This window comes from Trachypithecus francoisi, unplaced genomic scaffold (assembly GCF_009764315.1).
Source record: "Trachypithecus francoisi isolate TF-2019V2 unplaced genomic scaffold, Tfra_2.0 Lachesis_group16, whole genome shotgun sequence".
Taxonomy (NCBI): Eukaryota; Metazoa; Chordata; class Mammalia; order Primates; family Cercopithecidae; genus Trachypithecus; species Trachypithecus francoisi.
In genome coordinates this window covers 71,289,722-71,360,423 of record NW_022681461.1, presented here as the reverse complement: position 1 = coordinate 71,360,423, position 70,702 = coordinate 71,289,722, and the positions used below count along the sequence as shown (strand labels likewise).

The 70,702-nt window shown below is 46.1% G+C and overlaps 2 protein-coding genes across 16 annotated transcripts; both read left to right on the top strand.

The window, feature by feature from the left end:
- The first annotated feature begins 7,739 nt into the window (after positions 1-7,739).
- Positions 7,740-17,872, top strand: ATP6V1G1 (ATPase H+ transporting V1 subunit G1). The gene is made up of 3 exons (XM_033237687.1): positions 7,740-7,954; positions 12,436-12,536; positions 17,054-17,872. The coding sequence occupies exons 1-3, from the start codon at positions 7,873-7,875 to the stop codon at positions 17,225-17,227; spliced, it is 357 nt and encodes a 118-aa protein (XP_033093578.1). The 5' UTR covers positions 7,740-7,872; the 3' UTR covers positions 17,228-17,872.
- Positions 17,873-31,300: 13,428 nt separating this feature from the next.
- On the top strand, positions 31,301-67,381 carry TMEM268 (transmembrane protein 268). 15 transcript variants are annotated; one of them, XR_004443593.1, is made up of 11 exons: positions 31,659-31,673; positions 32,401-32,571; positions 36,104-36,287; positions 43,364-43,497; positions 45,909-46,019; positions 47,087-47,236; positions 54,573-54,683; positions 57,887-57,967; positions 59,448-59,630; positions 64,074-64,339; positions 65,008-67,381. XR_004443593.1 is itself a non-coding variant. In XM_033237672.1 (10 exons), the coding sequence occupies exons 3-10, from the start codon at positions 36,182-36,184 to the stop codon at positions 64,251-64,253; spliced, it is 1,056 nt and encodes a 351-aa protein (XP_033093563.1). In that variant the 5' UTR covers positions 31,659-31,673; positions 32,401-32,571; positions 36,104-36,181; the 3' UTR covers positions 64,254-67,381. The 15 variants fall into 15 exon arrangements, 13 of the variants coding, with proteins under 13 accessions (XP_033093564.1, XP_033093565.1, XP_033093571.1 ...); XR_004443592.1 differs by having other exon boundaries at positions 64,973-67,381; XM_033237672.1 differs by having other exon boundaries at positions 64,074-67,381.
- Positions 67,382-70,702: the final 3,321 nt, after the last annotated feature.

The window sequence follows — 70,702 nt, the reverse complement described above, 5'->3', positions numbered from 1 at the left end:
CAAAGTGTGGGATTGCAAGTGTGGGCCCCCACACTCAGCCATAATTATCTCTTGAAGTCACTTGCTACATAGTCTCTGGACCAACTGATGCCAAGTAGTCACCAAATGTCATATACTGGATGCCATATCCCATACCCTATAGCTCAACAATGTCTAGCTGTTATAGTAGCTAGTCAGGCACCCATGAGAAGACTAGATTGCAGTGGCTGGATCATACGGCAAACTTGGATGGAGCCACTGCAATCCAGCCTGGGTGAGATATATATATATATTACATATATAAATATATATAAATATATATCTTTTATATATATGTGCTGAGGTTTCCATGCCACCAAACCAAAACTAATTTGTTATCTGACCTTCCCATAAATCAAGAGAGAGATAACAGCCTAACTTCCTGAACAGGCCAGTTTCAATTGGCATGATAATGGATTTCTCTCTTCTTTAATCCTTAACAAAAAAGTAAACTGAAATAACCTGATGTTAACCAATCACTTGGCTGGGCATGGTGGCTCATGCCTGTATCCCAGCACTTTGGGAGGCTAAGGCGGGTAGATCCCTCGTGTCCAGGAGTTTGAGACCAGCCTGGGCAATATGACAAAACTACGTCTCTACAAAAAATACAAAAATTAGCCGGGTGTGGTGGTGCACACTCGTAACTCCAGATACTCAGGAAGTTAAGGTGGGAAGATGGCTTGAGCCCAGGTGGTCAAGGCTGCAGTGAGCCGAGATCATGCCACTGGTCACACCCAGTGCCAGGGAAAGGTAGTCTCCCAGTAGATAGAAAAACCCGAAACTGGTGATGAATAGCCTTCAAAGTTGGGTGAGTGGGCTCAAACATGCACACCAACAGGCAAAATGGCAGTGTTTAACTGGTATATGACCTTCTAGGAACATTCGACTGGTAAGGGAAGAAGGCTCAAGCGAGCATGCATACAACTCCCGTAAACACATTGCGCATGCAGCCCCTCTGAAATGCTGGCAGGCCACTGTACATGCGGACAGCCCACCCCAAAAGAAGAATCAGGAGAGAAGTAATGCAGGACCTCAGAAAAATGTCAACACATAAAACCCCAAGTCAAAGGTCAAACTACACATTTGATCTCAATCATCCGCTTGACCCTCTTCCAAGTGGACTTTCCTTCTTTTCATTCCCACTCTACAGCTTTTTAATAAACTTTTGCTCCTGCTCTAAAACTTGCCTCAGTCTCTCACTCTGCCTTATGCCCCTGGGTCGAATTCTTTCTTCTGATGAGGCAAGAATTGAGGTTGCTGCAGAACCCTACAGATTCACTGATTGATCACTACTAACACAGCCAGTTGCTAACCAATGTCATCTCTGTAAATCAGTGAGAATTTCTGTCGAACAACTTTGCAACAGCCCGCTTCTTGCTTTTAAAACCCTGTTCAATAACAAAGGCCAAACAAAGCACTCTCCAAGGCAACTTGGAAGTGTGTCCTGGACTGCAGTCCTCGAACTCTGCCCAAATCAATTCTCTATATTAATTTTGCCTTAGTTTCTTTCTTTAGGTGGACAGGATGTTCAGAATTAATGGATGTTGAGAATTAATGGATGTTGAGAATTAATGCATAGTTAACCCTTCCTCTCCCTTGATTTATAAGGAAGATAATTACTGTTAAGTAAAAGTTATAGATGAGCCAGTCATGGTGACTCACTCCTGCAATCCCAGCACTTTGGGAGGCCGAGGTGAGAGGATCGCTTGAGCCCGGGAGTTCAAGACTAACCTGGCCAACATGGCAAAATCCGTCTCTACTAAAAACACAAAAATTAGCCAGGTGTGGTGGTTTACACCTGTAATCCCAGCTACTTGGGTGGCTAAGGCATGAGAATCGCTTGAATCTGTGAGGTGGAGATTGCAGTGAGCAGAGATCACGCCACTGCACTCCAGCCTAGGTGATACAGCAAGACTCTGTTTTAAAAAGTAAAAAATTAATTAATTAATTAAAAAAATAAAATGTAAAAATATGCTCCTTCTGGGCCAAATGGTCAGAGTATGGGCTGGATTGTAGCCCTGTCTTGCCTCCTTATGCAGTAAACAGCCTATCCCACCATTTGTAGTGGCCTTGCAGAGTCTCTGGAAGGAGTCTCCTTGACTAAAGTGAACTTTTATTGACCAGATACACTAGGTCATTTCTTATTTTCTGTGGTGAGGTTCCCAAATGCCGGTGGGACCTCGACCCCTGCTGGTGTCCAGGCTTTTGTCACTGTCATGAGAAGGAATTCAAGGACTAGTAAAAAAACAGTGAAAGTACAGAGATTTATTGTGAGAAATACACACTCAAGAAAGGGAGGTACAAGTGTTCTCAAGACAGAGAGCTGTGGCATCGGGTTTGGGGTTTCCATCTTTATGGGTTTCCTTAACCAAGGGGTGGAATATTCATGAAGATTCCTGGAAAAATGTGAACTCTTGTCACCCATTTTTACACCAAATATGAGTGTTCCTGGGACTGTCCAGGTGCTGGTGGGTGTGTCATTTAGCATGTTAATGAGTGTATAATGAGGTCCTAGGAGAAACCTAGGTCAAATTCAGCCCCAGGTTGGGTCCAGTCGATCTTAGCCAGCTTGGCCTATACCCTGGTTTTTCAGGGTTTTATCAGCCCCTAACTTATGCAGTCATTTCAAAAGTTTCCTTTTGTCAGTCATGTGAATCTGCTGCTTAGAATTTTCCTTTTCTTTTCTTTTTTTTTTGAGACAGAGTCTCACTCTGTTGCCCAGGCTAGAGTGCAGAGGCACGATCTCGGCTCACTGCAACCTCTGTCTCCCAGGTTCAAGTGATTCTCCTGCCTCACCCCACTAGTAGCTGGGATTACAGGCACGTGCCACCATGCCCAGCTAATTTTTGTATTTTTAGTAGAGACGGGGTTTCGCCATGTTGGCCAGGCTGGTCTCGAACTCCTGACCTCAGTTTATCCACCCTCCTCGGCCTCCCAAAGTGCTGGGATTACAGGCATGAGCCACTGCACCCAGCCTGCCTGGAATTTTCTATTCTTCTGCCACTGCCCTGTATTATTCTTGTGTCAACATGGGGTCCAGATATCTTAAATTCTTGTGAGTAGTGAGTACATTGTAAGCTAGTTACATGTGTTAACTGATTTAATCCTCACAATAATATTATTATACTATTAACTTCATTTTCATTTTTTTTTTTTTTTTTTGAGACAGGGTCTCACTTTGTCACCCAGGCTAGAATACAATGGCGTGATCACAGCTCACTACAGCCTTCAACTCCTAGGCTCAAGCAATCCTTCTGCCTCAGCCTCTAGAGTGCCTGGGACCACAGGCATGTGCCACCATGCCTGGCTAATTTTTTGAATTTTTTGTAGAGAAGAGGTCTCACTGTGTTGCCCAGGCTGGTCTTAAACTGCCAGGCTCAAGTTATCCACCCATCTTGGCCGGCTAACTTCATTTTTAACATATGAGGAGTTGAAGTCACAGAGTGGTTCCATTTGCTAAATTACAGGGCTGGGGATTTGAACCCAGGCCACCTGGCTCTCTTAGCCAAGGCAGTGAGAGGCTCTACCTACCTTAGTCCTAGCCGAGCTGGGGTGTATGAAGAACAACCTTGCTGCTTCTCCTTGTTTCCAGCTTGTGTAAGAACAACCAGTCCTCAGAATGGAAACACTCTCTTTGATATGCTAATACATGCCTTGGTCAGGGCAACAAGGCCTGAGATCCACTCTGTTACATGACTGTCTGAATCTACCTTACTGGCTCAAAACTTTCTTTCAGAGGACAATAGCTTCACCCTTAGTTCCTAGTTATTGTGGGACACCTCCCTAGGGTACCCGAGTTCTGTCAACAAACACCCACTCAGATCATTGAAATCCAAACCAGTCTAAAAATTTCAGAGGCGGGATTGTCTCATTTTTTTTCTTTACACAATAAACTTTTGAAATGCTACAAGCAAAAAGAATTCTGGAATTTGTAGATATTTAGATGCTTTGAGGGACTGGGCTGTTAGAGGAACCCTAATGTGAAGGCTTTTGTTAAGTGGAGGACCAGATTTGTAAATCAGTCACCCCCAAACCAGATAAAAATAACAGCTTCCATTTCCTGGCTCTTACTACAGACTAGAAATTACAAGAGCTTTACATCTGTCATCATCTCTCTCTAATAACACCTTTATAGAGGTATAATTCACATACTGTACTTTTAAAGTATGCAATTCAGTGGGGTTTTTTTTGTTTTTTTTTTTGAGGAGTTTCACTCTTGTTGCCCAGGCTGGAGTGCAATGGCATGATTTCAGCTCACCGCAACCTCCGCTTCCCAGGTTAAAGCAATTCTCCTGCCTCAGCCTCCCGAGTAACTGGGATTACAGTCATGCGCCACCACAACCAGCTAATTTTGTATTTTTAGTAGAGACGGGGTTTCTCCATTTTGGTCAGGCTGATCTCAAACTCCCGACCTCAGGTGATCCACCTGCCTCAGCCTTCCAAAGTGCTGGGATTACAGGTGTGAGCCACTGCGCCCAGCTGGTTTTTTTTTCTGTATATTCACAAGGGTATGAAGCCGTCACCACTAATTCCAGAATGTTTCCATCACCTGAAAAAGAAACCCTATGCAGGTTAGCAGGCACACCCCCATTCCTCAGCCCCTGGTTAACCACTAATCTACTTTCTGCATCTATTTGACTATTCTGGATATTTCATATAAACGGAACTGTACAACGCGTAGTCTTTTGTGCCTGGCTTTTTTCATTTAGCATGTTACCAAGTTTCATCCGCGTTGTAGCTTTATTTGCTTTTAATAACCAAATACTATTCTATTGTATGAATAAGCTACATTTTGTTTATCTACTCATCAGTGGATGGACTTTTGGGTTGTTTCCAGTTTGGGGGTACCATCATCTCTTTTAATCTTTATGCCACCTCTAGAAGTGTGTATTGCTGTCCTCCAATGATTGACTGAGTGAACTGTGTTTTCTTTCTTTTGATCTCTTTTCTTTTATACAGATGGGGCCTCCCTGCATTGCCCATGCTGGAATGCAGTGGCCATTTACAGGGGCAATCATAGTGCACTGCAGCTGCTAACTCCTGGTCTCAAGGGATCCTCCTGCTTCAGCCTCCCGAGTAGCTGGGACTACCAGCACGTGCCACCATGCCCAGCTAATTTTTGTATTTCTAGTAGAGACCGGGTTTCACCATGTTGGCCAGGCTGGTCTTGGACTCCTGACTTCATGATCCACCAGCCTCGGCCTCCCAAAGTGCTGGGATTACAGGCGTGAGCCACCATACCCAGCCACTTAAAGTACATTTTAATAAAGAAATAAATGCTGGGAGTGGTGGTTCACGCCTGTAATCCCAACACTTTGGAAGGCTGAGGCCGGCGGATCATGAGGTCAGGAGTTCAAGACCAGCTTGGCCAAGATAGTGAAACCCCATCTCTACTAAAATTACAAATAAAATTAGCCGGGCGCAGTGGTAAGCACCTGTAATCCTAGCTACTCGGGAGGCTGAGGCAGGAGAATCGCTTGAACCCAGGAGGTGGAGGTTGCAGTGAGCCGAGACTGCACCACTGCACTCCAGCCTGGGCTACAGAGTGAGACTCTATCTCAAAAAAAAAAAAAAAAGGAAAGAAAAGAAAAAGAAATAAGGTACATTTGCGGAAGTATAATGACTAACTCTGTCAGATGTTATCTTATGTGTAAAAGAGGCAAGGATTAGTGTAATTTATCATTTAAGGAATATAGTAACTCAGGCAGGAGACATGGGGGCCCATGTGCCCTATTCTGTTTTATCTTCAAAACATCTTTCCGGTCCTGTTTCTCACATCAGAACAGAACAGAATTTCTGTACCTTCTTTCCAACCCCACTGCTACGTCAATCAAATGAAAATGTCCTGAGCCATGAATCCAGCTCCTGGAGTGCAGAATCTTTCTATCAAGAAAAATGCTGGCATTATTTTATGTTCTCAGCACTCGCTGGACTCTAAGAGGTCACCTGGTCCTTTCCTCAGCCCACAAGATTCCTGAAGAAGAGCCGTAGCTCAGAGGTTTTACTCTGCAGCCCTGACTGGATTCAAATATCCTGTCTGTGTGTTAACAGGGGCATGACTTTTGGCTCAGAGACTTTGGGACTCTCTGAGCTTCAGTTTGGCCAATATAAAATGGAATTAGTAACAGCGAGGAGTGAGTGAAGCAATGACAAGGGCCTGTCATATTGTAAACTCAAACTCTGGCTTCGTATTTCCCTATTCACGGAGGATGGGGAGATGTCTCCGTGCCAAGTTGACCCCCTCCCCAACTCCGCACACGCTGGCCCTTTTCCCTAATCATCTCCCACCGCCTGCATCCCCCACTATGCTTTCCTGGGTAACTTCTTATTCTTCAGATCTTATTTTATTTTTTAAAAATTAATTTTAATTTTTTTTTATGGAGAGTCTTGCTCTGTCGCCCAGGCTGGAGTGTAGTGGTGCGATCTCGGCTTACTGCAACCTCAGCTCCCGGGTTCAGGCGATTCTCCTACCTCAGCCTCCTGAGTAACTGGAATTACAGGCGTGCGCCGTCACGCCCGGATTTTCAGTAGATATGAGGTTTCACCATGTTGGTCAGGCTGGTCTCAAATTTCTGACTTCGTGATTCGCTGGCCTCAGCCTTTCAAAGTGCTGGGATTATAGGCGTGAGCCACAGCGACTGGCCTATTTTAATTTTTTAATTTTAACTTTTTTGAGACAGAGCCTTGCTCTGTCACCCTGGCTGCAGTGCAGTGTCATGACCTCGACTCACTGCAGCCTCCACCTCCCGGGTTCAAGTGATTCTCATGCCTCAGCCTACCGACTAACTGCAATTACAGTCGCGTACCACCACGCCCCGCTAATTTTTGTGTTTTTAGTAAAGACGGGGTTTCACCACGTCGGCCAGGCTGGTCTCGAACTCCTCACCTGAAGTGATCCGCCCACCTCGGCCTCCCAAAGTGTTGGGATTACAGGTTCGTGAGCCACTGCGCCTGGCCTTCAGATCTTATCTCAAACACCACTTCCTTGGTACAGCATTCAGAGACACCTCCACATCTCTCTCCCGTTACTAAAGTTTTGTTCTTAGGGCACCCTGCATTTTTCCTTCATGACTTTATCACAGTTTGTAATTGTCTATTTATTTTAATTAACCTGTCTGTGTCCATAAACTGTGAGCTCCGCCGGGACCTGCTCTCTGCTATGTCCTCAGTATCAACAGTGGTCTAGGATCACAGCACGCTTTCATCAAATATTTATGGCAAACAGTCCAGTCCATTCCTGAACTCGGGTTCAGAAAAGGATAGCGACATGTCCAAAATCACACAGGTAAGCGGCAGACTTGATCCCAAGTCTCCTAACTGGCAACCCAAGACTCTATCCCCGGAACTGGCAAGAATCTTTCTAAACTACCCCCCGATAAAATTTTGAGCGCCAAAGAAAGTCCCAGAAAGGGAGGGAGTGAGCAGGGTGGAGAGTAGGAGGAAAGTGATTTGACTTGGCCCCTTCTCTCTTAACGTTAATGTGAGCATACTGCTAACTGAGGGACTACAGCAATAACGACGGGGCAAGGCGGCTACACTGAGTGAACCAATGACCCCGCAGCCATCAAAAGACGCCCAAGAGGGGAGAGGGGAGAGGGGAGGAGAGGGGAGACCCTGCGCAGGCGCAGTCGAGGCGCTCCGCTCCTGTCTCCTCCGCCCCGCCCTATCTATTCCTAATCACAGAAGTCCAGGAGCGGTCAGCTGATGCTACGCTGCGCGGTCACGTGACAAAGGGGGAGGGGCGAAGCGCAGGCGCGAGGAGCAGGCGCAGATGGTAGGCGGCTGTGTCAGCTGACCCAAGGGGCCTTCGAGGTGCTTTAGGCGGCTTGCCTTGGTCTCAGAATCGCTGCCGCCATGGCTAGTCAGTCGCAGGGGATTCAGCAGCTGCTGCAGGCCGAGAAGCGGGCAGCCGAGAAGGTGTCCGAGGCCCGTAAAAGTGAGTTTCAGGGTAGGGCTGCCCAGCGTGGCGCGAGTCGAAGGAAGACCGCTGGGCCGCAGGTGGTGGGTAGATTAGGCCCGAAAAACTGCGGGGTGCGGCCTTGGGTATAGTCGCGGAAGGTTGTGTGTTTCGAAGCTCTGAGGAGCTGAGGCTCTGGAAGGCTTGCGAATCGCCTGGAAGCCACGATGTGAGATGGTAAATTGGGCGTGGAAACAGTAATGGGTTACCGTCCTTGGGGCCTGGAGGCTTGTGAAGTGGGCTCTCCAAACGGAGCTCTTTGTTCTTCCCCTCTCCCACTTAACTGCTCTGGGGTGGTCAGTTTCGGTGAATGGAGCCAGCATCCACACGGTGGCTTGGTCTAGAAACCTGGAGTCCTACTTGCCTCTTCTCCCTCCCTCGTTTGCCACGTTTATTTAGTCAGTCGCCAAGGCTTGAGTGTCTTTCACTTTTTCCCCCATGTCTACTACCAGCGTCTTAGTCCAGGACACCAGTTTCTCTAAAGGTACTGTAACTGTCTAAATCGTTGATTGGGGTGTGTGTGGGGGTGGGGTGGGGGGAGGTGTCTGTGTTTCTGTGTAATATGTGGCAAGCGCAGTGCCCAGTGCATCAGTTGTCTCCCCTAACGTGGCATTCAGTGTCGCAGTGAAGGAAGCAGGTATTGGATCGCTTAATTAATTGCAGGAGAGATGAGGGCTGGAGTGGAGAAATGTAAGGTTGCTAAAGAATTTAAACAGGTGAGTTTAATCTAGACTGGGGAGTGGAGAAACCCGTTCTAGTCCCCTCCAGTCAATCCATTCTGTCTGCAGTCAGTCGTCCTTCTAAAATGCAAAGATGTGACTTCCTGCTGGCAAGGAACAAAATAAATAAATAAATGCAGATATGATTTTCCTACCGCCTTTGCAGTCAGACGTTTAGTGCCTGCAGAACAAAGCTCAAATTCCTTAATGAAGTTGGGGAGGCTCCTGTGGGTCAGGCTTGGTCCTTTCCTCCAGCCATACTGAATCATTGTGGTCCCTTAGAAGCACCATGATTTCTTTCATCTGCAGGTCTTTGCACACGCTGTTTCCTCTGATGGGAGAAGCCTTTTCCAATTCTCCTCTCTTTTGTTCTCTGCCCCTTAGTCTTCCATCAGACCTGAAAATTTAGGAAGCACTTCTTTGGGGAAGCCTTTCCTGACTCATGCTTCTCACCCGGAGTAGGCTTGGAGTCCCTCCCAAGTGCTGATTTCTGCCACTGCCGTGCGATAACCTGTTTGTTTATATGGCTCAGTCACTCGACTAAGCTTCTGGAGAAGAGAAACTATGTCTCATTTAACTTTATGTATCCAGTTTCCCATCTGGTGAGAAAGATGCTTCTTTCCCTGTTTTACAGATGGTAAAAATGAGGCTCAGAATTGATTTGTCCATTCCCTGGGAAGCAACATAGTTGGGACTCAGGAGCCTCTTTTTCCATGCAAGGCTAAGATACCGATCTTAGTAATTCCTTGGTGTTTCTCCTAGTATAGGAGTTATTCTATCTGACATCCAACTAGATTGCAAGCATGTCTCTTCTACTTGTGCAATTAGGGGTTGTGTGGTACTTGGAAAGCTTTCCTTGAGGGTGTTCGGAATGGGAGGAAGCCTTTTGTTCTTGCTCCGGTGACTGGAAAGTTCTTTTCTTCCCAAAATATTTCCAGTCATGCTCTTGATAGAGTATTTCCAGAATGACTTCTCAGAGTTTGTGTTCCGATGGCTCATCAGTAACAGAAGTTGTATCTGTCGGAGGGATAGGAGAATAGATTGGGGAAGTACAGAAAAAAATGCTTGGAATATTGTAAGAATAATTCTGAGTACCCTGGTCGGTAGGATTTATGTTTTATACCTTTATCCTGTCAAGCCTGGTGCAGGGTTTTGTATATCTCAGGTAGCTGTGAATTTGTTTTAAAAAGTATTAGTTTGGCTGGGCGTGGTGGCTCACACCTGTAATCCCAGCACTTTGGGAGACTGATGCGGGTGTATCACCTGAGGTCGAGAGTTTGTGACCAGCCTGGGCAATATGGAGAAACTCCGTGTCTACTAAAAATACAAAAATTAGCTGGGCGTGGTGGTGTGCGCGTTTGCGCATGTAGTCCCAGCTGCTTGGGAGGCTGAGACAGGAGAAATGCTTGAACCCAGGAGGCAGAAGTTGCAGTGAGCTGAGATCATGCCACTGTACTCCACCCTGGGGAACAGAGGGAGACGCCATGTCCCCCCTCCCCCCCAAAAAGTATTAGTTTACGGCTAACATACGTCTCAATTTTTTTTAAGAAAATCTCACTCTGTCACTCAGGCTGGAGTGCAATGTCACCATCTTGGCTCACTCCAACCTCCACCTCCCGAGATCAAGAGATTTTGTGCCCCAGGTTCCCAAGTAGCTGGGATTACAGGTGCCCGCCACCATGCCTATCTCTACTAAAATACAAAAACATATAAATTAATCAGTACATAAATAAATACAAAATAAAATTTTGTATTTTAGTAGAGACAGGGTTTTACCATGTTGGCCGGGTTCTTCTCAAACTCTTGGCCTCCCAAAGTGCTGGGATTACAGATACGAGTCGCTGCGCCTGAATTGATAATAGTTAGGAACAGAGGTATTCGGAAGAACTGCAGTTTGAAAAATTGCCTTTCTTGATTTATAATTATGGTTGACTTGCCCAGTTAAGAGTTGGGACGAGGCAGTATGTAAGATGGTCCCATCCAATTTTTTAATGAAATCATTGCGTTGGACCTTAAATTTATTTATTTATTTATTTTTATTTTTTTGAGATGGAATCTCGCTCTGTCACCCCCAGGCTGGAGGGCAGTGGTGTCAGCTGACTGCAACCTCTGCCTCCTGGGTTCAAGGGGTTCTTCTGCCTCAGGCTCCCGAGTAGCTGGGACCACAGGCGCTCGCCACCACACCTAGCTAGTTTTTGTGTTTTTAGTAGAGATGGGGTTTCACCATATTGGCCAGACTGGTCTCGAACTCCTGACCTTGTGATCCGCCCATCTTGGCCTCCTGAAGTGCTGGGATTACAGGCGTGAGCCACCACGCCTGGCCTGGACCTTAAAATTTTAAACAAGTTTGTGTTAAAGGCGTATTTCACTGGAGTGAAACAAAACACTGGCTCCCATATGTAAGGCCTAAGAAAAACAAGATTTAAGAGAAATACGATTTTCTGTTTAAATATTTTTGATTTTTAGAGGCCCCTATCAAAATTGAATGTTGAAGATGTTTGCCAAAGGCAGTAAATTTTATTATCTTGAGTTATAAATGCAGGGAGCCATGGGAGTTGGGAGTGATGTCTTGTGGAGCTACTGCATAATGTTTGGGCCATGAGTGTTTTTTGTAGAGTGTTGGTTTCGAAAATATCTTTAGCTTTGAAATATAGCCCATTATAGCTGATGGGAGGATAGCATGTGAAGGATTGGGGTACAGGTGGCCGAAGCAGACAGTAATAGGCCAGAAATAATACTGGAGTGAACGTGGACTTGCAGAAATAGTCCTTGGAGTGCTTAGAGAGAGACCTGTTAATTGTTTCAGACTAGTATCAGGGAATGTTGATGTCATGGGTCACTTCATTACAGGTCCAAAGTTCTGTTCTTAATCAGGAGGTAGAAGGTTAAGTTATTTTCATTTATCCACACGGGCTCTAGACAGTTGATATACAATGATATATAACAAAGCTTAATTTTAGAGGCAGGATGTCTTTTGCTCTGAATTAAATAAATAGGTTGATGGTCTAGAACCCCTCTTTTTTTTTTTTTGGGTGAGTGGAGACTCAAAGCAGAGGGTATATGTTGGCTGTCCTTGTGGTCTGTTTTCGTGTAGGCTCTGACCAAACCTAGAGATTTTTTCCAGCTGTATGTTAAGCCACTCACTTCTAGAAACCAAAATACCTGTGTCTCCTCTCAGCTGCTTGTGCAGTCTGACTGTACAGTGTTCCTCATTCAGCATTCCTTCGCAAGTCACCACTATCATTACTTCCTTGTGACAGGCACTGCTTTTAGTTTCCAATGTTATATCATCTGGTTCATTAGTTACATTATAGGTTGATGTCCTTGGGAGCTTATTAGGCTTCTTGCTAAGCATCTAAGTAGGGTTGCAGCTTTAATCAGAAGCATACTTACGTGTTTACTTCTGGAAAAGAGTTCCCTAGGTGGTTAATGTTACTCATTCTATGTTCGTTCTTAATAGTTGAGATTGAGAGAATATTCTGACACATTCTACAATGTTTTTAATGGGCTGTAGTTATAGAAGGTATTCATTTTTGTCTTGTCACTTGCTGGTTAAGTACAGCCTATAGGAGGGAGGAAACTGTACTGTTTGTTAGCTCTGCATTCCCTCTTTCCCATGCACATCTCTTCAGACCGTGTCATAATTTATTCTTGGTTTATTGTTATAATATACCATCTGAGTCTCTGCTTGCTTTTCTACTTTTAACCACTTCCTGATATAGCCCTCTCCTTTGAAAACAGGAAAGAACCGGAGGCTAAAGCAGGCCAAAGAAGAAGCTCAGGCCGAAATTGAACAGTACCGCCTGCAGAGGGAGAAAGAATTCAAGGCCAAGGAAGCTGCGGTGGGGCACCATTTGTTTTTGTTACTGCTTTTGTCTCCTAATCCCCCGTCCCACCAAGGCTTTCAAAATAGCCAGCATAGCTCAGAGATCCTGGTCGAATTTTGAAAATGTGGTAGTCGTGTGTTTTATTGACTGCTTAGGCATCTGTCTCTTAGGATGATCAGTTTTTCCACTCATATTGAGTCCTAATTTTCATTTATTCACTCATTTAACACATATCTGTCAAGCAGTTAACATGCGTCAGGTACCGTGCTAGATGCTAGGAATCAGCTGTGACCAGGAGAGACATGGTCCCTTCCCTCATGGAGTGTAGCTTACCATCTGGTGGCCAGGGAGACTCAGTAATACAGTGCAAATCATGCAGAGCTACAACTGAAAAGTGCTGTGACGGTAGTAAACAAATCAAATGGAGCACCACTTTAGTATAGTATATATAGTACAGACATTTACCAGTGATACAGGCTATACTATGGTGCATATAATAATAGTACAAAAACAGAGAGTACAGAGGAGGCAGGGACAATTGTGGAAAGGGGAAAGGACAGAGGAGGGCTTCACAGAAAAGGAACTCTCAGGACTCTTGGGTGCAGGTAACAAAATATAATTAAAACTGATTCTAAATGGAATGTAATGGCCTATATAATTAAAAACCCAAGAGCTTAAATAATATGCTCAGGACTTTCTCTCACCTCTGTGTTTGGCTTTGTATCATTCTCAAGTTCTACATTGTGGCCTCTAGTAGTTCCAGCATACACACTTCCAGGCCCAAGTCCAGTGATTAAAGGCACATACCTCTCTCCTCTCTCCTTGCATTAAGTAGCAAAAATTTTGATCAATTTTTAATTTTTTCTTTTTAAGAGACAGAGTCACACTCTGTCATTCAGGCTGTAGTGCAGTGGTGTGATCATAGCTCATGGTAGCCTGGAGCTCCTAGGCTTAAGCCATCCTCCCCTGCCCAGCCTTCTGAGTAGCTGGGACTATAGGCATGGTCCATCATGTTCAGCTAATTTTTTTTGTTTTTGTAGAGATAGGGTCTTGCTGTGTTGCCTTGACTGGTCTCGAACTCCTGGCCTCAAGTGATCCTCACATCTCGACCTCCCAAGCTGAATCATCTTTGTTCTTGGCAATTACAGTGCCATTAAAACTTGGCTGGGCACAGTGACTCACACCTGTAATCCCAACACTTTGGGAGGCTGAGGTGGGAGGATTGCTTGAAGCCACAAGTTCAAAACCAACCTGGGCAATAAACCAGACCGTGTCTCTACAAAAAAAACACAAGATAAATACAAATAAAACTTAACATGTTTCTTTGATTCTTGTACTGGGGCTGATAGGTGCTGTAAATTGTCAGATTGCTCATAAAACAATGTAGAAATACCCTTGTGTGTCAGGGCAGCCATCATCTTCTTTTTTTTTTTTGAAATGGAGTTTTGCTCTTGTTGCTCAGGCTGGAGTACAATGGCATGATCTTGGCTCACTACAACCTCTGCCTCCTGGGTTCCAATGATTCTCCCGCCTCAGCCTCCCAAGTAACTGAAATTGCAGGCGTGTGCATCTGGCTAAGTTTATATTTTTAGTAGAGACGGGGTTTCTCCTTGTTGGTCAGGCTTGTCTCGAACGCCCGACCTCAGGTGATCCGCCTGCCCCGGCCTCCCAAAGTGCTGGGATGACAGGAGTGAGCCACCACGCCCAGCACTTTTTTTTTCCCAAGATGGAGTCTTGCTCTGTCACCCAGGCTGGAATGCAGTGTCGTCATCTCGGTTCACTACAACCTCCACCTCCCAGGTTCAAATAATTTTCCTGCCTCAGCCTCCCAAGTAGCTGAGACTACAGGCGTGCACTAACATGCCCGGCTAAGTTTTCTATTTTTAGATGAGATGGGGTTTCATTATGTTGGCCAGGTTGGTCTTGAACTCCTGACCTTGTGATTCATGTGCCTCGGCCTCCCAAAGTGCTAGGATTAGAGGCGTGAGCCACCACACCTGGCCCATCTTCATATTTTTACATTCTTTTTTCTTTATTGTGGCACAGGCTTAGGAGGTCCCAATGACATATGCCCTCATATTCTTACATTCTCTGCTGTAGTTGATTATAGAGATGGTACTGGTATTGCACTGTAAAGCACAAGCTCTGATTCCTTTTTTTCTTTTTTTTTTTTTTGAGACGAGAGTTTCACTCTTGTTGCCCAGGCTGGAGTGCAGTGGTGTGATCTTGGCTCACTGCAACCCCCACCTCCCCAGTTCAAGTGATTCTCCTGCCTCAGCCTCCCGAGTCGGATTATAGGCGCCCACCACCACACCCGGCAGTTTTTTTGTGTGTGTGTGTCTTTTTAGTAGAGACAGGGTTTCACCATGTTGGCAGGCTGGTCTCGAACTCCTGACTTCAGGCGATCCACCTGCCTCAGCCTCCCAAAGTGCTGGGATTAGTGGTATGAGCTACCAAGCTCAGCCAAGCTCTGAATCTTTCTAGCAGTGTTCCATTTGTCACCTCTTTAGTTTTGGAGACAACTTAGCAGAGCCTGGCATATGGCTTATATTCAAGAAACAAGTAATGGGGTTCTGAACATAAAAGTATAAGTTAGCAACTGAGCTGTTATGAAATGCCCCGGGAGATTCCTGTAATATGAACAGTTACAGTATAGTATGAAGAGCCCTAAGGGCACAGTGGCTCCTGCCTGTAATCCTAGCACTTTGGGAGGCCAGGGTGGGTGGATCGTTTGAGCCCAGGAGTTCAAGACCTGCTTGGGCAACATGGTGAAACCCTGCCTCTACAAAAAATACAAAAATTAGCCAGGCATGGTGGTGCGTACCTGTAAGTTCTAGCTACTCAGGAGGCTCAGGTTGGAGGATGGCTTGAGCCCAGGAGGTAGAGATTGCAGTGAGCTGAGATCATGCCACTGCACTCCAGCCTAGGCAACAGAGTGAGACTCCATCTCTTAAAAGGAGAAAATGGAGTGATAAAGTCAGGCACAGTGGTGCACACCTGTGGTCCCAGCTCTGCAGGAGGATCTCTTGAGCTTGGAGTCTGAGGCCATCCTGGGCAACATAGTGAAATCCCATCTTTTTGGGGAAAAAAAATGGAGTAATAGCCTCCTTATAGGTCGTTGTGAGGAATAGGTAATGTGAGAGAATCTTTTGCAAATTAATGTTAAACAAATATGAAGGGATGTTGTTATTAGCATATGTATATGTATAGTGTGGCAAGAACAGATTAGGTGAATAAAAAGGGTCTGACACAAAAGTTACGTCTTCCAAAACCTTATAGGTTAAGTTCTAGTAAAGAAGGCACAGCAGTTAACAAAAAGCTGGCTGTATTGTGAAGACCGTAGAAGGTAAAAGAAAATTCGTGTGTATGAAATTGCTAAGAGAAACTAAAGAGATAAGATGTTTACGATAAAAATTCAGGTAATAAAAAGGAGCAGGCCAAGGTGGGTGGATCACGAGGTCAGGAGATCGAGACCATCCTAGCTAACATGGTGAAACCCTGTCTCTACTAAAAATACAAAAAAAAATTAGCTGGGTGTGGTGGCAGGTGCCTGTAGTCCCAGCTACTCAGAAGGCTGAGGCAGGAGAATGGCGTGAACCCGGGAGGCGGAGCTTGCAGTGAGCCAAGATCGCGCCACTGCACTCCAGCGTGGGCAACAGACCGAGACTCTGTCTCAAAAAAAAGTAAAATAAAAGGGGGGGTGGTGGTGGGGGCAGCAATGAGAAATTAGTTTTCCTCTCTTTCAGATCTGCAGTACTCCTCAGAGCCAGTCACTGTTAACAGGTTTCTTTTTTAAATTCTTATAGGATATTTATATTTGCAAGAACAGATGTGACACACTGTTGAATCCACTGTTGAACTTAAGAACTAAAACACTAACCAATAATGGTGAAACTCCTTGTATATTACTCCTAAATTGTATCTTCCTTGTGTTTATTATTCTTACTTGTTTTGTTTGGAGATGGGGTCTTCTTGCAATTTTGCTCAGATAGGGCTCCAACTCACCATCCTCCTGCTTCAGTGTCTTGAATAGCTGAGACTACAGGCATGCACCACCATGTCTGGCTTGTGTTTATTATTACTGAGGAATTTTTAAAAACCACGTATCTCCCCACATTTAAAACCACAGATACAAAAACATACCACATTGATACTGTTGTATATCTTGCTTATATTTTACAGTTCATTGCAATTCCTGAATAGTTCTGTTGTATAGAAGCAAACTGAGTTTTTAGGTTGATTCCTGTCTTTGGTTAAGGCTATATAGCAGACTCTTAGAGGAGAGATGTGAATACATGTCTTTGGAATAATTTCCTAGCAGTGGAAATGCTGTGCAGTTTACTTTTGGTAGATGTGGCTCCCGTTGACTCGGGGAATACCTCACATGTGCTTCAGCCACAAGGTCACATTCTGAGTATACTGATTGGTGAGCCTGGGTTTCTCCAAAAGTCAGCAAGTAGCTTACGAGAGGTACCTGACCAACCAGAGCATTGTTCTGATAATCCCTCTGTTACACCGCTCCCCATCTCCAGGCACTGGGATCCCATGGCAGTTGCAGCACTGAAGTGGAGAAGGAGACCCAGGAGAAGATGACCATCCTCCAGACCTACTTCCGGCAGAACAGGGATGAAGTCTTGGATAACCTCTTGGCTTTTGTCTGTGACATTCGGCCAGAAATCCATGAAAACTACCGCATAAATGGATAGAAGAAGAGAGAAGCACCTGTTCTGTGGAGTGGCATTTTAGATGCCCTCATGAATATGAAGCTTTAGCACAGCTCTAGTTATATTCTTATGAAATGGCATTAAATTATTTCCATATATTATATAGTAGGTCCTTCCACTTTTTGGGCAGTAGCAAATCTAGCTTTTTTGTACAGACTTACAAATTATCTAAAGATTTCATCTTTTTACCTCATATTTCTTAGGAATTTAATGGGTATATGTTGTCTTTTTGGCAAGGTATATATGCCTTTTGGCTCAAGCAACATGTATATCACTGTTGACTTTTTCTTTCTTAGATCTAGTTTTAAAAAAAAACACCACATAACTATTCTTTGAAGAAAGGAAGGGATTAAATATTTTTTTTCCCTAACACTTTCTTGAAGGTCAGGGGCTTTATCTATGAAAAAGTAGTAAATAGTTCTTTGTAACCTGTGTGAAGCAGCAGCCTGCCTTAATGTAGTCCATTGTTGCTAATGGTTAGAACAGTGAATACTAGTGGAATTATTTGGGCTGCTTTTAGTTTCTCTTAATCAAAATTACTAGATGATAGAATTCAAGAACTTGTTACATGTTATTACTTGGTGTATCAGTAATCATTTAAAAGTAAAGACTCTGTCATGCATTTTTCTCCCGTTCATTTTTTTCCTTGTCTTCATGATGACCAATGGTTCATCATTTTTGATAATGCATAATGCACTTTGACCCAGATGGTCTGCAGAATTTCACTTAGGACATTAGCGCACAAACAGCACACATATCACATACCCATTTATATACATAATTTGAAAATGTTTGTGATACATGCATCATGTAATTTTACCCAACAAATGTTTAGGAAAACAGCAAGCAACTAGTGTGTAGTTTCTTTTCTCTAGAGAGCCTTGGCCTGGGGCAAGTTATTAAGCATATTTCCTTTCTGGTGGGCTAGATGACGTGCATTATACCTGCAGTACCTTCACACTAGCCCTTACAAGTTTTTTTTTTTTTTTTGAGACGGAGTCTCGCTCTGTTGCCCAGGCTGGAGTGCAGTGGAGCAGTCTCGGCTCACTGCAAGCTCCGCCTCCGGGGTTCACGACATTCTCCTGCCTCAGCCTCCCAAGTAGCTGGGACTACAGGCGGCTACCACCCCACCCGGGTAATTTTTTGTATTTTTAGTAGACAGGGTTTCACCGTGTTAGCCAGGATGGTCTCAATCTCCTGACCTCGTGATCCACCCGTCTCAGCCTCCTATAGTGCTGGGAATACAGGTGTGAGCCACTGCACCCAGCCTAGCCCTTACAAGTTAAATATCCTGTGGCCCTCTCAGCCGAAAGTCTTTGGATGCAAAAGTAATTTCTTGTAGGTGAAAACAGTTGAAAGAACATTATGGGATTTATTTGTTCTGATACAAGACAACTAGATGACCTTAAAAACCCTCATATTTAATATGACTCAGGATTTTGTTTTTCAGACCACTACTATCTCTAGTTACTGTTATTTCTCTGTTCCTTTTTATAGAATTCCTCAAAAGAGTGACTGGATGACTGGATGAGGTTTTGTTTTTTTTTTTGTTTTGTTTTTCTTCACTGTTAAAACCCTCAAGTCTTGCTATCCCACTGAAGCTGTGTGTCAAGATCAGCAATGCTGTCCAGGTTGAGAAAGCTCATTGTCTTCCTCCTTGACCTTCCATACTCTGACAGGGTTGACCATTCCTTCATTTAACCACTTTCCTTTTTTTGAGACGGTCTCGCTCTATGACCCAGGCTGGAGTGCAGTGGTCTGGTATGGTCTCAGCTCACTGCAACTTCGTGTCCCCTGCTCAGTCTACCCACCTCAGCCTCCTGAGTACCTAGGACTATAGGCACACACTACCACACCCAGCTAATTTTTCCTTTTTTTTTTTTTTTAAGACGGAGTTTCGCTCTGTCACCCAGGCTGGAGTGCAGTGCGCGATCTTGGCTCACTGCAAGCTCCTCCTCCGAAGTTCACACTATTCTCCTGCCTCAGCCTCCTGAGTAGCTGGGATTACAGGCACCCACCACCACGGCCAGCTAATTTTTTGTATTTTTTTTTAGTAGAGACAGAGTTTCAGTGTGTCAGCCAGGATGGTCTTGATCTGACCTCGTGATGCGCCCACCTCAGCCTCCCAAAGTGCTGGGGTTACAGGGGTGAGGCACTGTGCCTGGCCAATTTTTCTGTTTTTAGTGGAGACAGGGTTTCTCCGTGTACCCTGGGCTGGTCTCAAACTTCTGGGCTCAAGCGATCCTCCTGCCTTGGCTTCCCAAAGTGCTGGGATTACAGGTGTGAGCCACTGCACCCAGCCCACTTAGCTTCCATCGTGCAGTATTGTGCTTAATTGCTTCTCATTCATTCCCTCCCTCATTCTTCCTTCAGCTTTTTTTTTTTTTTTTTTTTGGCGATGGAGTCTTGTTACCCAGGGTGCGGCGTAGTGGCATGATCTCAACTCACTGCAACCTCCCGGGTTCAAGTGATTCTCCTGCCTCAGCCTCCCTAGTAGCTGGGACTACAGGTATGCGCCACCACAGCCAGCTATTTTTTGTATTTTTAGTAGATATGGGGTTTCACCATGTTGGCCAGGATGGTCTCGATCTCTTGACCTTATGATCTGCCCTCCTTGGCCTCCCAAAGTGCTGGGATTACAGGTGCGAGCCACCACGCTTGGCCTCCTTCTGCTTTTATTAGTCTCTTCATGCTGCTGATGAAGAGATACCCGAGATGGAGAAGAAAAAGGTTTAATTGGACTTAAAGTTCCACATGGCTAGGGAGGCCTCAAAGTCATCGGGGGAGGCAAGACATTTCTTACATGGTGAGGGCAAGAGAAAATGAGGAAACTCCTGATAAACCCATCAGATCTTGTGAGACAATACCACAAGAACAGCATGGAAAGACCAGCCCCCATGATTCAATTACCTCCCCCAGGTCCCTCCCACAACATGTGGGAAATCTGGGAGATACAATTCAAGTTGAGATTTGGGTGGGGATGCAGCCAAACCATATCATTCTGCCCCTGACCCCTGCAAATCTTACGTCCTCACATTTCAAAACCAATCATACCTTCCCAACAGTCCACCAAAGACTTACTTCAGCATTAACCCAAGAGTCCACAGTACAAAGTGTCATCTGAGACAAGGTATGTCCCTTCGCTTATGAACCTATAAAATCAAAAGCAAGCTAGTTACTTCCTAGATACAATGGGGGTACAAATATTGGGTAAACGCAGCCATTCCAAATGATCAAGAAATTGGCCAAAACAAAGGGGTTACAGGGCCCATGCAAGTCTGAAATTCAGCAGGGCAGTCAAATTGTAAAGCTCCAAAATGATCTTTGACTTCATTCAGGTGTCGCATCCAGGTCACACTGATGCAAGAGGTGGGTTCCACCCCTGCGGCTTTGCAGGGCACAGCCTGCAATGATCCTGGGCAGCTCGGCCCTTGTGGCTTTGCAGGGTACAGCCTCCTTCCTGGCTGCTTTCATGGGCTGGTGTTGAGTGTCTGTGGCTTTTCCAGGTGCACGATGCAAGCTATCAGTGGATCCCATTCTGGAGTCTGGAGAACGGTGGCCCTCTTCTCAAAGCTCCACTAGGCAGTGCCCCAGTAGGGACTCTGTGTGGGGCTCTGACCCCACATTTCCCTTCCACACTGCCCTAGCAGAGGTTCTCCATGAGGGCCCCACCCCTGCAGCAAACTTTTGCCTGGGCATCTAGGCATTTCCATACATCTTCTGAAATCTAGGCGGAGGTTCCCAAACCTCAGTTCTTGACTTCTGTGCACCTGCACGTTCAACACCATGTGGAAGCTGCCAAGGTTTGGGGCTTCCACCCTCTGAAGCCACAGACTGAGCTGTACATTGGCCCCTTTCAGCCAGCCATGGCTGGAGGGGCTGGGACATGGTGCCATGTCCCTAGGCTGTACACAGCACAAGGACCCTGGGCCCGGCTCATGAAACCACTTTTTCTTCCTGAGCCTCCAGGCCTGTGATGGGAGGGGCTACTGTGAAGGTCTCTGACATGGCCTGGAGACATTTTCCTAAGGGTCTTGGGGATTAACATTAGGCTTCTTGCTACTTACACAAATTATTTCTGCAGCCAGCTTGAATTTCTCCCCAGAAAATGGGTTTTAATTTTCTATCAAATAGGCTGCAAATTTTCCAAACGTTTATGCTCTGCTTCCCTTATAAAACTGAATGCTTTTAACAGCACACAAGTCACCTCTTGAATGTTTTGCTGCTTATAGAAATTTCTACCAAATACCCTATATCATTTCTCTTAAGTTCAAAATTCCATAAGTCGCTAGGGCAGGGGTAAAATGCTGCCAGTCTCTTTGCTAAAACATAGCAAGAGTCACCTTTGCTCCAGTCAAGTTCCTCATCTCCATCTGAGACCACCTCAGCCTGCACCATATTGTTCATACTGCTATCAGCATTTTGGGCAAAGTCATTCAACAAGTCTCTAGGAAATTCCAAACTTCCCCACATGTTCGTGTCTTCTTCTGAGCCCTCCAAACCGTTCCAGCCTCTACCTGTTACCCAGTTCCAAAGTTGCTTCCACATTTTGGGTATCTTTTTAGCAGCACCCCACTCCTGGTACCAATATATTGTATTAGTCTGTTTTCATGCTGCTGATAAAGGCATACTTGAGACTGGGAAGAAAAACAGGTTTAATTGGACTGATAGATCCACATGGCTGAGGAGGCCTCAGAATCATGGTGGAGGCAAGAGAAAATGAGGAAGAAGCAAAAGCAGCCTAAAAACCCTATCAGATCTCGTGAGACTTAATCACTATCGTGAGAACAGCACAGGAAAGACTGGCCCCCCATGATTCAATTACCTCCCCCTTGTTCCCTCCCACAACACGTGGGAAAGTTGAGACTTGGGTGGGGACACAGCCAAACCATATCACCAAGGTTTTGTTCTTGGACTTCTCTAATGTTCTATTGGTGAGACTACATTCATTTCCTGGCTCTATTACCTATACTGAAGACCCAAATTTGTATCTCGAACCCATTTCTCCTGAGCTGTAGTCATTAAATTGCTTATTTGATATTTTGACTTGGATGTCTGGTAAACATCTCCATCTTAACATGTCCCAAACTGTATCCAATTTTGTTAAGGCTTTACCCTCCTTATTGCTAAGTGTAGCAACTCCTAATCTCTGCCAACTGCAAATACAGATCTACCAAACTGGAGAAACATGAAGCAACACTCATGTTCAAGGGCTTAGGTTCAATTTTTAAATGGGATGCCACCAATATTTTTATTCTGGATTAATAGAGTTGTGCTTATTTATATAACTACTTGACTATTAATACTGAGCCAAGCCACTCAATGTTGCTTGTCACAGAAACCAACAGCAGAGAGGTTTTATTTTTTTGAGATGCTCTTTCACCCAGGCTGGAGTGCAGTGGCACGACGATCAGGGCTCACTGCAGCTTCGATCTCCTGGGCTCAAGCCATCTGCCTACCTCAGACTCCGGAGTGCAAGGATTACAGGCATGAAGCACCATGCCTGGCCGGGAGGGTTTCTTTTTGTACACTTAATACATTATAGGGCTTTGTAGCAGTGTCCCTGGCCTCTACCCACTAGATGCCAGCAGAACCCCTTCAGTTGTGACAACAAAAAATGTCTCCAGATATTGTCAAATGTCCCCTGGGTGCCAAAAACCACCCCCACATTAGAGAAGATAAGGCACTATACACGGTGTCTGGAACATTCTAGGTACTCAGCAAATGTTTCCTAATTTTCTAAAACTTGCTGTCCTTTTCTCAGACTAATCATTCTTGATTACAAGTTTAATAATAGCTGCATTGGTCAGGACAGGACAGGCTCTGAAATCTCTGTGGCTTAATGTAACAGAGGTTTATTTCTTGCAAAGTCTGATACAAGTTGGGTGGCATCAGGGCAACTGTTCTCCATGTGGCCACTCAGTGATTTGGATTACTTCCGGTTTGTGTCTCTACCATCTCATCACATTCCATTATTTCAGTAATGGGAAGAAAAAGTTGGCCAGCATGCATCAGCTCTCACCTGCTTCAGTCCTCAAATGACACTTGTTCTCAGCTCATTGGTGTAGGTCACAGGTCACAACCTAACAAAAAGGAGGCTAAGAAATAAGGGGGAGAAGGGGGAGCCCATGAATATTCCATGGGTAAAACCATGTTTCTGCTACAATTGCTAACAGCCTTTTTTTTTTTTTTTTTTTTTTTGAGACAGAGTCTCACTCTGTTGCCCAGGCTGGGGTGTAGTGGCATGATTTCGGCTCACTGCAGCCTCTGCCTCCCAGGTTTAAGTGATTCTCCCACCTCAGCCTCCTGAGTAGCTGGGACTACAGGTGCCCACCATCACACCTGGCTAATTTTTGTAGTTTTAGTAGAGATGGGGTTTTGCCATGTTGGCCAGGCTGGTCTCGAACTCCTGACCTCAAGTGATCTGCCCGCCTTGGCCTCCCAAAGTGCTGGGATTATGGGTGTGAGCCACCATGCCTGGCTTGCTAACAGCTTTCTATGTGCCAGCTAGTTGTAAGAACTTTTACATTTATATTGACTAATGTAATTCTTTTTTTATGGGATATGAGACTGAGAGAGGTTAGGGAACCAGCCCAAGGATGTGCAGTGTTGGAGCCAAGATTCAAACTTGCAGTCCGGCTTTTGCATCTGTGTGTTTAACCATGGTGCATACTCAGTATTGAACAACTTCATAGCTGTACACCTTTTATGTATTTTACCCATCTGATTCTTTTCCCTTTACCTCTCCCAAATTGTAGAGTGATGCTCCTCAGTTGCCCTCTGGGCAATTTTATGTCCTGTAAACCTAGAGAGGAGGATGCCCTGATAAAAGGCATAAAATATGGCTCACACCTGTAATCCCAGCACTTTGGGAGGCCAGGAGTTCAAGACGAGCCTGGCCAATATAGGGAAACCCTGTCTCTACTAAAAATACAAAAAATTTACTGGGGCGTAGTGGTGCACACCTGTAGTCCCAGCTACTCAGGAGGCTGAGGCACGAGAATTGCTTGAGCCTGGGAGGTGGATGTTGCAGTGAGCTGAGATCGAGACTGCACCACTGCACTCCAGCCGGGTGACAGAGCGAGACTCCATCTGAAAAAAAAAAAAAAAAAAAAGACATAAAATAGCTTACAGCAAGCCATTGTGTAACCTTGTGGTAACATCTCACAAATTCCCTGAATAATTACCCCTCCCACTTTCTGAATGGGGGAGGGAGAGGGAAACTTGTAAAAAAACTTGTTAAAAAAAAAAAAAGTAACTTGTCAGAGGTCACATGTCCAATCTTTGCTTCTATCAGGGGAAGCCTATTATGTTCTCCACACATATATAAACACACAGCAGCCCTGTGGGTTAGACACTGTAATCCCACTTCCACGGATGAGAAAGCTGAGGCCCAGAGGCTTACAGAATGTTCAACATCACGGAGCAAGGAAGTGACAGAATTGAAGTCCCATCAGATCACCCTGAAGGCTGCAAGGGAAAACCCACCATGTTCTGCCTTCAGGCTTTTCTCCCAGGATATTGGTGGACTGGGTACTTGTTTCCTGTAACCCCAGTAAAGCCTTTGGGCCTGATTGGGTAAGGCCCATAACTAACTTTCTGCATTTCTTGGTCTTTATTCTACTCAAGGAAACTGATGATACCAGAAGTCAACAAAAGCTGTTCAACAGAAAAGATACGCTTTGATCAGTCTTGCGTGTTTCTTGTTTTTCTACCTGTTTATTCTTCTCCCCTTTAGGGTCATTCTGGCAGATCTCAGAGTGTTTTTCTCTTGTCAACTGATCTCACATCACTTCAGTGGCTCTGAAATTACTGAAAAAGCTTCAGCACAGGCAGGCAGCTGTAGTTTTGCATTTTTTCCCCCCTTCTTGTGCAAATACATAGGTCTTAAGAGGCAAGTTAAGCACATTCTTTATTGAAAGATTTGGCCAGTGGTTCAGAGAGATCTAGAAGCTGAAAGATCATCAGGTCAACATCTATCTTCTCTGGCTTTTAAAAAAAATTCAGATGCCACCGGCTCCTGCGCCAAGTGTGAATTTACAGTCACAGTTTACTGTGTTTGAAGGGATGATTGATAGCGATGGGTAGGCTTGAAGAATTAAGGAGCAGGCAGCCTCCTTTTCTTCCTACTTGAAAATAACTTACAGCTGGGTGCAGTGGCTCACACCTATAATCCTAGCACTTTGGGAGGCCAAAATGGGTGGGTCATTTGAGCTCAGGTGTTCAATACCAGACTGGGCAACATGGGGAAACCCTGTCTCTACAAAAAAATACAAAAGAAAAAAATTAGTTGGATGTGGTGGTGGTGCCGCCTATAGTCTCAGTTACTTGCGGGGGCTGAAGCAGGAGGATTGCTTGAACCCGGGATGCTGAGGTTGCAGTAAGCCGAGATTGTGCCACTGTGCTCCAGTCTGGGTAACAAAGTTGAGACCCTGAATTAAAAAAAAAAAAAAAAGAAAAGAAAAAGAAAATAACTCACAAAGGAGGATGGCAGCATTCTAGATGCTGCCGTTGATGATTAGTTTAGGAAAGAAACACGGCTGATTGTTCAGAGAGCATGACTGGGTTGTCTACCATTACCTTAGGTGGTTTTTAAAGATGAAAAGACCGATCGTCTAGTTACCTAGTTAAAAAAGCCCAATTGCCTTCAACTGCCCTTCCCTTTTCTCCCCAGCCGGAGACGGAGTTCTCCCTCTTCTGACTCTTCCGACCCTACCGCTTATCTTTCTGTTCATAGTGTAGAAAGAGATCCCTGACCCCTATCCGCCCTGGGGGAATTGCTGGCCTTCCTAATAGGAATTCAGAGGATTTTTTTTTCCACTGACTTAGGCCCAGTTTCCTGACAAACAGCATGTGATCTGACTTCCAGCACACCTCCTGCCAAGCACAGCTATGTATCTAGTCCCAAGCTCTCACGTATAGTTAATCTACCTCTCCCATAGTGGAGTCTGTCATTTGACGATGTGACTTCTGGGAGCTGAAATCAATGTAATGGAGCCACTAGCAATGGAATATTCTGTGGGACACACTTTCAGAAATAATTTCTAAAATAACTCACATTTATTAACATCAACTTTATAGCAGGTACCATTCAAGGTACTCTATATACATAATCTAATTTTCCTGCCATCTCTGTGAGGTATATATTATTATTTCTATTTTACAGATTAGGAAACTGAGGCTACAAGGTCACAGAACTAATCTGTGGTGAAGTCTGGATTTGAACCCAGGTCTGTCTGAGTTCCCAGCCTGAATTACTACTGCATGCTTTGGGTCAATTTGTTCAGGCCATGGCGATGTTCCAAGTAGTATGTCTCCAAGAAAAGTTTAGGAAGCCAGTGAATCCATAACTGGCACACGAGCTCCAAAAAAAAAAAAAAAAAAAAAACCAAACGAAAAAACACCAAGATGTAATTTTTGATCTTTGCCTTTTCACTTACTCATCCAGCAGTTCTGAGATTCTCCCAGTACCATCTGCTGCAACACTAAGGTTCTGCCAGGCTGGAAAGAAGTTCATTCTCTTACTTCATTCAAGTTATCAAATAGTGTTGGCAGCTAGCCCTCAGCCCTGGGTCTGTAACCCTTGCAGACACAACAGGACAGATGGAGCAACTGCTGAGTAAGGGTGGCTTTGGCTGGGGTTTGTGGTTATTTGGGTTTATCTATAGTTGAGGCCCTGATGATTTCATACATACATATTTATTCATTCACTATTTCATATGCCTTTAACAATTACTGAGGGCAGGGGGATAGCGACAAACATGGGTAGAAACAGCCCTATGCCCAAAAGGCTTACTCTCTTTTTGGGAAAGGGGACACTGAACAATGATAATACCATGTGATGGGTATGGGATGAGTGTACGTTAAGCAAGAGTAGGGCTGGACGCAGTGGCTTACGCCTGTAATCCTAGCACTTTGGGAGGCCGAGGCAGGTGTATTACTTGAGCTCAAGAGTTCAAGACCAGCCTGGGCAACATGGCAAAACCCTGTCTCTAACTAAAAATAAAAAATTAGCCAGGAATGGTGGTGCATGCCTGTAGTCCCAGATGCCTGGGAGGCTGAGGTGGGAGGATCGCTTGAGCCTAGGAGGTCAGGGCTGCAGTGAGCTGAGATTGTGCTGCTGTACTCCAGCCTGGATGACAGGGTGAGATCCTGTCTCAAAAAATAAAAACAAACAAACAAAGCCAGAAACAAACAAACAAGAGTAACTATGAGAATGAACTATGAGAATGGGGAAACTGGCCCAGGCCCAGGACAGGGCAGGGCTCCCAGAAGGGCCCTTTCAGCTGAAACTCGAGAATGAGTTGGTTGGTCAGGTGGCATGATGGGGTTGGGGTTTGGAGACAACTTTCCAGTTGGGAGAGAATGGCAACCACTGAGAACTAGAAGTGAGAGAACAGGGGGAGAGGGTTATATGAGGAACTGAGAGATGCTCTGTATTTTTGGAGCATAGGGTTTTTACGTGCTGGGAGAGAGTAAAGATTAGTCCAGGGTAGGGTGTGGGTGGGGAGAGGCTTGGGCCCACCACAAGGACCTTGTCACTGCTGAAGTGTGCTTTCCAGAAGACCTGACTGTATTTCACCCTACTTTCACTGGATTTTATTGCCCTTTCTCCATTCTACACGGAGCACCCACTCCCCCTTGCTATGCCAGGACTGGACACTGGTGAAATTTCAGAGATACAAACACATGATACCTTGTTGTCCAAGAATGCACGGTACTTTTACTGAGCACTTTCTTCTAAGCACTTCATCACTTCAAGTAATCCTTGCAATCTCCCGGATTAGCAGATATTGTTATCTGCCTTTCATAAACGAGGGTATTGAAACTTAGAGAGTGAGCTGAGCTGCCTGCCAATGCCACATGCCAGTAAGTGGAGGAGCCTGGTGGGCCAGCTCCAAAGGCCCTTGTCTTTTGCACCTCCCTAGTATAGAAGATTAATGTGTCAGCATCTAAGTTCACGCTGGAGTGACCAGCAATGAGAATGAAGAGTAAAGACAGCCTAGCAGAAAGGGCAGGGGGACCACATCTGGCTTCATGGAGGAGGGAGACCTTGTTGGAGATGTAGGGTTTAGATAGATTGCGATCAGGACACACTCCTGTTGCAGGATCCCTTTTAGTATCCTATCATCAGTGAGTTAAGCTTCAATATCTCTTGATACTCTTGCTCCCACGCCTCTAAATTGTTTTCTGTTTTTGTTTTGTTTGGAAATCAGGCACACTAAATAGGGACCTGGTGTATATTGTTCACTCTTGCCCAGTACAATGCCTGTCCCTTAGCAGGTACTGAATGTCCATTTGTTGATAAATAAATGAATGAACTTCATTTCTAGTAGCCCACTACCTGGATCCTTACCTGGTGAATGAGGGTGCCTGGGTGGTATCTACCACTCAGGTTGTCAATTCCTGCTCCTGTCTCCAAGCATGCTGTCTCTGAGGGCTGGCCGAGCATGTAGCCAGCTAAGTTCTGGGGTCTGAGAGTTTCCCAACAATCTGGCAATATCTGTTAAATTAAAAAATGCATGCACAGGCCAGGTGTGATGGCTTACCCCTGTAATCCCAGCACTTTGGGAGGCCAAGGCGGACAGATCACCTGAGGTCAGGAGTTCGAGACCAGCCTGGACAACATGGTGAAACCCTGTTTCTACTAAAAATGCAAAAATTAGCCAGGCGTGGTGGCTCACCCCTGTAATCCCAGCTACTCGGGAGGCTGAGGTGGGAGAACTGCTTGAACCCAGGAGGTGGAGGCTGCAGAGAGCCAAGATCACACCACTGCACTCCAGCCTGGGTGACAGAGCGAGACCCCGTCTCAAAAACAACAACAACAAAAAACAAAAACGCATGCACATTCTGACTCAGCACATCTACTTATAGAAATGGGCCAGGCAGGGTGGCTTGCACGTGTAATCCCAGCACCTTGGGAGGCTGAGGTGGGAGGCTCACTTGAGTGTAGGAGTTTGAGGCTAGCTGGGGAGACATAGTAAGACCCTGCACCTACAAAACAAAAACAAAAACAAAAACAAAAACAAAAAAACCAAACAAATTAGCCGGGCGTGGTGGCATGCACTTGTAGATCCATCTACCAGAGAGGCTGAGGTGGGAGGATCCCTTGAGTCTGAGATGAGAGGCTGAGGCGGCAGTGAGCTGTGATTGTGCCACTGCACTCCAGCCTGGGCAACAGAGAATGACCCTGTCTCAGAAAAAGAAAGAAAAAGAGAAAAAGAAAAGAAACAGGCCGGGCGCGGTGGCTCAAGCCTGTAATCCCAGCACTTTGGGAGGCCGAGACGGGTGGATCACGAGGTCAGGAGATCGAGACCATCCTGGCTAACACGCTGAAACCCCGTCTCTACTAAAAAATACAAAAAACTAGCCGGGCGAGGTGGCGGGCGCCTGTAGTCCCAGCTACTCGGGAGGCTGAGGCAGGAGAATGGCATGAACCTGGGAGGCGGAGCTTGCAGTGAGCTGAGATCCGGCCACCGCACTCCAGCCTGGGCGGCAGAGCGAGACTCTGTCTCAAAAAAAAAAAAAAAAAAAGAAACAAGGAAGGAAGGAAAGAGACTGAGAGAGAGAAAGAAAGGAAAGGAAAGGAAAGGAAGAAAGGAAGAAAGAAAGAAAGAAAGAAAGAAAGAAAGAAAGAAAAAGAAAGGCAGGCTGTGGTGTGTTTGCATGTACGCAACAATGCTGCTATGTGCATCAGGGCAAGGCCTGTCAGCAAGGCTGGAAATCACCTCCATGTCCACCAAGAAAGAAGGGCAAAGAAAACAAAGACCCGTTCTATCAGGTTGGTGCAAAAATAATTGCGGTTTTTGCTTTTTTTTTTTTGAGATGGAGTTTTGCTCTTGTTGCCCAGGCTGGAGTGCAATGACGCGATATTGGCTCACCGCAACCTCCGCCTCCCGGGTTCAAGCGATTCTCCTGCCTCAGACTCCTGAGTAGCTGGGATTACAGGCATGCACCACCACGCCCGGTTAATTTTGTATTTTTAGTAGAGATGGGGTTTCTCCATGTTGATCAGGCTGGTCTCAAACCCTCGACCTCAGGTGATCCTCCCGCCTCGGCCTCCCAAAGTACTGGGATTACAGGCATGAGCCACCGGGCCCAGCCTGCAATATTTTTAATGGCAGAAAAACGCAGTAACTTTTGCACCAACCTAATATAATATAGGGACGTTTATGTGCCCCTTAAAAAGAAATGAGGCAGTGTGGCATGTTCTGGCAGATGAGTGCCAAGGTACTCTGTCGTATGAAAAAGCAGAGTGCCCAACAGAATAGAAAAGACCTTTTGTGTAAACGCACACACGCACAGGTACATATGTGCTCTAAGAAAAAATACAAGGAAAGCACAAGGTTAGTGGTTTCCTCAGGGGAAAGGGCACTTACTTTTAACCGTAGACCCTTTGAAATTATGAAAGATGGCAGTGGGAGTGAGCCCTTGTGAGTATAGCAATTGGGAACACGGGCGAGCAGTTACGTGTCTGGTAGTTGTGAACATTTCACACACACTGTCTCATTAAATCTTCACACAACCTCATGAAGTAGCTATAATTATCTGCTTTTTACAGAAAACGAAGGCACAGAGAGGTTAAATAATTTACCAAAGATGATATAAGAAGTGCAGAGACCCGGGTCATAGCCCATACAGTCTGACTCCAAACCAACGCTCTTCATAATACAGCACACACACAATTTTCCATTAGAAATAAGTCCTCGGCCAGGTGTGGTGCCTCATGCCTGTAATCCCAACACTTTGGGGGCCCTGGCTAGAGGATCGTTTGAGGTCAGGAGTTTGATAGCAGCCTGGGCAACACAGCGAGACCTCCGACTCTAAAAACAACGACAAAATCAACCAAACAAAAACCAAACCCAAGTCCCCAATAAACTTCTGGTCTCAAATACTGCCTCATCCACGGGTTCCGTGACCGTGTGTGTGACGGGGGCTGGACCTCCGGAGTAAGCCGCTCCTTTACAGTGGGGAGACGGCGGGAACCCGTGCCCTAAGATGCCGTGCACGTGGTTGGCTCGGCCCGGAGACTCCTTCCGGCGTCCCGGGGGGCGCTCGGCTGATGAAACGCGGCCTCCAGCTCCGCTCCGCCGCGGGCCCAGGAGCCGCGTTCCCTCTTGGCCCCAAAGCGAGCCCGGCGGGCGGCTCCTCCGGGTTGGGCGACGGAGCGGGGCTGGCCGGGCGGGGGGCGGGCCCGGGAAGGCGGCGCGGCGCGGCGCGACTCGGGAGGCGGGCGGGGCGCGGGGCTGCGATGCCCAGAGGCTGCGGCGCCCAGAGGCTGCGGCACTAGGGGCACGGCGCCCCCGACCTTCCGCGTCCGGGGGTGGCGGCGGCGGTGGCGGCGGCGGCGGCGGCGGCGGCGGCGGCGGCGGCGGCGGCGGCGGCGGCGGCGGCGGCGGCGGCGGCGGCGGCGGCGGCGGCGCGGGCGGTGAGTGTGCGCGGGCCCGGGCGCGCGCCCGCGTCCTGCGATCCGGGATTGGTGCCGCGGGGCTCCGGGGCTGGGAGGCCGCCTGGGCGCCTCCGCCTTGGCCTGCGTTCGGGCCCGACGGCCTAGGGTCGGCGCCGCGGGCAGCCTGCGGGGGTTCCTCCGTACGCCCTAGGGCCCCTGCCCCCGCGTGCGGGCCGTGGGAGCGGCTCTGAGAAGCCTCCTGGAAGCCCGCGGTTGGGGAGGGCCGGACTGATTTCTGGGGTGAAGGAGATCCCCCCCTCCCTCAGCCGACCTGGACAGTTCCAGAGGGCGGAGACTGAGACTGGGGCGAGACAGCTGCCCAAGTTGGCCAAGGCCGTGTATGGCGTGACAGCTCCGGCTGGCTTGAAGGAGCCTGGGTTTCAATGCTGGCTCAGTCCAGGACCCGCTCCTTGACCTTGGATGTACACTTTATTTTCTGGGTCTTAACGTTCTCATCTGTAAAATGGAGAGCTCGGACTCATTGTGTCTCAAGGTTTTTTCGCCCGGAAACTTCTATAACAGACCCTTTTAGGGTCTCATGTTGGGATTTTCACAAACAAAACAAAACCTGACTTAGGAAACTGACGAATCTCAGTGCTAGTTCCCGGGGAGGCTTCAGTGCTAGTTCCCGGGGAGGCTGGGCACTCGGTGTCTGCAGAGATGGAGGACTTTGCGCAATAAGACTTAAGAGTATATTCCTTTGCAGATGCTCTCTACGAGCTGAAAAAGAGGGGAGCTGACCTTGTGCAAGATGGATATCTGGAAGTTCTGGTTAAAATGCAGAATCAGCAAAGGAGACTCAGAGAAGCTCTGGTTTCCTGCTTAGTTGCAGGAGCCTCAAGGCTGTGCTCACTCCCTCTGCTCTGCCTCCACCCTGGTATCTGTCAGACCCTCTGTGTTGTCCTAGGGCTGGTGCAGAGCTGAGCTGGATGGGGAAATGGAGTTCAGGACATATGATAGGCATCTGCCTTTGGGGTCTTACCAGCACCCCTCCTACCCTCTGCAGCTTCCCAGTTGAATGAGGGGCTGCAAGGTGACCACACAGGCTGCCCTGATGGGCCCATCCTGGCCTCTGGTCCATATCCCTTTCTGCTTGGCACTGGCCTCTCTTGGCTCTCACCTCCACCTCTGCCAAGCCCAGGAGCCTCCTTCCTCCAGGAAGCCTTCCGGAGAACCCTTCCTCCACCCCAAACGAGGTGCTCCCTCTCACTGCCTTGTTGCAATTGTTTGTTTTGTAATTGTCTTTCCCTGAGTTTGTCATTCCTACCATTTGGTGATCCCTAGCAGGGAGGGTTGAGTAGGAACTTGAGTTTTTATTTCCAGTTTCGTAGTCAAGAAAGCACAGGGCCTGGCCTGAGAAGGTGCTTAGGAAATGTCTGTGGAGTAAAAATGATGGCAGCTATATTTCTTCAGTGATTCCTATTTGCCCAGTGCTAGTTTGAGTGATTTACATGTGTGAACTCTTTAAACCTCACAACCACCTGAAGTTACTGTCGTTTTCCCCACTTACATGTAAAGAAACTGAGGCAGAGAGAAGTAACTTGCTCAAGATTACACAGGTGGGAAGCGGCAGGACAGGGCTGGTTACTTTGAGCTATTACGGGAAACAGCCTCCAGGTGAATGGAATAAAGCCTGCTGATTGGTACTTTGTGAGAGGCTGTTGGGGCCAACTGGGGTGCTGTGATTTCTTCCGAAAGACAATGCCTCATGGTGGGATTTTTGCAACGAATGGAATAAAAATTTTATTTCCAGTTTCGTAGTCTGGAAGGATACTTGTGCAGCTCCAGCCTGGGCATGGTCCCTCATGGCTCCTCGGTCCCCCAGGCCTTTTTGAGACTCTAGTCAGCTTCTCTGGGCTGTAGGCCCCTAGCTACGATGTCCCTGTGTGTCTTGTCTGGAACATGGATCTCAGAATTATGTCTGCCTCAGGGGCCTAAGAGATGATCAAATGAAGCAGAGAAGGGCTTCAGTGATTATCAAGTGCAGGGCAGAGATCCTTGTGGCTATTTTTGTTGGTAACAGGAAGGAAGGAAGGCATGATGAGAGTGAGAAACGCTTAGCATATTTAGGAGAGTCTTCTGCTGTGGGCCAGGTGAGGAGGAGAAGGCCCCAGTGTAACATCTCAGGGCTGACTTGCATTTGTTGCTTGATCTTGCCGGGGAAATGCAGTCTCCCTTGACTCACTCTTTTTTGTTTTGTTTTGTTTTGTAAGGGTGATTTCATGAACATTCTCAGAGACAGTTAGTGCAGAGGGACAAGGGCATGGAAATTATGGGCTTGGACCCTGGAGCCAGATGGCTTGGGTTTACCTCCCAGCTCCACGCTGGTAGCATGGCCTCCCAACCTTGGGCAAGTCACTTTACATCTTTGACCTGCAGTTTTTTCTCCTGTAACATAGGAAAATCATGTTGAGGACAGGGGCTGGTCTGGTGAGCAGAGTACTGGATATTATACTTGCATTTCCTTCTGTTACATCCCCACAGCAGCTATATGAGGTGGACCTCTCTATCCCCATTTTACAAATGAGAACAGCAAGGTGCAGGTTGTTAAGTACCTCAACAGCTAATGTCAAAGAGCATGTATGTGGCAGAGTGGGAATTCAAGTCCAGGTTTTCTGGCTCTAAAGTCTTCAATGTTTTCATAGTTTGCTGCTTTGCAGCCTTAGAGCCCGGTGCAGGGCAGATATATGATAATTGTTAAAGGCTCATCTTTTACATATTCTTGGTTGGGAGTGGAGGCTCCTAAGTGATCTTCCAGAGCTGAAAATCGGGGCCAGCTTCAGGTGCATGCAACCTGTGCAGTCACACAGGGTCCCCCACTTCGGAAGCCCCTCCCATTTGGTTTAATACTGTGCTCTTGCCATCTTTAAATTCTTCATTGTTTTTAAAGAAGAGGCCCCACATTTTCATTCTGCACTGGGTCACACACATTCTGTAGCTGCTGCTGTTTAAAGTATTGAGAGAAGTGAAAGGTGGTGAGGGCATGAGAGCCCTGTTCCCTCTCTAGGGGGCCTGATCAGTGGCCATCAGCCCTTGGGCCAGCTTGGAATCATGAAGATGTGTGCTGACTGGCCACTTCAAATCTTCACAAACATCTAGAACCATAGCAGCAAAAGACGATTCTAGTAGACTTTTCACCAATGTGGTTAGCAGGGCTGGTGTGTCATCCCAGGGGACTTAGGCCTGATTTTCCTTGGTGAGGGGTAATTTTCAGGCCTGCTGGGGGACACATAACAGAGGTAAATGTGCAGGTTGCCGCTGGAGGGAGTGGCACTGGAAACTCAGTTTCTCATCAAGGAAACACCCATGACAGGTGTCACTGCTTTTTTTTTTTTTTTTGAGATGCATTCTCTCTCTGTCACCCAGGTTGGAGTGCAGTGATGTGATCTCGGCTCACTGCAACCTCTGCCTCCTGGGTTCAAGTGATTCTCCTACCTCAGCCTCCCAAGCAGCTGGGATTACAGGTGCCCACCACCATGCCTGGCCTAATTTTTGTATTTTTTAGTAGAGATGGGGTTTTTCCATGTTGGCCAGGCTGGTCTCAAACTCCTGACCTCAGGTGATTCACCCTCCTCGGCCTCCCAAAGTGCTGGGATTACAGGCATGAGCCACTGTGGTCAGCCTACTTTTCTTACTCATTTATATTTCCTACCATCTGATTTTTGTTTGTTTGTTTTTGTTTTTGATTTGAGACAGGGTCTCTCTCTGTCACCCTGGCTGGTGTGGAGTGGTGCAATCTCGGCTCACTGCAACCTCTGCCTTCCGGGTTCAAGCTGTTCTGCTGCCTCAGCCTCCTAACTGGGATTACAAACATGCGCCACCACACCCAGCTGATTTTTGTGTTTTTGGTAGAGATGGAGTTTCACCAGGCTGGTCTCAAACTCCTGACCTCAGGTGATCCACCCACTTTGGCCTCCCAAAGTGCTGCGATTACAGGTGTGAGCCACCGTGCCTGATTTTTTTTTTTTTTTTTAATTTGTATTTTGCAGTGTCTTACGGGAAGCTACTTGAAATCCTGTGTGTAAACAAGACTCCCTGTAATGAATATACCTATCCTGTGCCTGGTTGCCTGGGGCATCCTCCATAAGGGAACAGAAATCCCAGCTGCCTGGCAGTGGGGCCTGGTCAGCTCTTGAGTACCCTGTGGACCCTTGGCTGTGCTTGAGCTGGAGGAGACCCAAGACCAGAAGGGAAGTTCTCAGTTTGGGCCTTGGAGGGTTTTAGTTTCTCTTCCTCCTCCTTCTCCTCCTGGGAATTTTTCTCAGCATTTTCAGAAAGGCCAAAGTTGGCAAAAAGACTCTGGGTGGCTCTCCCTGGCCTTTGGTGACTTTGGCCCTGGAGAGAGACCCTGGGAAGCCCATGTTGCCCAGTCCCAGGCCTGAAGTTCTTTTTTGTGCTGTTTTTTGAAGGCATATGATGCTGAGCTGGCTGCTCCAGAATGAACCACAGCTCTGAGAAGGGGAAGTAGAAACAGCTGGCACCCTGCCATGGCCTGTGAACCACAGGTGGACCCGGGGGCCGCTGGCCCATTGCCCCCCTCCTCCCCTGGCTGGAGTGCCCTGCCTGGAGGGAGCCCTCCCGGCTGGGGGCAAGGTAAGATCACAACCTTTCATTTTCCACCGCCTTTCTACCTCGTGCTGAGCTGCACTCACAGGGCACAGAAGTTCCTTTAGGTAAGGTCAGGGGGAGGGGTCTTTGAGGCCACATTCTGTCATTTTTACCAGTTCTGTCTCTTGGCCTTAGGCCAAGCCACCATCCCTCTCTGCCGAGCCCCTGCTGAAGCTTGCCTGTTGGTCATCTCTTTTCCATTCATTCTCTACATGGCAGCCAGAGAGCGCTTTATTATTTATTTATATTTCTAATTTATTTTTACTTGTTTAGAGACAGGGTGCTCTGTCATGCTGGCTGGAGTGGCGTGATCATAGCTCACTGGAGCCTCGAACTCCTGGGCTCAAGCAATGCTCCCACCTCAGCCCCCTGAATAGCTGGGATTACAGGCGTGCACCACCACATCCTGCTAATTAAAAATGTTTTTTGTAGAGATGGGGCCTTACTTTGTCGTCCAAGCTGGTCTCAGACTCCTGGCCTCAAGCAGTCCTTTGGCTTTGGCCTCCCAAAATGCTGGGGTTACAGATATGAGGCCCAGAGGTTTTAAATTTTTTTTTTTTAAATTATTTTTTGAGATGGAATCTCAGTCTGTTGCCCAGGTTGGAATGCAGTGGCATGATCTCGACTCACTGCAGTCTCCACCTCCCAAGTTCAAGCAATTCTCCTGCCTCAGCTTCCTGAGTAGCTGGGATTACAGGCACCCCACGACCATGCCCAGCTAATTTTTGTATTTTTAGTACAGATGGGATTTCACCATGTTGGCCAGGTTGGTCTCGAATTTCTGACCTCAGGTAATCTACCCACCTCGGGCTCCCGAAGTGCTGGGATTACAGGCATGAGCCACCACACCTGGCCCCAGATATCTTTTTAAAATACACATTTAGTCCAACCATGTCACTTTCTGCTCAGTGTTTCCCATGGGGCGTAGTGTGAAGACCTGTCAGGATCGGCTTGCAAGGCCTGTCTTCATGTTCTTTGCTGTGCTGTTCTGCCTCAGGACATTTGCACCTGTGTTTCCTTCTGCCTGTTGTGCTTTTCCCCTGCCTCCTTTCTCCTGATGAATTTCTATTCATCCAGCAGACATGGTGGCTCACACCTGTAATCCCAGCACTTTGGGAGACCAAGGCAGGCAGATCACTTTGAGGTCAGGAGTTCAAGGCCAGCCTGGCCAACATAGTAAAACCCTTTCTCTACTAAAAGTACAAAAATCAGCTGAATGTGGTGGCGGGCACCTGTAGTACCAGCTACTAGGGAGGCAGGATAATCACTTGAACCAGAGAGACGGAGGCAGTGAACCAAGATCGCACCACTGGACTCCAGTTTGGGTGACAGAGTGAGACTCCATCTCAAAAAAAAAAAAAAAAAAAAAAAGGAATTTCCATTCATCCTTCAAAACTTAGTTCAAATATCCCTTCCTTGAAGAATCTTCCTGGTGGCTCAGCCTAAGTCAGGACCCTCTGATATATTCCTGTTTCTCCCTCTAGCATTTACCATAGTCTGTAAATAATTATGTATAAAGTGTTGAAGTCTGGCTTCTTCACTAGAGTGTAAGCTCCCTGAAGGAAGTGGTTTCTTTTTCATCCCTGTATCTACTGTACCTAGCACAGACCTTGGCCCATAGTAGATGCTCAATATAAATATTTTGTTGAATGAAAGAATTAATGAGTAGCTGGATATGGGCAAGGGGAAACAGCATCCAGAATTGTGGGGGTCCACAGGAATGTGAAGGGTTTTTTAGAGGCTTTGACATTTGACTGCTTAAAAACAAAGGCTTCTTTTATTACTACTGTTGTTAGGAAAGCACTGTGTGTGTATATATGTAAGGAAAGTAGTGTGTACACAATACTAGAACAAGATGGAATGAAATAATTTTTCTATCAGAACTTTGAAGACATTGCTTCACTGATTTTTGGCACGTCATTTCTTGTTCCTTTGTAGGAAACTGCTGCCCCCTCTGTGCTTGCATGCACACACACGCACACACGCACACACAGACATACACATTTTTCTTTGGTAGCTTTTCTTAGCTTAGGTGTAAAAACAAGTATTTTTAAGTGGAGGACTTGCTGTTCTCACTTTAAGGAACAGATGAGAGCTGGTATTGCAAAGAATCCAGGAACTCTTGGTTCGAAAGGCAAACAAAGACATCCTGAAAGATCTTTGCATTGCTTGGGCAAACACATAATTCAGTGTACAACGAACTAGACCTGGGAATGGTTCTGAGTCTCCATGCGTGGAGTCCAAATCAAAGTGGAGTTTTCATTCTTCCTGTGGAGTGGAGAGCTGGTCTGAGACTGGATCTGCTTGACTGCCTGCATTTTGTGCACTACCTTCCCTTGTCGCTTCTTGTTCTCACTTTCATTTTCCCTGTTTACAAGGGAGTTTCTTCACTTTTCAGAGGCTCAGTTTTCTTTTCCGTGCTGATGGTACTGAGCTTTGGGGGCTCTTGGAGGATGAAATGAAATCATGAATGAAGCCCAAGCGACCCAGAACCTGTTCTTATTGTCTGCCTTCCTTTTTGTTTTGTCTGGTTTTCCTCATTTGCTTATTTTAAAGTTTATTTTCAGGCTGGGCATGGTGGCTCATGCCTGTAATCCCAGCACTTTGGGAGGCCTAGGCGGGTGGATCGGATCACCTGAAGTCAGGAGTTCGAGACCATTCTGGCCAACATGGTGAAACCCCATCTCTACTAAAAATACAACAATTAGCCAGGTGTGGTAGTGCACACCTGTAATCCCAGCTACCCAGGAGGCTGAGGCAGGAGAATTACTTGAACCTGGGAGGCGGAGGTTGCAGTGAGCCGAGATCGCACCATTGCACTCCAGCCTTGGTGATAAGAGTGAAACTCCATCTCAAAAAAGAAAATATTTTTATGGTTTTAATTACTTACTGATTTTTTTTTTTGAGACAGGATCTCACTCTGTTGCCCAGGCTGGAATACAGTGGCATGATTTTGGCTCACTGCAGCCTTGACCGCCCAGGCTCAGGGGATCCTCCCACCCCAGTCTCCTGAGTAGCAGGGACTACAGGCATGTGCCACCACATCTGGCTAACTTTTTGTATTTTTTTGTAGAGACAGGGTTTTTCACCATGTTGCCCAGGTTGATCTCAAACTCCTGGGCTCAAGTGATCCACTTGCCTCAGCCTCCCAAAGTACTGGGACTACAGGCGTGAGCCACTGTGCCTGGTCAGTTTTATCTTTTCATATTTTGTTTTTGTGAAGCCACCTTAAATCCTTTCTGGAACAAGGTATGGGAGGGTAAAAACACAAATAAATCAATGTTGCTTGATTTTAATTTTGAGTTGTGGCAAGCTTGCTTTTAAAAACACAAATAAATAAATGTTGCTTGATTATAACTTGAATCATGACAAGCTTGCTTTTAAATTATGAAAATAGCAGCTAGTTATTTTGTACCCATCTTGTGCTGAGCACTTTATTTTTATCACCTTAATTATTTGTAAAGTCCTCTGCAGTGAATGTGTGCATCCTTTAAGCGAGGAAACAGGTTTAAGTTGCTTCTTCAACTTTACCATGTTAGTGAGAGGCCGAGCTCCAGTTTGAACTCGAAAGCTATCTAGCTTGTGTTTTCACCACCTCACCACCTCGCCTTCTTGTCCCCACCACTTCCACTTCCAAAAAAAAAAAAAAAATGAGAGGGAGAGAAAAAGCAAAATAAATGTCTTTTTGGCAGGATGTAGAATTTAGAATTCTATGGAACCCTTGAGATCAGAGATGATATCCCAGGGTATGAAAAAAGAACCTTTTTCTCTCTGGGTGCAATGGCTCAGACCTGTAATCCCAACACTTTGGGAGGCTGAGATGGGAAGATTGCTTGAACCCAGGAATTTAAGACCAGGCTGGGCAACATAGTGACCTCGTCTCTACAGAATAAAAAATTAAAAAAAAATTAGCTAAGTGTGGTGGTGCATGCCTTTGGTCCCAGTTACTTGGGAGGCTGAGGTGGGAGGCTTGTTTGAGCCTTGGGAGGTGGAGGTTGCAGTGAGCTATGTTAGTGTCACTGCACTCCAGCCTGGGTGACAAGAGTGAGATGCTGTCTCAAAAAAAAAAGAAAAGAACCTTTTCCTAGCTTATTAATTTGTTTATACACCAAACATGTATTTAATGTGCCTCCTGTTTGTATCAGATCAGGAGATTCAGTGATGAACAAACCAATGTGAGAGTGTATAGTCTGGCGGAGAAGATAGATTTTATTCAAGTAATTTCATGCATATGTAATCAAATACTTGCATACATAGGTATTTAGCTTTGGTGAGTATTAAGGAGAAGAGCATCAGTTATGGTAGGTTTAGCAGAGGATTTAATCAGTCAGTAGTTTAGAGTGTGAAGGAGGTCTCTCTGGGGAAAGTGAATCGAGCTGGGATACAAATGATGCATGGGCTGTAATTGGGTGAAGCTAGGTAGACGTGTTCTAGAGAGAGGAACAGCATATGCAAAGGCCCTGGGGTGGGGGAGAACACTGTGTTCAGGGAGTGAAGGAGGCTGGTGTGGTGAGACACAGAACGAGGCTGAGGGGCTCAAGCTGAGTCTAGTGGGAGGCTGGTTTTCCTAAGGGCTGAAAGAACGTGGTAACAAGGTTGGCTTTTGCAAAGCACCAGGAAGCTATTGAAAGTTTTACTCAAGGCATTGGTATCATCTGATCTGCACCCTGGCCACTGTGTGGAAGATGCATCATAGAAGTAAAGGTAGGTTTGCAGCAGAAGCCACTTAGTAGGCTACTGCAGAGGGCCAAGGGAGAGGTGAGGATGCCAGGAGGGCACGGAGTGGACAGATGTTTTGTTTGCCCGGTTGGCAGGACTTGGTGATGCACTGGGGGAGCAGAGAGATAGAGGGTTTGGATGGGCCAGGAATTTCCAGGAAAGTACAGTGAGTCATTTGGCTTTGAAGATTCAAGTACTGTTCAGAGCTAGCCTGGGGTGACAGGTATTTTGGGCCAGCAGACAACACACTTATGCTTTAATCCATTCTGTCCTGCCTCATTGTCTAAGCAGCAGCCACAGAGAATATGCCAAAATATCCAGTCCTCAGCAGTGCGTGGCTGAAACCTGGGACCTAGAATCCCAGGGCTGGAATCTCTCCCAACCCCCAGACCTCTTGCCTGCTGACCAGTGGCTCACAGGGCCTTGTACTGTGGTGCAAGGAGTTCTCGATCCTTTTGTCCAGTTTCTCTACTTGGAACTGCGGGCAGGTAGGTTTGGCTTCGTGCTGCTGCCATTCCTCCCTGGCCTTGAGTGGTTTTCAGTCCAGACCTTTCTCTCCAGCTGGTCTCATGGTCTGGCTTCATCCCACCCTTGGAAGGCGGGGGCTTTGTAAGCAGTTGGGAGCAGCCTGGTTTGATGCATGTTTTTTGAGGGAATAAACACATATTTTATGCTTTTGAAATGCTGAGTGTGTTACAGCCATACGTAGGAGGGATTACCAGTAAGTCAGTGTATTAGTTTTCTATTGCTACTATAATAAGTTACCTCTAGCATACTGGCTTAAAACCACAGATTTGGGCTAGCTGCAGTGGCTCATGCCTGTAATCCCAGCACTCTGGGAGGCCAAGGCGGTCAGATAACATGAAGCTGGGAGTTTGAGACCAGCCTGGCCAACATGGCAAAACTATGTCTCTACTGAAGTACAAAAATTAGGCAGGCATGGTGGTGCATGCCTGTACTCCCAGCTACTTGAGAGGCTGAGGCACAAGAATCACTTGAACCTGGGAGGTGGAGATTGTAGTAAGCTGAGATCATGTCACTGCACTCCAGCCTGACAGAGAGAGATTCTGTCTCAAAAAAAAAAAAAAAAAAACCACACACAAACACACAAACAATGATAACAACAACAAAAAAACCAACCACAGATTATTTATTTATTTATTTATTTATTTTGAGATGGAGTTTCACTCTTGTTGCCCAGGCTGGAGTGCAATGGCGCGATCTCAGCTCACTGCAACATCCACCTCCCAGGTTCAAGCAATTATCCTGCCTCAGCTTCCCCAATAGCTGGGATTACAGGCACCCACCACCACGCTTGGCTAATTTTTGTGTTTTTAGTAGAGACAGGGATTTCACCATGTTGGCCAGGCTGGTCTCGGAACTCCTGACCTCAGGTGATCCATCTACCTCAGCTTCCTAAAGTGCTGGGATTATAGGCGTGAGCCATCGCGCCCAGCTAGATTTGTTGTTTCATAGTTCTGTAAGTTAGAAGTCTGACACTGCTCTCACTGAGCCGAAATCCCCACGTTGGCAGGACTGTTTTTCTTTCTGGATGCTCTGGGGAGAATCCATTTCCTTTCTTTGTCTAGCCCCTTGGGGCCACCCACATTCCCTGGCTCATGGCCCTCTCCCTCCATGGTCAAAGCGATTGATGCCACATGCCTCCTTGCCTTTCATCCATAGTCACATCTCCCTCTGACTCTACTTTTGTCCCCCTCTTCCACATTTAAGGTTCTTTGTGATTTTATGGGGCCCACTCAGATGGTTCAGGATAGTCTCCCTATTAAAGGCCAGCTAATGAGCCCCCTTACTTCCACCCTTTGCCATGAAAGGCCGTGTATTTGCAGGCTCTGGGGATTAGGGTGTGGATGTCTTTGGGGCCATTGTTTTGCCTACTGTGGTCAGTTATTTCTTACTTAGACTCTCTGAGCCTACTGGGAATTTAACTTATTCAGCTGAGCATCCTTTGCAGTGCTGAAATCAAGGTCCACTTCACTACATCACCCCTCTTAATGTAGTTTTTCATTCTCTGTTTAAATGTTCCTTGTGTTGGGGAACATTTTTTTGTGGGGACAAAAAATACCTATTCTTTGTGGGGACAGCTTTTGCTCTTGGGAAGTTCTTCCTTATGTGGTCTCACATTGTGGTCCTAGTAGCCTCCTCCCTCTGGCCTTAATTCTGCCTCCTGGGGCTTCCCAGTCAAATCCAGTCCTTCTCTCAAGAGGATCTGAGGATGGTCACAGTGTCCCTCCTTGTTGCGAGGAGGTTCTCACGGCCAGAGATGTGATGCCATCAGGCTTTGGACTCACCCCCCAAGCATGGTATGGTTATCACTCAGCCAGATGAAGCTTCTGGTCTGCTTCCAGAGCTCCACAATGGCCAGGTCCTCACTGTTCTCCGGATTGACAATACCTGTGCACCCATCTCCTTCGACCTGGGAGCCGCAGAAGAGCAACTGCAAACCTGGGGCATTCAGGTGAGTGCTGATTTCCTTGAATCCCTACCATTTGCTCTTTCATCCATTCATCCATGTATCTTTTCATCCAGTTATTCACAAAACCTTTATGAAACACTCTGTGCCAGCTATCATAGGGTATATAAGGAAGGCGTGTTAGAACCGCTCTCTCTTTCCTCTCTTCCCAATTAATTCACTTAACAAATGTGTATTTTTTGGGTGCCCACTCTGTGCCAGGCACTTAACTGGCTAAACATAATAGAGGTGGACAGGACACAGATCCCAGCGGGGCAGATGGACGTGTGTGGGAGAAATCGGGACCGTATCATATAAATGCCACAGGAGAGGAATGCATAGGCAGTGAAGACATTCACAGGAGAAAGTGAGAAACTTGCCTGGGGGAAGAGGGCAGTGGTTGTGAAAGCTTTGCAGAGGAGCAGATGCTTGATCTGGGATCTTGAATAAATAGGAATATGCTGGGTGGAGAGGAGGAAGGGCATTTTGGGAGAGGGAACTGCATATACCAAGGAAAGTGCTTATGAATTCATTAGATAATGATGCAGTACCTTCAAGCATAGTGATTTGAGGCCAGGCTTACAGACCTGTGGAACTGGATACAGATTTAGCTCAGATGCTCACTACCTATGTGAGTTTGGGATGGTGACTTAACCTCTTTGAGCCTCAGTTTTATCATCTGTAAATGTGGATAATATTGATACCTATTACAAAGGGTTTTTGTTAGGATTAAATGCAATAATGCTTGAGGAACCCTGGCATTGTCTCTAGTATATAGTAAATGCTCAATACATTGTAGCTATTATTGTTATGAAGTACCTATATGTATGGGTTTTACTCTTTTCCCAAAGCCCCCAACATGGTCAGGCCTTTCCTGTGCTAGCCAAGGAGGATTAAGGATTAATTACAAATAGAGAAGATATACTGCTAATTTTAGCCTGAAGATTTTAGAATTTACTTCTCTTTTTTTTTTTTTTTGAGACAGAGTGTTTCTCTGTTGCTCAGGCTAGAGTGCAGTGGCACAATATGGGCTCACTGTAACCTCTGCTTCCTGGGTTCAAGTGATTCTCATGCCTCAGCCTCCCAAGTAGCTGAACTGCAAGCATGTACCACTGCTGGCTGATTTTTATATTTTTCAGTAGATACGGGATTTCACCATGTTGGCCAGGCTGGTCTCGAACTCCTGACCTCAAGTGATCTGCCCGCATCGGCCTCCCAAAGTGCTGGGATTACAGGTATGAGCCACTGCGCCTGGCAGATTGGGTTTTCTTATGCGTGGACAGTTTACATATTGTTCTACTGTGTTCCTAAATATAATTTCTTTTTTCTATTTTACTTAATTAATTAATTAATTTATTTTTTGAGACAGAGTCTTGTTCTGTGGCCTAGGTCGGAGTGCAGTGGTGTGGTCTTGGCTCACTGCAACCTCTGCCTTCTGGCTTCAAGCAATTCTCCTGCCTCAGCCTCCCGAGTAGCTGGGATTACAGGCATGTGCTACCACGCCCAGATAATTTTTGTATTTTTAGTAGAGACAGGGTTTCACCATGTTGGCCAGGCTGGTCTTGAACTCCTGACCTCGTGATCCGCCTGCTTCGGCCTCCCAAAGTGCTGGGATTACAGGCGTGAGCCACTGCATCTGGCCTTCTTTTTTATTTTTATAAAAAGAGACAGGCTCTTGCTATGTTGCTCAGGCTGGTCTTGAACTCCTAGGCTCAAGCAGTCCGCCCGCCTTGCTCTCCCAAAGTGCTGGGATTACAGGCATGAGACACTGTGCCCGGCCTAAATATAATTTTAATGGTTAAGTTCTGTTTTCTTAGGTCTACTCTCACAGGGCCTTTATATTCTATAGATACTTTTGTTTGGGCAGGAAGATGTGAATGTTCAGTCTTTTGGACCGCATTAATAGATATTGATATTGCAGTATTGATAATGGCAACTCTATATTGAGTGTTCACTGAGGGACTGGCCCTTTGCTCAGCACTGTACATGTATTATCTCATTTAATATGTACCTTAGTTCTACAAAGTGGATACTTTTATTATGCTTATTTTACAGAGGAGAAAACTGAGGCTCAGAGGGGTGGGGTTACTTGCTCCAGGTCACACAGCACATGAGTGGCAGGGCCAGAGTTTGGGCCCAGGGCTGTCTGACTCCAGGGCCTGTGCCTTAACCATCAGGCTACCCTGTGTCTGCTGCAAGGTGCTGAGTCTGAGGCTGTGTGGATCCTTCTCCAGATGTCATGATGCCTGTTCCTTCCCTGAGCTGAGAGCTGCACCATGTGACTTCCAGTGCTCCAAGCTCCTCATTCTGCCTCTGGGACAGCCCAGAATGTGCCTAATCCCCCTTCCACATGATAGTCACATGAACTGGCAACTGGCTGTCCTGCGGCTAATTGATCTCTTTCCCTGGGTTCCAAGCAGGTCCCGGCCGACCAGTACAGGAGCCTGGCTGAGAGTGCTCTCTTGGAGCCCCAAGTGAGAAGATATATTATCTACAACTCGAGGCCTATGCGGCTGGCCTTTGCTGTGGTAAGGGGGAGGTGGCCCGCACACTGACCCTGCCCTGACAGCTTGTGGCACCACCAAATTCAGCACCGTGTCTTGGAGCCTGCTGGTGTGGGTCAGAGGCTTGGGGGCTGTGGGCCCAGGTGCCTGGAAACGAGCAGCACATGTGGACATTGATTTGGGATCAGAGGAAATTTATGGGAGAGAGTTGTAACCAGGTCCTTGCATAAAGGATGGGAGTCAGGGTTTACTGTGGGCAGAGCTTGGGGTTGGAAGTCTGCAGATCCACCCAGGCTCTGGACTCAATGTCTGGCTTTGGCCAAGATTTTCCTCCTCTCCGGAACTTGGTTTCCCCATCTGCTCAACAGATGGGTTATTTCAGCTCTATGTATGTGTGTATACACATCTGTATATATAATATAAAAAAATACATCTTCATATTGATACATATAAACTTACATACATAAATGACAGAGCCAGAATTTAAATCCAGGTAGTCTGGTTTCAGTGTCTGTGCTCAGAAGCACTATAATTTGCTGCTGTTTTGTATGTATAAATGGTCAAATAGCACACCTGACTCCCAGGTCCCACTTCCAGGGAGAAGGGAAAAGGGTGGGAACCAACATTCATTCATTACCTGGTGAGTGCTGGGCTGTTACTTATGTTACCTTGTTAACCCTTATTACAATGCTGTGAAATAGGTGTTATTATCCCCATTTTACCGATGAGGAAAGTGAGACTTAGAGGAGTTATACATTGTCCAAAGCCATGTAGTGCTTGAATGATCATTGTGGTCTTTGAACTGATATTTGTCTCACTTTGGATACACCTGCGTTTTTCTGTTTTATTTAAAATTAAGGTAAACAAGGATTGGGGTAGCTACTAACCCTTTTGGTCTATTTTTGCTTATAAACAAGGAACATGAGCTCATTCTCACAGACCTAGATGTCTGTATCACTCTCTTACTGGTGCTGTGAGCTGTCTGAATCCAAGGAGGATGTCAGTGGTGTCTGAAGGGTGTCCCTTTGAATGGAGCTGCTTTATGTGAGGACTGAAGTTCCTGACCATGATCTCTGTCTGGCATCTTGCAGGTTTTCTACGTGGTGGTGTGGGCTAATATCTACTCTACCAGTCAGATGTTTGCCTTAGGGAACCACTGGGCTGGCATGCTGCTCGTGACCCTGGCCGCGGTGAGCCTGACCCTGACTCTTGTGCTGGTCTTTGAGAGACAGCAGAAGAAGGTGAGATGTCTGGAGATCCCTGCCACGCTCCCTCCAGAGGGGCGGTGCAGGCGTGAGAATCAGATTTTTCTCTTTTGCCTCCCTCAAAGAATTTCCCTGGCCATGAAAATTCACACTAGCCCATAAGCCCAGTGACTAAAAGAAATCAAATCGTGTGTGTGATTGTCCTCTCTGCTTTTTCTGTCTAATCCCTGTGGGTTGTTTTTCTGGAAGCAAGCTGTGTTTTGAGAATGTGGGAGGAGGACACTAATAGCCCATATCCTGACAGTACTTCAGTGAACTGAGCCCTTTCATGCACTTCCTCCCGCTGAGTGCTCACAACAGCCCTGTGAACAAGGGAGGGTTACTGAACCCACCCTGCAGCACAAGGTGCCTGAAGTTGACCTCTGGGGAGAGGTAATTTACGTTATTCCCTCCTGTGATGGGCAGATGCCCACCTGGTGTTCTATTGACAGTCATGTCTCTAATCCCAGCAATGACCTTTGAGGCAAGGTGGGTGCTCTGAGAGTTAGGTAACTTGTCCTGGATCCCACTGTTAGTGAGAGAGCCAGGGTTCAAACCCTGAGCCCTCTGGTTCCTGATCATGTTTAGAAAGGAGTTAGATACTTCCCAGCTTGATGTATGATTTTAACTGTATTCTGTCTCTTCAGTGTCTGTCTTTTGATATGTACTGAGCACATCATATGTAGTAGGTCCTCTGTTAAATGCTTAACACATTAACTCATTAAATCCCTTGACATTAAATCTGGGTAGACACTGTTACACTTGTTTTGCAGTTGAGGAACCCTAGATTCAGGCTCAAAGAGTAGCCCCGGCCATGCTTCTAATACATGCCGGAGTTGGAAATCAAGGCTAGGGCCTCAGATTCCAAGCCGTGTTCTTAGTCACTACACTAGAGAAAACTGTTGGTTTCCTTCCTTCCTTCCTTCCTTCCTTCCTTCCTTTCTTCCTCTCTCTCTTTCTTCCTTTCTTCCTTTCTTCTTTCCTTTCTCTCCCTCCCTCCCTCCCTCCCTTCCTTCCTTCCTTCCTTCCTTTCTCTCCTTCTTTCTCTCTTTCTTTCTTTTCTTTCTTTCCTTTCTTTCCTTTCTTTCTCTCTTTCTCTTTTTGTTTTGACAGAGTTTCGCTCTTGTTTCCCAGACTGGAGTGCAGTGGCGCAATATTGGCTCACTGCAACCTCTGCCTCCTGGGTTCAAGTGATTCTCCTGCCTCAGCCTCCTGAGTAGCTGGGATTACAGGTGCATGCTACCACACCCGGCTAATTTTGTATTTTTGGTAGAGATGGGGTTTCTCCATGTTGGTCAGGCTGGTCTCCAGCTCCCAACCTCAGGTGATCTGCCTGCCTCGGCCTCCCAAAGTGTTGGCATTACAGGTGTGAGCCACCACGCCCGGCCCAAAACTGTTGGTTTTCTATAGCTGCTGTAACAAATTACCATGAACTTAGTGAATTAAAACAACACTAATTTATTATCTTCCAGTTCTGTAGGTTAGATATTTGACATAGGTCTCACTGGGCTAAAATCTAGGTACAGGCAGGGCTGCTTCCTTCTGAAGGCTCTGGGGGAGAATCTGTTTTCTTGCTTGTTTAGCTTCTAGTGGTCCTCTGCATTCCTTGGCTGGTGATCCCTTTCTTCATCTTCAAAGCCAGCAATGGCAGATCTAGTCATTTTCGCATCTCCTTCTCTGGCTCTTTTGCCTCCCTCTTCTACTTTTAAGGACCCCTGTGATTACACTGGGCCAGCTGGGTAATCTGAGATAATCTCCTAATTTTAAGGTCAGCTGATTAACAACATAAAGTTCATCAGCGGCTTTAACTCCCCTTTGCCGTGTAGCAACATTCACACCGGTTCTGGGGAATAGGATTTAGACATCTCTGGGGACCATTTCTCTGCTACTGCACCTATGTTGTGTTTCCACCTACTTGGGAAGTTCCTGTTCCTCCAAACCCTGATCCCTGTTACAGTGCTGTACTCTGATCTTGCCTGACTCAGAAAGGGAGGGCAGGATGTTGGGAAATGCAAATCAGCATTTGGGGTGTGAATTCTACTTAGTGCATGTGTTCATGGAGACACATGGGAACGTTATGGTGCACTCATTCTGAAAGGATCTTTGTTGGGCTTTGCCATGAGACTGACAAAGTAATGCTGCCCTTGGGGTCTGTTGAAACTTTCACGGCCCTTGTGTTTGGCCTATAAAAAATAAAATCGAGCTGGCTACTCCCGCAGCAAGAACTTTGTCTTGGGGAGGGGAAGAAGCAAAGTGCTTTGTTTTATTTAGCAGGAGCAAGCAAAAAAGATTGGCACCTGACAGGTGCTTCGAGGATGCGGATGTAATTCACATGGTGGAGGGAATGCCTGCTTTGGCTCTCTGCCTCTGTCTCTTCTTTCCTCCTTTTATTCAGCCGGTGTTTATGAAGCCATTGATAGTACTAGGACCTTGTCCACGGCCACACAGGCAGGAAACAGCAGAGCTGGGCTTTGGTCCAGGACTAACACTATTGAATTTACTGTCCCAACTATATATATATATCCATCCATCCATCTGTCTCTCTGTCTGTGTATCTCTCTCTCTCTCTCTTTATCTCTATTCATCCATCCATCCATCCATCCATCCATCCACCCACCCATCCATCCATGCATCTATCTATCCATCCATCCATCCATCCATCCGTCCATCCATCCACCCATCAATCCATGCATCTATCTATCTATCTATCTATCTATCCATCCATCCATCCATTTATGCATCCGTCTATCCATCCATCCATCCATCCATCCATGCATCTATCTATCTATCCATCCATCCATCCATGCATCTATCCATCCATCCATCCATCCATCCATGCATCATCTATCTATCCATCCATCCATCTATCCATCCATCCATCCATCCACCCACCCACCCACCCATCTATCCATGCATCTATCTATCCATCCGTCCATCCATCTATGCATCCATCTATCTATCCATCCATCCATCCATCTATGCATCTATCTATCTGTCTATCCATCCATGCATCATCTATCCATCCATCCATCCATCCATCCATGCATTCATCTGTCCATCCATCCATCCATCCATCCATTCATCCATCCATGCATCTATCCATCCATCCGTCCGTCCATCCATCCATCCATCCGTCCATCCATCCACCCATCCATCCACGCATCCATCTATCTATCTATCTATCTATCTATCTATCCATCCATCCATCCATCCATCCATCCATCCATCCATTTATGCATCTGTCTGTCCATCCATCCATCCATCCATCCATCCATCCATCCATGCATCTATCTATCTGTCCATCCATCCATCCATGCATCTATCCATCCATCCATCCATCCATCCATCCATGCATCCATCCATCCATCCATGCATCATCTATCTATCCATCCATCCATCCATCTATCCATCCATCCATCCATCCACCCACCCATCTATCCATGCATCTATCTATCCATCCGTCCATCCATCTATGCATCCATCTATCTATCCATCCATCCATCCATGCATCTATCTATCTATCTATCTATCCATCCATCCATCTATCCATCTATCCATCCATCCATGCATCATCTATCCATCCATCCATCCATCCATCCGTCTATCCATCCATCCATCCATCCATCCATCCATCCATCCATCCATTCATCCATCCATGCATCTATCTATCCATCCGTCCATCCATCCATCCATCCATCCATCCATCCATCCATCCATCTGTCCGTCCGTCCGTCCGTCCATCCGTCCATCCGTCCATCCATCCATCCAAGACAGGGTCTTACTCTGTGCCAGGCACAGATCCCAGAAAATGAGCAAGGCTTGTGTGTAGCATCAAGTCCCAGGTGCATCCTGGCAATGCCATCATCACTGCCCATTTAGGAGACTCCTTCTTTTCTTCCTAATAATGTCCATCATTTCATGAGCACCTATTGTGCGCTGTATGCTTGGGGCTTCACGTCTGTGCTCAACAACAACCTTATAAGGAGGCAGGATACCTCCACCATCTGCTAGCTCTGCAACTTGGGGTGAATTACTTAATCTATCAGGGCCTCAGTTTCCTCATCTAGAAAATGAGATAATAATTTTAGCTCCCTCATAGGAGTATTGTGAGAATTAAATGACTTAGACACACAAAGTGTTTATAATAGTACCTGGTGTAAAGTAAATGCTTTGTAAGTATTAACTTTTATTAACTCTGTTTGCCAGTGAGGAAATGGGAGTTCAGAAAGGTTAAGTAGTCAGTCCATGGCCACACAGCCCTTCTCAGGTCTTCTTTTGGGTCTCAGCTCCAGGACCTCCTCCTCCCTGGATCCCTTGTCACTCAGGACTATGCAGATCCCCTCTTCCTGGCCATTGTCACTCTTACTGTTAGCATCCTCCCTGTGTTGTTACTTGGTGTCCTTGAGAGCCTCAATGTCTTGCATAACTGTCTTGTTTTCCCTTTGGTGTACTGTTTGCCTTCCTCAGGATTGGAAGGTTTGGGCCAGGCATGGTGGCTCACACTTATAATCCCAGTACTTTGGGAGGCTAAGGTGGGAGGATCACTTGGGCCCAGGAGTTTAAGACCAGGCTAGGCAACATTGTGAGACTCTGTCTCTACAAAAAAATGAAATCAGTGGGGTGTGGTGGTACATGCCCATAGTCCTAGGAGGCTGAGGCGGGAGGATCGCTTGAGCCTAGGAGTTCAAGGCTGCAGTGAGTTGTGATGGCACCATCGTACTCCAGCCTGGGTGACAGAACGACACCCTGCCTCAGAAAAATAAAAAATAAAAAATAAAATAAAATAAAATAAAAAAAAAGATTGGAAGGTTTGTAAAGGCAGGCAAGTCCCGGCCTTGTAGAGTATAGCACATTGCTAGGACACATGAGAAGTTCCAAGTTCCTACAAATATTTGTTTGTGGCTAATATGGCACAGTAAAAACACGATGATTTAAATTCACTGTCATCCTCACTGTGATATTATCAGCTGATATGTGTTAAGTGTTCAATTCTTTCAATTATTCTACATGGATTAACTAATTTCGTCCTTTTTATACCCCTCTGAGGTAGAGGCATTATTATCTCCATTTAGGGGTATGAAGATGGAGGCAGAGAGATGTTTAGTAATTTGCCCAAGGTTATATGGGCAGTGAGAGATAGAGTTAGGAATCGAACTGTTGGTGATGTGGATTTCTAAAAGGAAGAAATCCACATCAAATTCAAATCCACATCCAAATCTCCTTACTACAGATCTAGGCAAAACAAAATCTAATTATTCCTCAATTTTCATAGTAGAGTCATTCCTGGAAAACTCAGTGTATATTAAACTCATGCAAACAATCACTTTAAGTGGCTGGGCATGGTGGCTCATGTCTGTAATCCCAGCACTTTGGGAGGCTGAGTTGGGAGAATTGCTTGAACCTAGGAGTTTGAGACCAGCCTGGGCAACATAGCGAGACCCCATCTCTACAAAAAATTTAAAAATTAGCTGAATGTGGTGGCATGCATGTGTGGTCCCAGCTGCTTGGGAGGCTGAGGCAGGAAGATCTGAGCCCAGGAGTTCAAGGAGCTGTGATCGTACCACTGCACTCCAACCTGGGTGACAGAGCGAGACTAGGTTCCCCCCTCAAAAAAAATCACTTTAGGTATAAATGTAAACTGGAGTTAGGTTTGCTGACCAGATAATTCTAAGTAGATTTTTTTTAATCTGTATATATGCTCAGTGGGACATTTGGAGTCCAGGCAGCCCAGGGGACAGTCTTGAACGTGCAGAATGGTTTCTAATAGGACATGTCTTTCAGTGGAAGGCATGGGTTTAGTACGCCTGGCCCTCCTCCACTAAGTGTCGGCATTGTCCATCCAATCCCTGTGACAACCAAAGGGTCCTTCTTGCATTTCCAGAATCTCCCTTACAGGGTGCTGCCCCATTTGAGAACTATTATTCTTGATCAGGCTCTCTTCTAACTGTGTCTGAAAGTCCTCTTGTGCTCACTTCCCCAAACCAGCATTTGGGGTCCCCTTGTCCCTCCTCTTCTCCCCCACCTGTTTAGCATCCACTTTTCCAGCTGAATGCGTGGCGTCCGTTGGTTTGGGTGGGAGAGCAGGAAGCTGATTCCCAGAGACCCTCCTGAGGACCAGGCGCTGTGTTAGATACTTTAAAGTAGGTGCTTTCTAGATGGAGCGAGTGCTTCACTTACACAACAGATTTAATGTGTCAGCCCAAACAGATCAAACCCATCTCATCTCCCATCTTCTGCAAATATCTTATGCACCTTGACAGAGTCCCAGGCCCTAGGTTAAGTACATCACATACAATCTCAGTGAAATGTCACTCCATTCTTAGGAGGCTGAGACATTCTTTTATTCTACAACTGAAGAAAATAAGGTTCAGGGAAGGGGCATACCCTGTCCAGGGTCATATAGCCAGGAAGCAGCAGAGCTGGGCTTTACGCCAGGGCCGTCCGACACTATTGAATTTACTGTTCCAACTATCCCCCATCTCATTTTATTTTTCTTTCCTTATTTTTAAGAGATAGAGTCTCACTCTATCACCTAGGCTGGAGTGCAGTGGCACAATCATAGCTTACTATAACCTCACACTCTGAGAGTCTCGCCCTGTCACCTAGGCTGGAGTGTAGTAGCGCAATCATAGCTTACTATAACCTCACACTCCTGGGCTCAAGTGATCCTCTCGCCTCACTCTCCCAAGTAGTTGGGACTACAGGTGGATGCTACCGCATTTAGCAAATTTTTTTTTTTTTTTTTTGAGATGGAGTCTCGCTCTGTTGCCCAGGCTGGAGTGCAGTGGCATGATCTCTGCTCACTGTACCTCCGCCTCCTGGGTTCAAGCAATTCTGCTGCCTCAGCCTCCCGAGTAGCTGGGACTACAGGCGTGCGTCACCACGCCCAGCTCATTTTTGTATTGTTAATAGAGACAGGGTTTTACCATGTTGGCCAGGCTGGTCTCAAACTGCTGACCTTGTGATCTACCTGCCTCGGCCTCCCAAAGTGCTGGGATTACAGGCATGAACCACTGCGCCTGGCCCTACCTAGTTAATTTTTAAACAATTTTTTATAGAGACAGCATCTCGCTACATTGTCCAGGCTGGCCTCAAACCCCTGGCTTCAAGAAATTCTCCTGCCTTAGTCTCTCAAAGCACTGGGATCACAGGCATGAGTCACTGCACCTGCCTCCACCCCAGCCCATTTAATAGGGGAGGAAATGGGACAGTCCTGAGGGTGGGGATTATCCCTTGGCATCTAGGGGTGGGATGGTGTGTTTCTACTGCCCAGAGCCCGGGAGCTCCCAAGTAGCGTGGAGGTCTGGTGATGGGCCTGACATTTGTCTTACAGGCCAATACCAATACGGACCTGAGGCTGACAGCTGCCAATGGAGCCCTCCTGAGACATCGGGTGCTGCTGGGGGTGACAGACACGGTGGAAGGATGCCAGAGTGTGATTCAGGTGCTGTGTCTCATAGTGACCTCCTCCTGATGGCCCAGTTTTATGTTGGGCTAATGCAGAGCAGTGGCCTCATGTTCTCCCAACCTGCACAGTGTCTGCAGTAGTCTGCTAATGAGATGGCTGTCGGCAGCCCTTTCCTTCCTCCCTGCCCTGTTGTTTCTTCCTCAGGACACCTTCTCTGTTCTGTAACCAGTGGCCTGGAACCTCCACGTGGCAGGGCTGGAAGGGAAGCGCAGATAGCGCCCAAACCTTGCTGCTCACCTGGCATTTATTCAGCAGACAGACGGAGCCTCCTCTGTGCTGTGCCCTCAGTTGGACACTGATGACATTGAGGGGCCCATACAAGGTGCCTGTCCTGGCAGTGGGTGACAGGCATATAGTGAGACAGTCCACAGTAGCCTCTGTGGCCTTATAGCAAAGGGACAGCCCCCGACAAGGCTGAGAGGCAAGGTACACAGGGTCCCTTTGAAGGGCTGCATGGAGCTCACCATGGCTGGGGCTACACCAGAGTGACACAGCGGGGAGAGATGAGGCTGTAGAGGCAGGTCAGATGCTGAAGGCCTTGTCTGCCTGGATTGGTCATTCTCTTGGCCCCGAAGGTTGTGGGGAGATCTCAAAGTGACTAGTATGGAGTCGCAGGGTGGGTCGGAACACAGTTAGGGCAGATCTCCTGATCCTGGCTGAACTCTCCTGTTCCTCCATCCATGCATGCCTGATCTACCCGGTGGAACTGCAAAACCTCGTCGGCACCACATCTGCATTCTCACTAGTCATTGCCCCTTGCCTGGTGGGAGCCCAGGGGTAGGTGTGCACGGGGGACCTGGGAAGAGGCTCCTCACGCACCTGCCTCAGTTACTCCATGAATGTTTATTGAGAGCCTATTATGTACCAGGCACTGTCCCAGGGATTGAGGCTGCAGCAGAGAACACAGGCAGGTCCCTATGTTTGTGGAGCCTATCACACCCGAGATGGTGTAGGTATAAGATGATCTTGCCTAACATTGGAGTGAAGCAGATGGCATCACAAGATTCTCGGCAGTTCAAGTGTGACATTGTAGACTGGGAGCTCCTGGAATGTGGGGGTCCTTTTTAGCCTTGTTTATCTTCCAGTCTCCTTTATCCGTGGGTATGCAGAGTGACTTGGCATGTGTTAGATGAATGCATGGATGGATAGATGACTAAAGAATGGGCTGGGCGCGGTGGTTCACGTCTGTAATCCCAGCACTTTGTGAGGCTGAGGGAGGTGGATTGCCTGAACTCAGGAGTTTGAAACCAGCCTGGGCAACATGGTGAAACCCTGTCTCTACTAAAAATACAAAAAAATTAGCAGGGCATGGCAGCATGCGCCTGTAGTCCCAGCTACTTCGGAGGCTGAGGCAGGAGAATCACTTGAACCCAGGAGGTGGAGGTTGCAGTGAGCCGAGATCGTGCCACTGCACTCCACACTCCAGCCTGGGCCACAGCGAGACTCGGTCTCAAAAAAAAAAAGAATGGGCACATCAGCTGGGCACAGTGGCTCACACCTGTAATCCTAGCACTTTGAGAGGCTGAGGCAGGTGGATTGCTTGAATCTAAGAGTCAACACAAGCCTGGGCAACATGGCAAACTGTTTCTACAAAGAGTACAAAAACTAACTGGGCATAGTGTTGCATGCCTATAGTCCCAGCCACTTGGGAGGCTGAGGTGGGAGGATCACCTGAGCGCGAGAGGTCAAGGCTGCAGTGAGCTGTGATCTCACCACTGCACTCCAGCCTGGGTGCCAGAGTGAGACCCTGTCTCAAAAAAAAAAAAAAAAAGAATGGACACATCTTTTTAGACAACTGGATAACTGGATTCTTTCGGTTTCAAAATAGTGTCTTGGGATAAGGTGATATACTATCTGGGATGTCCTTCAGATTCCCTGGAGGGTGCAGTGAAGGTGGGGGTGTTGGGGATGGGTACCAAGTGAGGATGAAGATGAAACAAGAGTGGTCATGAGGTGACCTAACAGTTGCAGCAGGAGGATGGGTTGCTGTCATCTACTTCTGTATATGCTTGGACATTTTCATGGTAAAAAGCTTTAAAGGAATCATTTGAGAAATCCTCCCTTGTGGATAAGACATTGGGAGACTAGTTGGCAAGAAGGCTGTGACTTTGGGTCTCATGGGTCAGTCATTAAGAGGAAGGAGGTCTGGAAACCAGAGAAGGTGGCCAGTGGATGGGAGTTTGGGACAAGGGCCACCAGTTTCTCCAAGAATTTCAATTAGGATGTGCAGCAGCTGTGGTCTTGACAGGATGTTGTAACATGAACGTGGAGGATTTCGGCCTGGTTAAGTTTAGCCTGGCTGGCCCCTGGGGTGGAAGGGGAGGCACAGATGGGGTACGCACTTCTCACCCTGCTTCTCTCCCCACAAGCACCCAGGTTGATTACCTCAGACCTGGTTGTGGGCTGCAGGTGTCAGCTCTGAAGGGTTTCACTCATTTGCATGTTCACGCCCCACCCATTGAAGATGAAGGTGGCCTCAGGTGGACAGGTGATGTCCAGGAGGGTTCAGAGTCTGTCTGGGATGCTCAGCAGCTTGTGAGAAATGGAGGCACAACCATTTTAAACAGGGTTTAGCTTTTTCTCCTTTCCTTTCTCTTTCTCTTTCTCTTTCTCTTTCCCTTTCCCTTTCCTTTCCCTTTCCCTTTCCTTTCCTTTCCCTTTCCCTTTCCCTTTCCCTTTCCTTTTTCTTGAGACAGACTCTTGCTCTGTCACCCAGGATGGAGTGCAGTGGTATAATCTTGGCTTACTGCAACCTCCACCTCCTGGGTTCAAGCGATTCTTGTGCCTCAGGCTCCTGAGTAGCTGAGATTACAGGCGTCCACCACCACACCAGCTATGTTTTTGTATTTTTTGTAGAGATAGGGATTTCACCATGTTGGCCAGGCTGGTCTTGAACTCCTGGCCTCAAGTGATCTGCCTGCCTCGGCCTCCCACAGTGCTGGGATTACAGGCGTGAGCCACTGCATCTGGCCTAGGGTTTGACCTTTTCTAAACTTGCACACAAAGCCATTTTTCTACCAACCATGCAAATGAGATGTGGTCGTGGTGTGGACCTCTGGGAGGGAGCCACATGGCACGTTCCTGCCAAACAGCAGGCTAAATAGGACTGTCTCAGGGAGGGAGAGTTCAGGGTTGGGCTGGCTTTGAGCCGCAGTGGTCACTGCTGCTTCTCCCTACAGCTTTGGTTTGTCTACTTCGACCTGGAGAACTGTGTGCAGTTTTTGTCTGATCATGTTCAAGAAATGAAGACTAGCCAAGAGGTAAGATATCTTCAGTGAAAAAGCAAAACAAATCAAAAACCAGGAGGCCAAGTTGTATCGATTGCATTATCTTAAGGGTGGGAAAATGTCTAAGAAAAAGTTACTTGGAAGAAGACCTACGAGCAATCAGTGGTTTTTGCCTAGGGAATTATGGCTGCTTTTCTGCTTCTTTTTAACTCATTGCTTCTTCCACATTCCTATGGTGAGCATATATTTCTTTTTTTTTTTTTTTTTTCGTTTCTGAGACAGAGTTTCACTCAGCTGCCCAGGCTGGAGTGCAGTAGAGCAATCTCGGCTCGCTGCAACCTTCGCCCCCTGGGTTCAGGCGATTCTCCTGCCTCAGCCTCCTGAGTAGCTGGAATTACAGGTGCCTGCCATCACACCTGGCTAATTTCTTGTATTTTTAGTACAGATAAGGTTTCACCATGTTGGCCAGGCTGGTCTTGAATTGACCTCGGGTGATCCATCTGCCTTGGCCTCCCAAAGTGCTGGGATTACAGGTGTGAGCCACCGCGCCCAGCCATGTATTTCTTTGTAATTATAATATTAATAATAAATTTTGGTGGATCCCAAAGTATCATGCATTGAGGCAACTTTTACTTGTTCACAGTGCCTTTCTACCATTTATTAAGAAAACCAGAGGGATCTTGCTCTGCTTCTGCAGAGGAGGAAACGGTCTCCGGGATGACCTATTACCAGCCTGTGGTCATGGAGCTGGCTGGTGATGCTCAGGTTTGGAGGCCAGGCCTCCTGTCTCTGAAGCCTGGACTCCTTCTCTAGGATCAGCCTTTTCTGAGCCCCGGCTGCAGTGGGTCTTGAAGTCAGAGTTGTAACTTAGCCCTGAATCTGGCTCATTAGTTCCTATGTGGCCTCAGGCAGGGCCTTTGAGTCTCAGTTTATTCATTTGCAACATATGGATAAAGATACCCACATCCCAGGCTGTTTTGAGCAAGTGAGGGCATGAAAGGAAAGACATTTGTTTATTTGTTTGTTTTGAGGCAGAGTCTTGCTCTGTCACCCAGGCTGGAGTGCAATAGCGCCATCTTGGTTCGCTGCAACCTCCGCCTCCCGGGTTCAAGCAATTCTCATGCCTCAGCCTTCCGAGTAGCTGGGTCTACAGGCATGTGCCACCACGCCCAGCTAATTTTTGTATTTTTAGTGGAGACGAGGTTTCACAATGTTGGCCAGGCTGGTCTTGAACTCCTAGCCTCAAGTGATCCGCCTGCCTCAGCCTCCCAAAGTGCTGGGATTACAGGTGTGAGCCACTGTGCCTGACCATAAAAGGAAAAATATTTAGAAACTATTAATGACCATCTGTAGGGAATTACGTAATACCACACATGTGACCAGCTTTTTCTGAGGTCATCGTCTGAGTCTGAGACCTCATCCTCTGCTCTGTCTGTAGCCTGGGGAGGGACTCAGCCTGGCAGATACCACCTGATTTAGGCACTCCTGAGCCCCTTCTCTGTTTCCTTTGTAGTCCTTGCTGAGAAGCAGACTGAGCCAGTTGTGTGTTGTCATGGAGACTGGGGTGAGCCCTGTAACAGCGGAGGGGCCTGAGGACTTGGAGGATGCTCCTCTCCTGCCTGGCAATTCTTGTCCTAACGAGAGGCCACTCATGCAGACTGAGCTTCATCAGCTTGTTCCTGAGGCTGAGCCGGAGGTAACAGGCACTGGGGATAGTTGGGGCCATCCTCCCTTGGGGGAATTTTCATAGAGAAAGTCTATGTGGAGGCTTCCCAGATTCCCCGGGACATGGCTTCTCTCAGTTGGTAGACACTATACAAATCTAGCTCAGAGTTTTCGATCTTTTCATTCTTCACCCTAGCACTTAAAAAAATAGTTAAGCATTTTATATTTGTTGGGACTTTTTGTTGCATTATTTAATATCTTGGATATTCTTGTTGATGGGCAACTACCATTGGATGGGTAGTTGCATGTTGATAGATTATAGCTTACTTAACCATGAACATATTGACAAATATTTGGATCTTAGTCAATTAATCAATTATTTATTTATCTATCCAACCATTCATTCATCTACTTTAATTACAGTTAGAGAGTTGACTCTTCTTTGCATTTGTTTTGTTTTGTTTTGTTTTGTTTTGAGACAGGGTCTCACTCCTGTCACCCAGGCTGGGGTGCAGTGGTGTGATCACTGCTTACTGTGGCCTCAACTTCCCAGGCTCAAGCAATCCTCCCACCTCAGCTTCCTGAGTAGTTGATACTGTAGGAATGTGCCACCATGCCTGGCTAATTTTTTGTATTTTTATTAGAGCCATGTTGCCCAGGCTGGTCTCCAACTCTTGGGCTCAAGAGATCTACCTGCCTTGACCTCCCACTTCTTTGCATTTCTGTTGAATTCCAATTCCTCCCGCCCTAGAGTTCTGTTGGGTCCTGCCATCCACGCTGCCTCTTGGCTATGGCTCAGCACTGGCAGACCAGAAATCTGAAAATTCGGTTTGCAGCTTGTGCTACCTTCTTCTCATCATGAGGACAGACCCACTGTCAGGGAGACAAGCAGTGATGGTGACCTCAGGTGACGTTTGAAACTTCAGAAGAGCACTTATATCTTTTTAGCCAAGAGGTTTGGGAATTCAAGGTCCAAACCAGCCCAGACTTTCTTTTTTGTACTGGTGGGGAGTAGGAAGCCTGCAAGTAGCACTATTTAGAAAAGAAGGTGACAGGATGGTGCGGTAGCTCATGCCTGTAATCCCAGCACTTTGAGAGGCTGAGGCGGGAGGATCACTTGAGTCCAGGAGTTCAAGTTGATCCTTCCGCCTCAGCCTCCCAAAGTGCTGGGATTACAGGCATGAGCCATGATGCCCGGCCTCTATTGAAATCTTTTATCTTTTTATTTTAATTTTTTAATTTTTATTTAGAGACAGGGTTTTATCATGTTGCCAAGGCTCGTCTTGAACTCCTGAGCTCAAGTGATCTAGCTGCTTCGGCCCCCCAAAGTGTTAGGATCACAGGTGTGAGCCACCGTGCCCTGCCAAAATATTAAAAAATAAAAATAAAAAAAAAGAGAGAAATGATAAATGTATTAACCTCTTCACTTTATCCTATTGAATTTTTTTTTTTTTAAAGAGAAGAGATTGATAAGGTTATGTACTTTCTTGTGACATGCATCTGTGGGTTTTTGTGCAATAACCCATTAAATATGGGTCTTTTAAATGATTATTTTCAGATTCATTCCAACCAATAGTAATACAATTTCCTGTCATGAGTATCAAGTGTGTGTGCACATGTTTTTAAAGTAGCTGCCGTTATAATTTAGTTAGGGAAAATATAATCGATGCCCAAGTCTCAACCTGTGCCAGATGGTCACATTTCAGTAGGAACCCAGTGTCTGTAAAATACGGAAAGACCGTGATCATGACCTCTTATATTTTTACGGATTTTTCTCATGCATAAAATTCATTAGCATACTCTTCGAGGTATGAATTATTTTCACTTCTTCCTTGATGGGTGAAATAAGGTTCCAAGAGGTCAGCTGACTTGCCCAAGGTTGCCAGAAAGGGAGAGTGCAGTAAGCCCAGGGCAGAAGCCAGCCCTGCTGATTCTAAGTAGGCCAATGTTCTTGCTATAGTTCTTTGCTTCTTACATTATTGATTTTAGAGTAAATTGGCGAGAAGACCAATGTGAGCTAGTGAGTGGTAAACTATTTGAAGTGTTTTATATTTTCTAGCACAAAGGATCACTTGAAACAAAAGCTAGTCTTATGAACCATGTGGGGTTTCTGCTTTTTTGAATGATAATGACGGAAAGATATTGATGCCATTTGTGGAGCACTAGGCACTAGGCTCAATGCTTTCTATTAGTCTCTCCTTTTTTTTTTTTTTTTTTTTTTCCCCGAGAGGGAGTTTTGTTCTTTTGCCCAGGCTAGAGTGAAGTGGTGTGATCTTGGCTCACTGCAAACTCCACCTCCTGGGTTGAAGCGATCCTATTGCTTGCGCCTCCTGAGTAGCTAGGATTACAGACGTCTGCCACGATGGCTGGCTAATTTTTGTATTTTTAGTAGACACGGCATTTCACCATGTTGGCCAGGCCGTTCTCGAACTCTTGACCTCGGGTGATGCACCTGCCTTGGCCTCCCAAAGTGCTGGGATTACATGTGTGAGCCAATGCACCCAGACTCTATTAGTCACTTTAATCCTCACTCTAACTTAGAGGGGTCAGTGCTACTATTTTCCTTATTCTACCAGTGAAGAAATGGGCTCAATAATGTGAAGTGACTGCTCTGGGTTAGTCATAGAGTGGCTAAGTTGAAATTCCCTCTTGGCCTTTTTGACTTTAAAGCCTATCCTTAATTACTAACTCTACAGACATAGCTAGTGTAACCCACACCTTATTTCATTACATTCAGAGTGGACACAAGTATTGTGAAAGAGCTTCAACACCATGCTTAAGGAATTTAAGCATTTCCCCTGAGATCCCATCTTCTATACCAGTGAATGGATCTTTACAGACCAACTGTGTTAATAAGAATGTGCAGTAAGGCCTAGCACAGTGGCTCACACCTGTAATCCCAACACTGTAGGGAGGCCAAGGTAGGAGCCCAGGAGTTCAAGACCAGCCTGAGCAACATAGTAGATCCTATGTCTTTTTTTTTTTGAAACGGAGTTTTGCTCTTTTCGCCCAGGCTGGAGTGCAATGGCATGATCTTGGCTCACTGTAACCTCTGCCTTCTGGGTTCAAGTGATTCTCCTGCCTCAACCTCCCAAGTAGCTGGGATTACAGGCATGTGCCAGCATGCCCGGCTAAATTTTTTTTGTATTTTTAGTAGAGATGGGGTTTCACCATGTTGACCAGGCTGGTCTCGAACTCCTGACCTCAAGTGATCTGCCCGTCTTGGCCTCTCAAAATGCTGGGATTACAGGCATGAGCCATTGTACTTGGCTGTACTGTGTCTTTAAAAAAGAAAAAAAAAGTACATTAAATGCAATTTTAAAATTCTTTTTTACTTAAAATTTTTTATTGTGGCAAATATACATAATATAAAATTTACCATCTTAACCATTTTAAGTATATGGTTCAGCAGCATCAGGTACATTTACATTGTTATGCAACCATCACTATCAGCCATCTGCAGAATATTTTCATCTTCCCAAATTGAAGCTCTGTGCCCTTTAAACACTAACTTCCCCTACCCTTCTTCCTCCCTCCCCTCAATCCCTAGAAACCACCATTTTATTTTCTCTCCCTGTGAACTGATTACTCTAGGTGCCTCGTATTAGTGGAATCATACAGTACTTGTCCTTTTATGATAAACCTAATTTTGATAAGCAATCTCTTTTTTTCCCTTTTTTATGTTTTTCTTTCTTTTTTTTCTTTTACTGTCAGTGATCATATTTAAATGTAAGCAGTTTCTTTTAAGATGTTAGGAGTACTTGTGTAAACAAATCTACAAGGTAACTCGTATGAATTAAAGAATTCTGCTGTAATGGGAATATTCCTCTCCCCACCTCCACATTTAACTAGTAATTTTCTTCAAGTGAGTCACTTTGATCTCACGTACTTGACAGACTCATAGACGTTTGAAAGTGGAAAAAGAATGTATTTGTGGCTGGCTAGGTTTACTTTCTTTTTCTATTTTTAAAATATATTTTTAATTTTAATTTTATTTTTGTAGAGACAGAGTCTTGCTCTGTTGCCCATGCTGGTCTCAAACTCCTGACCTCAAGTGATCTTCTTACCTCGGCCTCCCAAAGTGCTGGGATTACAGGTGTGAACAACTGTGCCCGGCCAACTAGGCTTAAAAAATTAGATAATTAGAAATTAGGTAATTTCTCTAGGGCTTCGAGGTTGCATATTTTTGTGTGTGTGTGTATTATTATTGCCATGCAGCAATTAGTTACCCACCTTGGCAATGAGGACACTGAAGCTGCAGGAGCCCCACAGGCCATGAATTGCAGAGCTGGGCTTCTGGACCAGGCTGACATCTTCTGAGAGTCCCAGGTGCTGACCTGGCCTGGTTCTTCCTAGTGAGCATCACTCCTGGGTCCAGGGGCAAGAAAGCAGTGTGGCCTTCCCCTGGTGCCTAAGCCGTTTTTCCTCAAGGGGCTCCCCTGTGGTATTCAATCTGCTTCCCTGCCTCTTCTAGGAAATGGCCCGCCAGCTGCTGGCAGTGTTTGGCGGCTACTACATCCGGCTTCTAGTGACCTCCCAGCTCCCTCAGGCAATGGGGACACGACACACGAACTCTCCGAGAATTCCATGCCCCTGCCAGCTCATAGAAGCCTACGTCCTGGGCACAGGGTGCTGCCCGTTCCTGGCCAGGTGACCTAGGGATGAAGGTACTCATGTTCCTCCAAGACTGAGCAGTCGGGAAGGCCTCAGGAGCCCAAGATGGCCAATGGAGAGCCCCAGGTGAGGAGAGAAGCATCTAGGGGCACTCCAAAAGGGGCCTGTGATGTCAGCCACTGGGGTGTTGTGCTCACTCCAGGGCCCAGCACACAAATCTCATGCTGTTTGACATCTCATGCTGACTCCCTGGCCTTTGCAGGAGCTGATGGTTACAGAGCTAGTCCCACCAAAGCTACTCTTTCTGCTGCTTAGAACTGTGGACATGTATGGAAGGATTGGACCCCCATCGCTTTCATTGTCCAGAGAGCCCAGGAGACATGAAGATGACCAGACAGGGCAAATTATGTGTCCAAAACTTGGCCTCAGATGATGTTTCCATTTCCAACCCCTTCATGCCAGATGGGGAAACTGAGGCTCAGAGAGGATACTGCTGTCTGTGGCATTGCCTTGAACCTCTAAAATTATCAGACTGTCTTTTTCCAATATAAAGAAAAAATGTTTTCAGAATTCTCTCAATTTTTTATGTTTTTCTCCCCCATATTTTGTGAAAAGCAGTGGTACGTGTACATGTTGTCTACCAGTACACAGGCTACAGAAGACAGAGACAGAAGAAAGAGATCAATGGCAGATAACTGTTGATAGGAATATTTGAGAAAGATTGATTCTGTTTGACTTGAGGACTTACTTTGTTCACAGGCATGCACGCTTGTGGTTGTGGTTTTATATTACAGATGTAGAACAATGGTTATGTTTCCCGACGCAAACACTGTCCTGGAATGAAGTGTGATCAGCCACTTGTGGAATTCTGTGAAGAGCTCAGAGGCTTCCAAGTGATCTGCTCCTGAACAAGTTTGAAGACCTATTGTTTCATCGACTCAAGTCCAAATGCCCTGACCTGGCATCTGAAGGATCCCCAGCCCCTCCCTAAGACCTAGGCTTCATCTGCGATTTTGGCTTCATCTCCCACAAAACCCCTTTATGAGTTGAAGCTCTTTCCTGGACTGACATACCTATTCCTTTCCATTTGTTGGACTCCTATTCATGCTTCAAAGTCCAGCTTTCTTAAGCCCTTCTTTAGGAAGCCTTCCCACACAGCCAACCCTGCTGCTCTCTGCCTCCTTTAAATTCTTGATACAGCCTGTTCTGATGTTTTATGGTATTGATTTTGTTTTCCTGTGTATATGCCAGTTTTTCTAACTAGACTGTAAACTCCTTAAGGACAAAGACTACACCTTATACTTTTTGTGCATGACCTGGACCGCTAAGGAAAAAAAAAAAAAAATCCAGTGGATTGATTGCTTTGCCATCCCCACAGCAGCTTTTGCAGATTGCTGTCCAAACTCACTTGAATGATGACATTGCTATGGACCTGGGTTCTGGACCTGATCTGCCACTTCAAGCTGTGTCATTTTTGGCAAGTTGCTTTCTTTGCCTGGTCCTCAGTTTGCCCATCTGTATAATGGGTGGATTGGATGAATTTTTTTTTTTTTTTTTTCTTTTTAATTGAGACGGAGTCTTGCACCGTCACCCAGGCTGGAGTGCAGTGGCACGATCTTGGCTCACTGCAAACTCTGTCGCCTGGGTTCAAGTGATTCCCATGCCTCAGCCTCCTAAGTAGCTGGGACTACAGGTGTGCACCACTACGCCTGGATACTTTTTTTGTATTTTTAGTAGAGATGGGGTTTTGTCATGTTAACCAGGCTGGTCTTTAACTCCTGACCTCAGGTGATCCGCCCGCCTCGGCCTCCCAAAGTGCTGGGATTACAGATGTGAGGCACCACAACCGGCCTGGATGATTTTTAAGGGCCCTTCTAGGTCCAAAGTTCTGGGAATTTCTAGCTTATTCTGCCCCTTCGTAGCTCTTGACCTATCTTTATCCAGATGCAGAAACATCTGGCAACCCCACATAGCTGAGATGACCTGGGCCTAGGATGCCCTTGGACAGAAGACTGGCCTACCTAGCAGACCTGGAATTTTCTTCCTGATCTGCTGCTTCCAAGTTGTGTGACCTTGGCTAAGTCACTTAACTGTTCTGATTGTCATTTCGCTTTTTAATAAAGTAGATCTGGAGAACAAGAAATGTAGTAAGCACGTGGCTCACCATTCAAGAGATGAGTCTGACCATTCACTTTCTGTGTGCCAGAGAAGAGAGACCATGGGTATAGACCAGCCCCTGGAAAGGCTGCTTTAGTCAAGGCTGAGAGCAGCTTTGCTCAAGGAAATTATTCACGGAGGTGACCACTGTCTTTCTGACCTGGCACAGAGGAAATGTTGGCTGTGAATATGACCAATAGAAAGAAGCCCGTATTTCTCATTCGGTCCTAGAATCCTGGTAAGTAAATAACAGAGAATAAAAATGTGTTTGTAAATGACAAAGCAGCAGTTTTTCAATTTTAAGGTCTACTTAAGAGCCTTTGATGTGTGTTTCTTTTCCTGCCTTTTCCTTTCTTTAGAATGGATGATGGTCTCACCTAGTGGGTAGGGCTGTCAGGGTATGCCCACAATGTACAGCTCTCTGCATCTGTGCCTCAGTTTCCTCATTTATAAACTCCATATGATCTCTGTCTCACCTACTTTACAGGGTTGCTGTGAAGATCACATACTACACACAAGAATGTTCATCAGTTTTTTTAAATTTTATTTTTTATTTATTTTTTTTAAATGTAATTTTTTCAGAGAGATAGGGTCTTGTTGCCCAGCCTAGTCTTGAACTCCTGGTCTCAAGTGATCCTCCTGCCTTGGCCTCCCATGGTGCTGGGATTACAGGTGTGAACTACCATGCCCAGCCAGCTCCTAAGTCTTAAGGCTCTGTGTTAGTGATAGTTGTGGCCATGGTGGAGGCAGTGCGATGTCTTCGAGTGAGAGTGAAGGCGGTAACTCATTGCATGGATTCTAGAGTTCCGTTTATTCTAATTCAAGTTCTTCCACTTAAGAACAATGTTCTTCCTCTCATTGAATCTCATTCCTCATCTATAGGATGGGGATAAGAGCATGTACCTGGCAGGTTGTTGTAAGGATTAAATAATGATGTAAAAAAAAGTCAAGTGCTTGCAACTTTGAATTCCAAACTTGAGTGAAAGCTCAATAAATTGTTGCTTAAAAAAATTTTTGTTATGTATATTGTAGATACCTGATGTATATTTTTGTTGATGTAGCAGGTCATTAACAGTTAAGGCTATTCAGTCTGCCTCAGTCAGACCTCACCTATTTCAGTGCCAATGGGTATATTTATGTCAATAAAGATTTTAGTCAAATCTCTGGAATTCAGCATCCAGAGATAATATAGCAAGGAGATAAAGAGCAAGCCGTTGATTTTGGGCCAGATACTCACTCTTTCTGTACTTCCTGTACCTAATTTCCTCATCTTTTAAGGGGAGAGTATGATAATAAGGGGGGTTAATGGAAGTGATTGATGTGAAGCACAAAGCCTGGTCCACAGTAAGGGCTCAGTCAGTGGGGGGCGTTTCTTCTGCAGCTGCTGGCTGCTATTGGCTTCTAGTTTATGTTATCCTATGTTATCTTATAGTTGAGTGTTTTTACATTTAGGTCTGTAATTCATTTTGAGTTAGTTTTTCTGAAGGATGTAAGGTCTCTATCTGGATTAAGTTTTTGCATATTGTTCCAGCACCATTTGTTGAAAAGACTCTCTTTGCTCCATTGTATTGCCTTTGCTTTTTTTTTTCCCCAAGGATCAGTTGACTGTACTTATGTGGGTCTGTTTCTGGGCTATTTGTTCCATTGATCTATGTGTCTGTTCTTTCCCAAAAACACACTGTCTTGATTACTGTAGCTTTATAGTAAGTCTTGAAATTGGGTAGTGTGATTCCTCCAACTTTGTTCTTCTCTCTCAGTGTTGATTTGGCTATTGTGTGTCTTATGCCTTTCCATATAAACTTTAGAATCAGTTTGTCGATATCCACAAAACAACTCACTGTTTATTTTGATTGGGATGGCATCAAATCCATAGATCATGTTGCAAGAACTGACATTTTCACAATATTGATTTCTGTCCACAAACATAGAATCTATCTTCATTTATTTAGCTGTTCTTTGATTTCTTGTATCAGTTTTATAGGGGTTTTTCCCTTTTCCTACAGTTTTTTTTTTTTTTGGTAGTTTTTCTTATAGATCTTGTACATATTTTGTTAGATTTATAAGATTTATACCTAAATATCTTATTTTTTGGGGTGCTAATAAAAATAGTATTGTGTATTTAGTTTCAAATTTCATTTGTTCATTGCTAATATATGGGAAAGTGATTGACTTTTATCTATTCACATTGTATCCTGCAATCTTGCTATAACCTCTCATTAGTTTTAGGAGTTTTTTGTTGATTCTTTTGTTGATGAGATAATCATCTCAGAACCTGTAAACAAAGACAGTTTTATTTCTTCCTTCCTCATCTGTATATCTGCATACTTTTTATTTCCTTTTCTTGTCCTATTTCATTGGCTTGGACTTCCAGTATGATGTTGAAGAGTAGTGATAAGAGGGAACATTCTTGCCTTGTTTATGATTGTAGTGGGAGTTTCTAGTGTCTCACTACTTTTTTTTTTTTTTTTTGAGACAGAGTCTTGCTCTGTTGCCCAGGCTGGAGTACAGTGGCACGATCTCAGCTCCCTGGAACCTCCATCTCCCGGGTTCAAGCGATTTTCCTGCCTCAGCCTCCCGAGTAGCTGGGATTATAGATCTGCACCACCATACCTGACTAATTTTTATACGTTTTTTTTTTCTTTAGTAGAGACGGGGTTTCTTCATGTTGGCCAGCCTCATCTCAAACTCCTGACCTCCGGTGATCTGCCCTCCTTGGCCTCCCAAAGTGCTGGGATTACAGGCGTAAGCCACCATGCCTGGTCTTCACTATTAAATATAATGTTAGCTCCAGACTTTTTGGTAGGTTTTTTTTGTTTTGTTTTGTTTTGTTTTTGAGACAGAATCTTGCTCCATCACCAGGCTGGAGTGCAGTGGCCCGATCTCGCCTCACTGCAACCTCTACTTCCTGGGTTCAAGCAATTCTTCTGCCTTAGCCTCCCAGTAGCTAGGACTACAGGCGTGTGCCACCACACCCGGCTAATTGTTTTGTGTTTTTAGTAGAGATCAGGTTTCACCATGTTGGCCAGGATGGTCTTGATCACTTGACCCTGTGATCCGCCCGCCTTGGCCTCCCAAAGTGCTGGGGATTACAGGCATGAGCCACCATGCCCAGCCCTAGTAGGTTTTTTGATTTTTTTGTTTTGTTTTGTTTTGTTTTGTTTTTGAGACAGAATCTTGCTCCATCACCAGGCTGGAGTGCAGTGGCCCGATCTCGCCTCACTGCAACCTCTACTTCCTGGGTTCAAGCAATTCTTCTGCCTTAGCCTCCCAGTAGCTAGGACTACAGGCGTGTGCCACCACACCCGGCTAATTGTTTTGTGTTTTTAGTAGAGATCAGGTTTCACCATGTTGGCCAGGATGGTCTTGATCACTTGACCCTGTGATCCGCCCGCCTTGGCCTCCCAAAGTGCTGGGGATTACAGGCATGAGCCACCATGCCCAGCCCTAGTAGGTTTTTTGATTTTTTTGTTTTGTTTTGAGGCAGGGTCTCACTCTGTCACCCAGGCTGGAGTGCAATAGCACCATCACAGCTTACTGCAGCCTTGATCTCTGGAGCTCAAGCAGTCCTCCTGAGTAGCTGGGTCTATACCATACCTGGCCAATTTTTTGTTTTTGAAATGGGATCTCACTCTGTCACCCAGGTTGGAGTGGAGTGTTGGGATCTTGGCTCACTGCAACCTCTGCCTCCCAGGCTTAAGTGATCCTCTCACCTCAGCCTCCTGAGTAGCTGGGACCAAGGCATGCATTGCCATGCCTGGCTAATTTTAGTATTTTTGGTAGAGACAGGGTTCTGTCATGTTAGTGTTGCTCAGTTTGGTCTTGAACTCCTTAGTTCAGATGATTCACCCACCTTGGCCTCCGAAAGTGCTGAGATTACAGGCGTGAGCCATCATGTCTGGCCTGGGCCACCACACCCAGCCATAATTTTTTAGTTTTTTGTAGAGATGGGGTCTCATTTTGTTGCCTAGGCTGGTCTTGAACTCCTGGAGTTGATCCTCCCACCTCAGCCTTCCAGAGTGTTGAGATTTCAGGCCTGAGCCACCATGCCCAGATGAGATATTCTTTAACAAGTTGAGAAAGTTTCTTCTCTATTCCTTGCTTACTGAGAGGAAATTAGCTTTCTTTTGAATAGTCATTGCATAGTATATCTTTGTTCATCCTTTTACTTTTGACCTCCACATTCTTACATTTAAGGTTTCACCCTTGTAGGCAGGTAAGATTTGCTTTTTTGAAATTAAGATTTTTTAAATTCAGAGTATTTACTACACTATGTCTAATGTGTTTACTGATAGACTTGGGTTTGAATGTACCATCTTACTAATAAGTCTTTCT

Bases quoted from the DNA above. Each gene is read 5' to 3' on its own strand.
- ATP6V1G1 (XM_033237687.1), top strand. From the start codon at position 7,873: ATGGCTAGTCAGTCGCAGGGGATTCAGCAGCTGCTGCAGGCCGAGAAG. The intron at 7,955-12,435 runs GTGAGTTTCAGG...CTTTGAAAACAG, and splicing joins GGTGTCCGAGGCCCGTAAAA to GAAAGAACCGGAGGCTAAAG. The intron at 12,537-17,053 runs GTGGGGCACCAT...CCCCATCTCCAG, and splicing joins TCAAGGCCAAGGAAGCTGCG to GCACTGGGATCCCATGGCAG.
- TMEM268 (XM_033237673.1), top strand. From the start codon at position 36,182: ATGGCCTGTGAACCACAGGTGGACCCGGGGGCCGCTGGCCCATTGCCC. The intron at 43,498-45,908 runs GTGAGTGCTGAT...CTGGGTTCCAAG, and splicing joins TGCAAACCTGGGGCATTCAG to CAGGTCCCGGCCGACCAGTA. The intron at 46,020-47,086 runs GTAAGGGGGAGG...GGCATCTTGCAG, and splicing joins TGCGGCTGGCCTTTGCTGTG to GTTTTCTACGTGGTGGTGTG.